Raw genomic sequence first — 72089 nt, forward strand, 5'->3', positions numbered from 1 at the left:
CAGACAAGATAGTAGGAGGGATTGAGTACCTGATTACTATTCCCTTGGGGGATGATCACAAGTTCCACTCAGTCAGGTTGATATGAGATGAACAGCTGTGCCTCAAGTTAGGTCAGGACCAGCTTCCCCAGCCCTCTCCTTTTTTTTTTTTTTTTTTAATCCTCACCCGAGGATATTTTTCCATTTTTTGTACAGATAGAGTGGGAGGGAGAGAGAGGAAGGGAGAGAGAGAGAGAAACATCGACGTGAAGGGACACATCGAGTGGCTGCCACCCGCACGACCAACCAGGGCCGGGGACAAACTGCAACCGAAGTACATGCCCTTAGCGGGAACCGAACCCGGGTCTCTCCGGACCGCAGGCCGACGCTCTAACCGCTGAGCCAAACTGGCCAGGGCCCCCAGCCCTCTCCTTTGAGGTTTGCTAAAACACAGTCAGAGTTGTCCCCCTTCCCAGAAGATGAGACAGACTCAACAGGTAACAAATTGCAGCCTCAAACAGACTGACAAACAAGATTTCTCCTTCTCGGTTCCCACCAAGTTTCCCTGAGTCCAGGAAAAAGAGACTAATTCAGACAACCAAATTAAGATTTCTCAAGCACTGATTCCCTCCCAGTTCCCATTGGGGTTTCCTCAAGCCTTAGAAGAGGGTGGTTTTCCTGGAGTCATCACCCCATGAAACCTTACCATAAGACATTTTCAATTTCCCAAACCAGAACCAATTCCAAATCTAGGCCTTTTCAATTCCTCCTTTCCTATGCTGCTAAGAAAAGTGTCATCAGTCCAGGGCACCTGGTCATGGACTGCCATATATCCTCCACTTTTAAGACAACAGGTCTGGGAAACTGTTAGGTGCAGGCCTGGTGGAAAGCCCTGGGATAGGAGTTCAGATTTCACAAGCAAAAGGCCACCCCACATTAGGCACCAAAATTGTTACTGGACTAAAAGGGTCCATTCTGCTGCTCACATCAAAGCGCCATAAGACACAAACAGGCGTTGCAGCAAATAAAGTAAGGGTTTATTTTTAGAAAATGGCTCAGGCCTGGAGACAGGTGAGCTAATGCTCAAAGACCTGGCTTCTCCGATGGCTTCCAGGGCATGGGTTATATAGGGGCAAAATAATTCATTGTGGTGACTGAGGGACTTAGGGTCCTGGTCAGGGTCATGGTCTCTACTGATTTGTTGGTACTAAGGGAGGGGGTAATTGATCAGTGCATCTGGCCCTGATGTCAGCCATGGCATCCCTTCCTCTGGTTTTACCACTTTCTTGGGCCTGGAGCTAAAACATAACTGAGGCCTGGATGTTATTTCTAGTTTGACTGAATTGCTTGTCTTTGTGTTCAACAGACCGAGTCTTGTTCCTAAGATTATATGATGCTGATCAGAACCCCATTGTCCTCAGGGCTTAATGATTTAAAGAGAGGTCGTTCAAGGGAGGAAGAAGCAGGTGCATCAGGGTTCTGGATGAGGCCAGTTTGAATCAAAAGGAAAAAAAGGAGAAAGAGCCATATTAAAGAAATAAAGTTTCCTTATAGTTACATTACTCCAATCAAATTTTACAAAAACATTTTAATTCTTTGTACAATTACCATCCTACACAAAGATGACATTGGGTTGAGTTCAAGATTTTCATAGAATAACAATCACAGAGTAAAAAGAAAAAGACTGGCTCAGAGTTTAGAAACAAAGAATGTAAATAAGTTGTTTAATAAAGCTGATGAAACAGGGTGGAGTCTTTTCTTCGTGGAGAGAAAATGGTGTGAATGTTCTCAAGATTGCTCCTGAAACAGCTGTTATAAACACATAAAGCTGTACTGCCTATGACATTTATTAATGAGAAAAACTTATTAAATTTTATTCTTCAAATTGCTTCAAATTATTACAAAACAAAGAGAAACAGTTGTCAATATCTCTATTGGAACATTATTATAATATTGTTATATTATCATTATATAGTTGTAATGTTGTTATTGTATTATTTTTTTAAATGTAAAATGTGTTAATTGTGATGGTTCCCCACTCCTCTTGAATCAAGGTGCTTTTGGTGCTGCTTCCCTCTGAAGGAACCTCCTCTGACAGCCTTGCTTTTCCTCCTGTAGGCTGACAAAGGAAAGTAGAGCAGCCAACACACAAAACTACCATTTGTGCAGGGCTAAAGATGGTGGTGATTTTACAGCATCTTTGGCATTTCACATCCATGAAGCAGGCACTTGGGCTCTTCTCCAGGTGCTTCTTCATGTGTTTCCTCTCTTCCTCTTTTGGAGAAAGATGAAGGGGATCCTTAGTGAGAAGCATGTTGTAGGGAGGTCATCACTGCCAGAAAGACTGCTGTTATTTTATCTTAAAGCCATTTAAAAAAATTCCTTCTTCATAGTATTAATATTTCCTTAATAAAGCTATTTTAGATAACTTTTTTTAAAAGGAAAAACAAGACATTCAATACTGCTAGGATATTTACTGTTTGTCCCAGCTGAAACCTGAAAATATATCTGAATAGATCTTTTTAAGTAGCTCTATGGTCAGAATTTGGCCATATTGGAAGCTGACATTCAAAGTTTGATAAGAACTTTTTTTAGGGCCTTCTCTTTGAAGATAGAAATCTTTACATTTCCATCTTAGTTGAAAATCTTTTCCCTGATGTAAAGAAAAAAATTGAAGATAATGTAGTTGGATCATCCCCTTTATATCATTCAGATTGCAACCCATTTCTTTGAGGAATTAAAATAACTAACTTGTCTTACAAATTGAATGTTTTTTTAAAAATATGTTTTTATTGATTTTAGAAGGAGAGGACGGGAGAGAGAGAGAGAAACATCAATAAGAAAGAACCATCAATTGGCTGCCTCCTCCCCGCCCTCCCCGCCGGGGATTGAGCCTGTAAACCTGGTATGTGCCATGACTGGGAATCTAGCCAGTGACCTCTTGGTGCATGGGCAATGCTCAACCAATTGAGCCACACTATCCAGGGCTCATGGCTAAAATTTTTAAACAAAAGCTATAAGATCTCTGTTTGCATTGAATCTATAAATTGCTTTGGGTAATATGGACATTTTAACTATGTTAATTCTTCCAATCCATGAACAAGGTATGTGCTTCCACTTTTTTATATCTTCCTCTATTTCTTTTTTCAATTTCCTGTAGTTTTCTGCAAATAGGTACTTTACTTCTTTGGTTAAGTTTATTCTTAGGTATCTTAATTTTTTTGCCACAATGGTAAGTGGGATTGTTTTTCATTTTCTCTTTCTGTGAGTTTATCTTTGGTGTATAAGAATGCCGTCGATTTATTGACATCAATTTTGTATCCTGCTACTTTGCCAAATTCACTTATTAAGTCTACTAGATTTTTGATGGAGTCTTTAGGGTTTTCTTTGTGTAATATCATGTCATTTTCAAATAATGACAGTTTCACTTCCTCCTTTCCAATTTGGATCCCTTGTATTTTTTCTTCCTGTCTGATTGCTGTGGCTAAGACTTCCAGCACTATGTTAAATAAGAGTGGCGAAAGTGGGCATCACAATCCTCATCAAAATACCAACGATATATTTCATAGAACTAGAAAAAATACTTCAAAAGTTCATATGGAACCAAAAAAGACCCCGAATAACATTAGCAATCTTGAAAAAGAAGGACAAAGTAGGTGGGATCACAATACCAGATATCAGGTTATCCTACAAAGTGACTGTAATCAAAACAGCCTGGTACTGGCACAAGAACAGGCATATAGATCAGTGGAACAGAACAGAGAACCCAGAAATGGACCCAAGACACTATCTCAATTAATATTTGACAAAGGAGGCAAGAGCATACAGTGGAGTAAAGACAGCCTCTTTCATAAATGGTGTTGGGAAAATTGGACAGCTACATGCAAAAAAATGAAACTGGATCATCAACTTATACCATACACAAAAATAAACTCAAAATGGATAAAAGACTCAAATGCGACCCGTGAATCCATAAAAATCCTAGAAATAAATGTATGCAACAAAATTTCAGACATCATAAGCAGCAGAATTTTCAGATACATCACCTAAGGCAACAAAAACAAAGGAGAAAATGAACACATGGGACTACATCAAACTAAAAAGCTTCTGCACAGCAAAAGATACAATCAGCAAAATGGAAAGGCAACCCACCGTATGGGAAAACATCATTACCAATGATACATCAAACAAGGGGTTAATTTTCAAAATATATGGAATACTCATACAACTCAACAAAAGGAAGATAAAGAACCCAATTAAAAAATGGGCAGAGGAGCTGAATAGACACCTCTGCAAACAGGATACACAAATGACTAAGAGACATATGAAGAAATGCTCAACATCACTAATCATCAGAGAGATACATATTGGAACAACGATGAGGTATCACCTCACACCAGTCAGGGTGGCCGCTATCGACAAATCATCAGGCAACAGGTGTTGGCGAGGGTGTGATGAAAAGGGGACTCTAGTGCACTGCTGGTGGGAATGCAGACTGGTGCAGCCACTATGGAAAACAATATGGTGTTACCTCAAAAAATTAAAAATTGAACTGCCATTGGATCCAGTGACCCCACTTCTAGGAATATACCCTAAGAAGCCTGAAACACCAATCAGAAAGAATATATGTACCCCTATGTTCATAGCTGCACTATTTACAATAGCTAAGATCTGGAAACAGCCCAAATATCCATCAGTAGGTGAATGGATAAAAAAAGCTGTGGTACATATACACAATGGCTTACTATGCAGCTGTAAGAAAAAAAGACCTCTTATCCTTTGAGATGACATGGAGGGACCTAGAAAGTGTCATCCTAAGCGAAACAAGCCAAGCAGTAAAAGACAAATACCACATGATCTCACTTATTTGTGGAATATAATGAACATAACAGTCTGAGGAATAGGGTAGACCCAGAAACATGGAAGTAGGGTACAGACTGACAGCCCTCAGAAGAGGGGTGGTGGGGAGAGGGAAAAGATAAACCACAGAACTTATATGCATGTACGCATAACCAATGGACATGGATAACAAAGCCAGGGACAGGGTGGGGAGGGATGTGGAGGAGGGTGTCAATGGGGTAAAAAAGGAGAAACATCTGTAACAAAAATAAAATTAAAAAAAAAAAAAGCTGTGATGGAACAAAAAAAAGTCTCTGTTTGCACCTGTCTGTATGTTTATATATCATATATATACATTATAGATGTGTGAATTTTCTACCTCTGGATGGTTTTGCCAAAATTAATTTGCAAAGAGCTCTATTTAATTGGCTTAAAGGAAAATAAACACTTATATAAATTAAATAGTCCTGAAACTCTTATAAATATAGAAACTAACCCAAATGTTTTTGAAGTTCATGTAATCAGGGATAAACTTTGGGAAATAAAATCTGGTTTATGTTTTTGGTTCAATTGAAATAGGCATGCCTTGCCCTGGCTGGTTTGGCTCAGTGGTTAATATATTGTTGACTGGCAATTTTATGCAGAAGTTATCTCATGTCACCGGCTATTTTTTCAGAATTGAGTATGAAAGTGAAATAATCTAAATAAATTTCAGTATACTTTATACATAATGAATTTAAATAAAACTTTGTACATATCTGCTACATATTACATATTATATTTTATACAGATTATATATTTTAGTAATTTTTTTTGGTGTAGTATACTGTATAGCAATCACCTACATGTGATGGTATGCAACATGTTTTGCAAATATATTTGGTTTCGTTGCACTTTCCTTTTGAAACACACACTTACTACATTTCTTTTTTGTAATTTTGGTGGTCTAATATCCAACTCATTACTGTCTTCCAATAAACTATCAATTTTTTTGTTGTTGTTGTTGTTTACGTGCCCCTAGTGGCAACCGAACCTGGGACTCTCTGGTCCGCAGGCTGATGCTCAACCACTGAGCCAAACTGGCCAGGGCGAACTATCAATTTTTTTAACCTTTAGAAATTTCTTTTTATTATTACTTATTAAGCACCAGCTTAATACTGCAGAAAATTTCAAATCACCCTTTGACAATTCATTCTCCCCCTCACAAATTCTTGATAATGAACTTTTCAAGTGAAGACACATTCTCTTCTCTCTTCTGTATAAAAGTCATGAATTAAAGGCAAAGAACTGTGTACATCTTGCTGTCAAATCCTGCCAATGGCTGTGAAAACGGTGTCTGCCCAGCTCTCCTTATAGTCCTGGTCCTGAAAGACTCTTGTTCATGAACTCTCTCTTCACAAAGCAAGTCCACCACTTGCTGGGTTTATCATTCTGAGGGTCAAAGACTTTCTCACAAAGTCTCAGTCTTGTCTCTTGCCTTAGCTGCTGTAAATAGGCCCCATTACTTCGTCTTTCTGTTTGTTTGCAGGTTTGGCATAAATTGCATTAAGTGGAAAACCAGCCTCTCCAGAAATGGGAAAATTAGTGATTCCCAGAGTATACATTTCTTTCTTGCCTTGGCTTTTTGAATTGCACTTTTGGAGTTTCTTTAGACACTATATTTCTCTATAGAAATATAGAGAGTTATGTATATCAAGTTTCTATCAGCGTCATTCTTAATTTCATAGTTGTTGAAGAAGACATTGGCCTTGAAGTAATAGATGGCTTCATCCACAATATCTGTATCTTTTGTCTCTCTAGGGATGGGTCCTTTGAACTGACTTCTGATGGGCAACAGTGCCATGTTTCCAATGAGTTTCGTGTCTGGGTCCATGAGAGAAGAGTGGTAAGCTGATATCTTGATGGCCCCTGAGTTTCAACTCAATGAAGTAAACTATTAATTTTTACATTACTACAATATATTTCAAAATCACTCGGACAATCAGATAAAGTGTCTGCATATAATAAGTTGAAAAGTTCTTAATCTTCACGATCCATCATGATTAAAACTTTTGATACTATAATTGTGATAAAAATCTAAATATCAAAAAGTCACTTTTTAAAATAATAAACTGAACACAGTTGAACATGAAGAAGGATTTTACAATATCTTTGATATGTATGTTCAAATTGCAAGCAGTTAGAAGATAGTCCAAGTTTAGATGGCTCGACACTGTGATTTTGTTTACTGTACCTTCGATTTTGCGGTCTCACAAAATTGGGTCTCACTTGCCCAGAGGAGTGGGAAGAAAAGGAGTCCGCATGAGAATATAGAACAGTGTGCTGTTTTCAAACCTCGACCCTCAGGGCGAAGTCACAAACACAATAATCCTATATTACCCTGAGTTTTAAAAATTGAAATAGCTAATGCAAGTGCAAACATGAGTTAACTCGTGAGTGGTCAACAATGTGTTTTAAGTGTTGGCCTGTGAACAAAAGGGTGGAGGGCATGTGCCTGGGTTGCAGGTTTGAACCCTGGCCCTGGTTGGGGTCGTGTAGGAGGCAACCAATAGATGTGTCCCTCTCACATTGATATTTCCCTCTCCCTTTCTCCCCCCCCCTTCTACTCTCTCTAAAACTCAATGAAAAAATATCCTCACAGGAGGATTAACAAAAAGTAAAAATAAAATAAAATAGGCATGCCTTAGAGATATCAAAATGTAACAAATGTGCCCTGGTCGGTTTGGCTCAGCAGTTGGAGCATCAGCTCGTGGACCAAAGATTCACAGGTTTGATTCTGGTCAAGGGCAGTACCTTGGTTGCAGTTCAGTCCCAGGCCCTGGTGGGGTCATGCGGGAGATAACTAGACAATGTGTCTCTCTCACATTGATGTTTCTCCCTCTCTTTCTCCCTCTCACTCTGTATGAAGATAAATGGAAAAAAATATTCTCAGGTGAGGATTTAAAAAAACACACACAAAAAACAAAAACAAACAAATAAAAATGTAATAAATGCAGACATACAACTTATATTTAATCAGGGTTTACTAGTCAAATAAGCTTATGTTATCCTTGTTACAGAATTTGTTACTAAAAAAAAAAACCTTATGATGATGGTCAGCTGTTCAATGTTTCATAACATTTTTATGAGTAATTTAAATATAATTGTTAAGAACAAGTGAATGAAATAGATATAAGATACAAGTTGATGGACTTTTTAGCAACAATTGGGTTTTATGGTATGTCTACTTAAAAATAGTTTTTAGCCCTGACCAAGTGGCTCAGTTGGTTGGAGGATTGTCTTGTACATCAAAAAGGTTGAGGGTTCAATTCCTGATCAGAGCACATACCTAGGTTGTGGGTTCGATCCCTGGTTGGGGCATGTATGAGATGTTTCTCTCTCTCACATCGATGTTTCTCTTTCTCTCTTTCTTTCTCTGTCAAAATCAATAAACATATCCTTGGGTGAAGATTAAAAATAAAGTTTCTAGAATGTTTTTGGTAACTTGAAACTTTAAAGTTGTTATGCTCTGGCTGGTTTTGCTCAGTGGTTAGAGCGTCGGCCTGTGGTACAGAGAGACCTGGGTTCGGTTCCCGCTAAGGGCACGTACCTCAGTTGCAGTTTGTCCCCGGCCCTGGTTGGGTTGTGCGGGTGGCAACCACTCGATGTGTCCCTTTCACATCAATGTTTCTCTCTCTCTCTCTACCTCCTTCTCTATCTGAACAAAATATGGAAAAATGTCCTCGGGTGAGGATTTAAAAAAATAAATAAATAAAGTTGTACTAAGTTAAGTTAAATGATGGATATTCATTGAATACCTAGATTATTTCCAAATAAGGTAAAATACTGAAACATTAATTGTTGAACACAGGTTTATCTACTTTCAGCTTCTTATTGCAGAGGAACTAAAGTTATTTGGATCTATCAGTAAACATGTCTTGTGATACATTGAAAAATTTATTATGAGGAAGTATATACTTCTAGAAACTATGAAATGTATTTATAAATTTTCCAATCTACAGAATGCTTGTATAACAGATAGTTCAAGCTTATTTATTAGTTTTCACTATAAATTAAGATTGCTAAGAATTAAGAATTCTAATTAATATATGTAATTAAAACTACTAAAATAATTGTGGATAAAAAAGGGGTCACATACTAAATTTGACAAGCTCATGGAAGGCCTGCATGGCAGGACTTACAAATTCAGAGACTTAAAGTAACCACATAAAATGGTCTGAAATTAAAACTTCCTAACTAAAACTGAGTCATTGGGGTAGCCATGTCCTATGCCAGTGTCTTCCTTGACAAAGGTCAGTCTTTACATTAATTGAGCCTGTGTATTGTCTATTTGCATCTGTAATAACATACCTTTGGAATGTCAGGGTAATTTATCCTTCACCCCTCATTGCACCAAAACAGAGACCACAAAACCCCTCATTGTTATTGTTATCATATTTATTGTTAACTGTTAAATATACTATACCCATCTATGTAAAAGAAGTGTGTGTCTATTTATTTTACTTTTTATCTGATTCCAGAGGTTTTCTGTCTTTGCTTTTTACTGCCTCCCTAATCTATCACAAGTAGATTTCATGTAACATCCTTATGCCTCCTTCTTTGATTGTAATGTATAAAATAAGCTGAAAAAGTGCCATTCTCTGGAGCATTTTCTTAATCCATTAAGATTTTGCTTCCCAGAAATTGTCATCATTTGGCTCAAATAAATTCATAAAAATTTTTACAGGTTTGGATGTTTTTTACATTGCATAATAATAAAAAAAAACTCTATATGAAAAAAAAAAGATGTGTTTTTTGGTAAAGAAAGCAATTTTGTCCTAAAGTAGAACAACTGGTTGTTTCAAAATGGGAAAGAGGAAGATAGAGGACAAACTAAATGGATATATAAATTTGGGAAGTAAAAGGGAGAGAGAAACAAAGAGAGATCTTTGTGTAATCAAGCTGGCTAAAATGGAATGAATTAATTATAATGATTTTAAAAATAAGCTTTAATATTAATACTATAGTTAGGTAAAACTAAAAATTTTCTTTTATCTTCTAAAAGGACAAAGTGTTCTTGAACTATTGGTATTTTTTGGAGAGAAAGGAAGGGAGAGGGAAAGAGAGAGACATCAATAGGCTGCCTCCTGCACACCCCCTACTAAATATTGAGCCTGCAGCATGGGCTTATGCCCTAACCAGGAATCCAATGAGTGACCTCTTGGTTCATGGGACGACACTCAACCAACTGAGCCACACCAACCAAGATGTATTGGTTTGTTCTTCATACTAGGAGATGGTTATTGGGTTTTCTGTTTGCTGCCTTTTAAGTAATCTGCTTAGAAAGCAAAGATTTTCTATTTTACCAAAATAATTTCCTGTGCTTCATGTTGTGTATACCTTCAAGTCTTTGATAACTTAAGCAAACCAAGTCTTCTCAATATTAAAAGAGCTAAGTTTTGCTCAAACTATGTAATCTTTTGTATTTCCCTTTGAAACCTTTTAGTGTCACTTTGGTTATACTGTAATTAAGTATTGTTTCATAATGATCTGTGATCTTATTTAGTCCAGTGTTCAAACCTTTTGATATTATTGACAAAATTCCAAAAATTAAATTCTAAATCAAGTCTTTTTGACCTTTAACCAACTTTGAGATTTTTCCAGAGAAAGCTCCTGAAACATGTTGAAAGAATTTGTTCTCTGTCCCTATTCAAAGAGTGATATTAAACTAATTAGGCATGTTTTATATGTTAAATTACATGAAAAGCATTGTCATATAAGAAGTAATGCAAAACCTTCTTAAGTTATATGTGTATGGATATATGTTATTACTGTAAGTATTGCAGAAATTATATAAAATTCTTACAAATCTAGGGATTCCAAGTGGCGGCACAGTTAAAGTAAGCTACACAGACCATCTCCCAGGACCAAACTGTAATTACAATGAAAATAAAGACAAATCGTCAGGAAAAAGTAACAGAAAAGCAGCTTGGACAACCATATAACCAGGGACACTGACTCAATCCTGGTAGGATTGCGTAGGCACGAGAAGGGGGCTGGAAGCCCACAGACAACAGTGGTCTTAGCTGTGAGCAGTGCACTCAGGGTTAAACTCCCAAGTGGCTCCATAGCGCAGAACCAAGACAGACCCACCTCACAACAAAAGACTCATATAGGTTGAAAGTGAAGGGATGGAAAAAATAATCTGCCAACCAAACAAAAAGAAAAAAAAAAGCTGGGGTAACAATACTCTTATCTGATAAAATAGATTTCAAAATGAAGGCTATAACTAGAGACAAAGAAGGCCACTACATAATATTGAAAGAATCTATCCAATAGGAAGATATAACCTTAATAAACCTATATGCACCCGATACAGGAGCACCAAAATATATTAAAAATCTTCTGGAAGACTTCAAAAGAGAAAGCATAGCAGGGGACTTCAACACCCCGCTCACATCACTGGAGAGATCCTCTAGACTGAAAATTAGCAAGAAAACACAGACTCTAAATAAAGCACTAGAGCAAATGGATTTAATAGATATCTACAGAGAATTACACCCCAAAACTACAGAATTTACATTCTTCTCAAGTGCACATGGGACATTCTCAAAGACAGACCACATGTAAGGACACAAACTAAGTCTCTACAAGTTCAAGAAGATTGAAATCATATCAAGCATCTTCTCAGATCACAATGGCATGAAACTAGAACTCAATTGCAACAAGAACATGCAAAGAAATTTGAACACATGGAGACTAAATAGCATGTTATTAAACAATGAATGGGTTACCGAGGAGATCAAGAAAGAAATTAAAAACTTCCTGGAAACCAATGAAAATGAACACACAACAACACAAAATCTATGTGATGCAGCGAAAGCAGTTCTGAGAGGGAAGTTCATAGCACTACAAGCCTAACTCAAGAAACAAGAAATATGTCTAATAGACTATCAAACCTCAGAACTTAAGAACTAGAAAGCAACCAAAAAGAAAACCCCAGAGCAAGTAGAAGGAAGGAAATAGTAAAGATCAGAGCAGAAATAAATGACATAGAGTCAAAAAAAAAAAAACAAAAAACAAAAAAAACAACAAAAAAAAAAAACAATTCAAAGAATCAATGAAACAAAGAGCTCGTTTTTTTTGAAAAGATGAACAACATTGATGGACCCTTAGCTAGACTTACCAAGAAACAAAGAGAGAGAACCCAAATACACAAAATCAGAAATGAAAGAGGAGAAATAATAACTGACACCACAGAAATCCAAAGAATTGTTAACAGATATTATGAACTATTATATGGCAACAAATTCGACAACCTAAGCAAAATGGACAAATTTCTAGAAACACATAAGTTTTCAAAACTGGACTGGTAAGAGATAGAAACCTTGAACTAACCAATAATAACTAAGAAAATTGAAGATGTTAACAAGACTCCCCAGCAAACAAAGCCCAGGCCTGGACGGCTTCACAGGGGAGTTTTACCGAACATTCACAGAAGAACTAATACCCATTCTCCTCAAACTATTTCAAAAAATTCAAGAAGAAGGAAGACTTCCAAATTCATTTTATGAGGCCAGCATAATTCTAATTCCAAAACCATAAAAAGACATTATAAAGAAAGAAAACTACAGGCCAATATCCCTGATGAACATAGAGGCCAAAATCCTGAACAAAATACTAGCAAGTCCAACTTAGCAATACATCAAAAAAATTATTCACCATGATCAAGTGGGATTCATCCCAAGGATGCAAGGCTGGTACAATATTTGCAAATAAATAAATGTTATATACCTCATAAATAAAATGAAGAATAAAAACCACATGATCATATCAATAGATGCTGAAAAAGCCTTCGACAAAATCCAGCATAATTTCTGATAAAAATACACAGTAATGTGGAAATAGAGGGATCATATTTTGACGTAATAAAGGCCATATATAAAAAACCTACAGCCAACATCATACTCAATGGGCAAAAATTAAAAGCATTTCTCTTAAGAACAGGAACAAGACAAGGATGCCCAATTTCACCACTCTTATTTAACATAATATTGGAAGTCTTAGCAACAGCAATCAGACAGGAAGAAAAAATAAAAGGGATCCAAATTGGAAAGGAGGAAGTGAAACTGTCATTATTCGCAGGTGACATGATACTGTACGTAGAAAACCCCAAGACTCCATCAAAAATTTACTAGACTTAATACATGAATTTGGCAAAGTAGCAGGATACAAAATTAACGTCAAGAAATCGATGGCATTCTTATACACCAATGATGAACTCACAGAAAGAGAAACTAAGAAAATAATTCCATTTACCATTGCGGCAAAAAAAAATTAAGATACCTAGGAATAAACTTAACCAAAGAAATAAAGGACCTATTCACAGAAAACGACAGGTTATTAAAAAAGGAAATAGAGGAAGATATAAAAAAGTGGAAGCATATACCTTGTTCATGGATTCGAAGAATGAACATCATTAAAATGTCCATACTACCCAAAGCAATCTCTATATATGCAATGAAATCCCCATCAACATACCGACACCATACTTCACAGAAATAGAACAAATACTTCAAAAGTTCATATGGAACCAAAAAAGACCCCGAATTGCCACCGCAATGTTGAAAAAGAAGAACAAAGTTGGAGGGATCACATTACCAGATTTCAGGTTATACTACAAAGCCACTGTACTCAAAACAGCCTGGTACTGGCACAGGAACAGGCATATAGACCAGTAGAACAGAATAGAGAACCCAGAAATGAACTCCAGGCAATATGCTCAATTAATATTTGACAAAGGAGGCAAGAGCATACAGTGGAGTAAAGACAACCTCTTTAATAAATGCTGTTGGGAAAATTGGACAGCTACATGTAAAAAAAATAAAACTAGACCATCAACTCACACCGTACACAAGAATAAACTCAAAATGGATAAAAGATTCAAATGTGACTCATGAATTAATAAAAATCCTAGACGAAACTGTAGGCAACAAAATTTAACATATCACAAGCAGTAGAATTTTCAGTGATACATCACCTAAGGCAACAGAAACAAAGGAGAAAATGAACACATGGGACTACATCAAACTCAAATGCTTCTGCACAGCAAAGGATACAATCATCAAAATGGAAAGGCAACCCACTGTATGGGAGAGCATCATTGCCAATAATACATCAGATAAGGGGTTAATTTCCAATATATAAAGAGTGCTCATACAACACAACAAAAGGAAGACAAAGAACCCAATTAAAAAATGTGCAGAGAAACTAAATAAACACCTTCCCAAACAGGACATACAAATGGCTAAGAGACATATGAAGAAATGCTCAACATCACTAATCATCAGAGAGATAAAAATTAAAACAACAATGGGTTATCATCTCACATCTGTCAGAATGGCTGCCATCAACAAATCATCAAGCAACAAGTGTTGGTGAGGGTGTGGAGAAAAGGGGACTTTAGTACACTGCTGATGGGAATGCAGACTGTTGCAGCCACTATGGAAAACAATATAGTGTTACCTCAAAAAATTAAAAATTAAACTGCCATTTGATCCAGTGATCTCACTTCTAGGAATATATCCTAAGAAGCCTGAAACACCAATCGCAAAGAATATATGTACCCCCATGTTCGTAGCAGCACTATTTACAATAGCTAAGATCTGGAAACAGCCCAAATGTCCATCAGTAGATGAATGGATAAAAAGCTGTGGTACATATACACAATGAAGTACTATGCAGCTGTAAGAAAAAAAGAACTCTTATCGTTTGAGACAACATGGAGGGACCTGGAAAGTATTTTCCTAAGCGAAACAAGCCAAACAGAGAAAGCAAGTATCATATGATCTCACTTATTTGTGCAATATAATGAACATAACAGTCTGAGGAATGGGTTAGTCCCAGAGTCATGCATATTGGGTACAGACTGACAATTCTCAGAAGAGGAGGTGGTGGGGGAGAGATAAACCACATAACTTATATGCATGTATGCATGAACAATGAACATGGACAACAAAGCTGGGGACCGGACAGGGAATGAGGGGCAGTTGGAAATCTGTTGGGAAAATGGAGAAACATTTGTAACAAAAATAAATAAATTAATTAAAATAAAAAAATAAATATTCTCACAAATTTAATTAGTACGTGTTTGTATGGTATCGGTTGCAATTCTAGTTATTATTTTAAAATGTTGTCTGTCAACAATGTAACCAAATATTGTGTTCTTGTCAATTGTATTATAATAACTCTCATTAGATCTTTAAGTCTTTTTTCATCATTTTAAAGTCTACTGTCATTTATAAAAGTTATTGTTTTATTCTGATGCTTTTGCAAAAATGCTTTATTTTTAAAGAGATTTTTTAGAGAAAAGAAGATATAAGGACAGAAGGAAAAGTCGGAGACTGAAAGATGCTACATTTCTGCCCTTGAAGATAGGAATAGGAGCTATGAGCCAGTGAGTGCAAGTGGCCTCAGAAGATAGAAAAAAACAAGAAAAGGTATTTTTGTCTATAATTTACTGAGGAATACAGCCCTGCCATCACCTGGGTTTTAGGACTTCTCACCTCCAAAATTGTAAGATAATAAATTTGTGTTGTTTCAAGCTCAGAGAAAGAGAGAGAGAGAGAGAGAGAGAGAGAGAGCGCGCGCGCGCTATTTCTTGAAAAAACACTGACAAGTACAGGTTTCTCATAACTTTCAGATCATACTATTGAACTGCGTAAGAATTTATAAAACTGTAATGCAGAAACTGATGGATTCATGAAACGGCTAACTGACACTCAAGAGCAACAAGAATCAATTACATGGAACTGAACAACCTGAGGATAATTATAATTTTTATGACTTTTTATTTGAAATGCTGCTGATTATTTAATGTTTTGAGTTCTTTTTTTTTTTTCAGCGATAGGAAAACTCGCTTAAGCTGTTTATAACTTGCATCAATTTGGTAAATTATATCTTTGTAAACAGAATTGAAACATCTATTTTTTTCTCCCTACCATATCCCTCCAGAATTATGAAATTCTTGTTGAGTATTCTTATTTTCATGGCAATATACTCCCTTGCAATAATTCAATAAGAGTGTGATCTACATGTAACAGGACACAATTGTAACATTGGTTATATTACCAAGACTTTGACTGAAATGTCCTCTTTGAGAATGATATGCATAAAATTAATTAAGAGCAGACACCTTTAAGGAACTAAGGTTGACTTTAGGGAGCCAACAAAGCGCCTTGGAAAAATAGCCTGGAACCTTAATTACAGAGTTCCCAGTAGCCTTACCAAGTGAGTAAGGCAGGTTACTTCCTGGCAAGCCTAGGAGTCTCAGAATATTCTGGGTACCTTGAAAAGAGAGGAAATTTATACGTATTGTAGGCAAAGCCTGATGGCAAGTCCTTAGCTTGGCTTTCTTGACTTAAAAGACTTTTAAGAGTTCAATCTGAGATTCCTAATAAAGAGTTCAAGGAAAGAAAACTTCAGAAGAGTCTACATAGTCAATTGCTATCCTTGCTGCACTTATATGAACAATCAGGCCAAGTGTAATGAAACCAGTCTTACTTTTTAAACAAATTAGCTTTATTGTCATTATCTTTGGTAGAAATGAGAATGATTATAAAAAGAAAAATTATGTTTCAGTAAAAAAAAAAAAAATAACACATCTTGTAGATATTAGATTCTAGTCCTATTAATTGTCTTTGAGGTTTTGTTATTTACCTGAAAACTAGACTGGGTCCTGAATTTTTCAAGTTCCCTCAACTATCTAGCTACACCTCTTCAAAGTAACATTTGTTTTCTGCCCCCTCCCAACTTTTTGACTTGAAATCACTAGGAACAAAAACTGTCCTTTTGCCAAAGTTCTGCAAGCTAACTCTGGAAACTTAATATAACTTTCAGAGAAAACACCAGAAGAGCTCACAATCTCTGTGCCTGTTATGTGTGTGCCATTCAGAAAGTTCAGCAGAATACCTCATGACATTCTCAGAGAACTGCAAACCAAAAAAATCTGTTGGGTGGCCACTGCCTGACCTCACTCCATCTGAAGATACTTCAAGCTCGCCATCTAGAAATCCTGACTGACTGACCTCTGGACTAAAAAATTGAGTTTGTAATTTATCTAACTATTAATTGCTGCTTTTCTTTTGTTTCATATGTCAATGTAAGAAATGTCCAAACCTGTAGAGAATTTTTATGAGTTTGTTTGAGCCAAACTGATGATAATTGATGGGAACTAAAATCTCAACAGATTGAGAACATGCTCCAGGGAATGGCAGGTTTGTAATTTATTTTATACTTTAGAATAAAAGGAGGAGACACAAGGAGGACTGGTAACATGAAACCTACTGGTGGTAGATTAAGGAGAGGAGAAAACAAAGTGGGAAATCTCTAGCACTGAATAAAAAGGTAAAATAAAGAAACACATACTTCTTTTACATTGGTGGATACAGGATAGTTAATAATTAACATTTATAGTATATAGAAATGGTATGTAGGGAACAAGATAATAATAAGGGCCCAGCCTGTGTTGCTCAGTTGTTGAGCATTGACACATGCATCAAGGGGTTGCTGGTTTGATTCCTGGTCAGGGCACATGCCCAGGTTGTGGACCCGATCCTTAGTCGAGGGCATGCAAAAGGCAACCAGTCAATGTTCTCTCTCATCGATGTTTCTATCTCTCCCTCTCCCTTTCTCTCTCTCTAAAATCAATAAAGAAAAAAAAATTTTTAAAGATAATAATGAGGGATTCGGTGGTCTTGTGCACTGGTTCTGTGGGTGTGCTCTGAGGGGTCTGGAAAAGGAGATTACTTTGACATTTCAAAGATGTTATTTTGGGTGCAAAAAAGACAATAGACAGGCTCCATTAAGGTAAAGATTGACCTTTGTCAAGGAAGATACTGGCCTAGGACATGACTACCTGCCATGACCCACTTTTAGTTAGGAAGTTTTAAATTCAGACCACCCTACGTGGTTACTTTTGGTCTCTGAGTTTGTAAGACTCACCACGAAGGCCTCCCTGAACTTGTCAGGTTTAGTATGTTGCCCCTTTTGTGTCCACACATAGAAATGCCTCTTGTTAAATACCTGATCACTGCCCTGGCCAGTTTGGCTCAGCGGTTAGAGCGTCGGCCTGCGGTCCGGAGAGACCGGGGTTCGGTTCCTGCTAAGGGCGCGTATCTTGGTTGCAGTTTGTCCCCAGCCCTGGTTGGGTTGTGTGGGTGGCAGCCACTCGATGTGTCCCTTCACGTCGATGTTTCTCTCTCTCTCTCCCTTCTTCTCTCTCCCTCCCACTCTATCTGTACAAAAAATGGAAAAATATCCTCGGGTGAGGATAAAAAAAAAAAAATACCTGATCACTTGCACCATATAGGTCTAAGGTGGGGAGCCCACCTATATTACCGCCAACTGAAATAAGACAAAACTCTGACTTATTCTCAAAACTACCCGACTGGTTCATGAGATATAGAGCAATCTACTAACTCAACTTCTGGACTGTGAAACTTCTTGGGGATGTTTCAAAGGTGGGAATAGAGGGTAGATGAATATGCCAACTCAAAATATGACCCTGAAAACAGAGTGGATTTTCCCTTTTGTACGGGACAGTTACATTCATAAAGAAAATCTCTATTTGTAAATGTGTTTTGCTCTCTGTAGCAGAAAGAGAAGGATGACTTAATAACAAGAAACACAATGGAAAAGGCCATGACTTAAATCTGCATAACAACTTTACTCTTGTTTACTCTGCTTTTCTTAGTAACCTACCTTATCTGACCTCCAAACTCCCCAGTGCTTTTGTCATGTCCTACACTTGGCATTTGAAGTGATGGCATGGATCATTTCAGGGTATTTTACTCAGTTTTCCTGGGTTTCTCCCATGTATGTAGGAGGCATATAAGTTTGTTTTTCTAATGCTAATCTGTTTTTTTAAAATTAATTAATTTATTTATTTTTGTTACAGATGCTTCTTTTTTCCCCACTGAATCCTCCCTCCCTCCCCACCCTGCCCCAGCTTTGTTGTCCATTTCCATTATTCATGCATCCATGCATATAAGTTCTGTGGTTTATCTCTCCCCCACCACCCCCTATTCTGGGAATTGTCAGTCTGTACCCCACTTCCACGTTTCTGGGATTACCCCATTCCTCAGACTGTTATGTTCATTATACTCCACAAATAAGTAAAATCATGTGATACTTGTTTTTCTCTGTTTGGCTTGTTTTACTTAGGATAATACTTTCCAAGTCCCTCTATGTCGCCTCAAAAGATGAAAGATCTGCACCGGGCCGGTTTGGTTCAGCAGTTAGAGTGTCAGCCTGAGGTCCAGAGAGACCCAGGTTCAGTTCCCGCTAAGGGCACGTACCTAGGTGGCAGTTTGTCCCTGGCCCTGGTTGGGTGTGAGGGTGGCAGACACTCGATGTGTACCTTTCACGTTGATGTTTCTCTCTCTATCTCTCTTCCTCTCTTTTCCCCCAACTCTGTCTGAACAAATAATGGAAAAATGTACTTGGGTGAGGATAAAAACAAACAAACAAACATAAAAGATCTTTCATTCTTACAGCTGCATAGTGCTCCATTGAGTATATGCACCACAGCATTTTTATCCATTCAACTACTGATGGACAATTGGGCTGTTTCCAGATCTTAGCTATTGTAAATAGTGCTTCTACAAACATGGGGGTACATATATTCTTTCTGATTGGTGTTTCAGGCTTCTTAGGGTATATTCCTAGAAGTGGGAACACTGGGTCAAATGGAAGTTCACATTTTCTATTGGGTTCTTTGTTTAACTTTTGTTGAGTTGTATGAGCACTCTCTCTATATATTGGAAATTAACGCCTTATCTGATATATCATCGGTGATTATGCTCTCCCATACAGTGGGTTGCTTTTCCATTTAGATGATTGTCTTTTACTGTGCAGTAGCTTTTGAGTTTGATGTAATCCCATGTGTTCATTTTTTCCTTTGTTTCTGTTGCCTTAGGGGATGTATCAGTGAATATTCTGCTGCGTATGATGTCTGAAATTTTGTTGCCTACAGTTTCTTCTAGGATTTTTATAAATTCATGAATCACATTTAAGTCTTTTATCCATTCTGAGTTTATTCTTGTTATGGTGTAAGTTGATGGTCTAGTTTCGTTTTTTGCATGTAGCTGTCCAATTTTCCGGACACAATATATTAAAGAGGCCGTTTTTACTCCCCTGTATGCTCTTGCCACCTTTGTCAAATATTAATTGGGCATATTGCCGTGGGTCCATTTCTGGGTTCTCTATTCTGTTCTACTGGTCTATATGCCTGTTCCTGTGCCAGTACCAGGCTGTTTTGAATACAGTGGCTTTGTAGTATAACCTGAAATCTGGTAATATGATCCCTCCAACTTTGTTCTTCTTTTTCAAGATTGCTGTGGCTATTCAAGGTCTTTTTTGGTTCCATATGAACTTTTGAATTATTTGTGCTAGTTCTGTGAAGTGAGTCATTGGTATTTTGATGGGGATTGCATTGAATCTATAAATTGCTTTGGCTAATATGGAAATTTAAATGATGTTAATTCTTCCAATCCATGAACAAGGTATGTGCTTCCTCTTTTTTATATATTCCTCTATTTCTTTTTTTCACTTACCTGTAGTTTTCTGCGAACAGGTTCTTTATTTCTTTGATTAAGTTTATTTCTAGGTATCTTAATTTATTTGCCATAATGGTAAATGAGATTGTTTTCTTCAGCTTCTCTTTCTGTGAGTTCATCATTAATGTGTAATAATGCCATTGGTTTCTTGATGTTAATTTTGTATCCTGCTCCTTTGCCAAATTTATTTATTAAGTCTAATAAATTTTTGATGTAGTCTTTGGTGTTTTCTACGTATAGTATCATGTCATCTGCGAATAATGACAATTTCACTTCCCCCTTTCCCATTTGGATCCCTTTTATTTTTTCTTCCTGTCTGATTGCTGTGGCTAAGACTTCCAGTACTATGTTAAATAAGAATGGTGAAAGTGGGTTTCCTTGTCTTGTTCCTGTTCTTAAGGTAAATGCTTTTAATTTTTGCCCATTCAGTATGATGTAGGCTATAGGTCTTTCATATATTATGTTGAGATATGATCCCTCTATTCCCAGATTGCTGTGCATTTTTATCAGAAATGGGTGCTGGATTTTGTCAAATGCTTTTTCAGCATCTATTGATGTGATTATATGATTTTATCTTTCATTTTGTTTATGTGGTGTATCACATTTATTGATATGTGAATATTGTACCAGCCTTGCATCCTGGAATGAATCCCACTTAGTCATGGTGAATAATTTTTTTGATGTATTGCTGGATTGGATTTGCTAGTATTTTGTTCAGGATTTTGGCATCTATGTTCATCAGGGATATTGGCCTGTAGTTTTCTTTCTTTGTAGTGTCTTTTTCTGGTTTTGGAATTAGAATTATGCTGGCCTCATAAAACGAGTTTGGAAATCTTCCTTCTTCTTGAAATTATTGAAATAGTTTGAGGAGAAAGGGTATTAGTTCTTTGAATGTTCGGTAGAACTCCCCTGTGAAGCCATCCGGGCTTGGGCTTTTGATTGCTGGGATAGTCTTGATTACCTCTTCAATTTCTTTTGTTCTTATTGGTCTGTTCAAGTTTTCTATCTCTTGTTGTTTTGTTTTGGCAGACTATGTGTTTCTAAAAATTTGTCCATTTCACTTAGATTGTTGAATTTATTGCCATATTATTGTTTACAATATCTGTTAACAATCCTTTGTATTTGTGTGGTGTCAGTTATTATTTCTCCTCTTTCATATCTGATTTTGTGTATTTGGGTTCTTTCTCTTTGTTTCTTGGAGAGTCTAGCTAAGGGTCCATCAATCTTGTTTATCTTTTCATAGAACCTGCTCTTTGTTTCATTGATTCTTCAAATTGTTTTTTTTTTTTTTTTGGTCATCATGTCATTTATTTCTCTTCTTATCTTTACTATTTCCTTTCTTTTACTTGCACTGTGGTTTTCTTTCTGTTTGGTTTCTACTTTTTTTAAGTTGTGAGGATAGATAGTCTTTTAGAAATGTTTCTTGCTTCTTGAGGTAGGCCTGTAGTGCTATAAACTTCCCTCTCAGAACTGCTTTCACTGCATCCCATAGATTTTGTGTTGTTGTGTGTTCATTTTCATTGGTTTTCAGGAAGTTTTTAATTTCTTCCATGATCTCCTCGGTAACCCATTTTTGGTTAAATGACATGCTATTTAGCCTCCATGTGTTCAAATATCTTAGCATGTTCTTGTTGCAATTGATTTCTAGTTTTATGCCATTGTGATCTGAGAAGATACTTGATATGATTTCAATGTTGAACATGTCGAGACTTAGTTTGTGCCGTAACATGTGGTCTATCTTTGAGAATGTCCGATGTGCACTTGAGAAGAATGTGAATTCTGCAGTTTTGAGGTGTAATTCTCTGTAGATATCTATTAAATCCTTTTGGTCTAGTATTTTATTTAGAGTCTGTGTTTCCTTGTTAATTTTTTGTCTAGAAGATCTATCCAGTGATGTAAGTTGGGTATTGAAGTTTCCTGCTATAATTGTATTGTTGTCGATTTCTCCTTTGAAGTCATCCAAAAAATTTTTAATATATGTTGGTGCTCCTAAATTGGGTGCATATATGTTTATCAAGGTTATATCTTCCTGTTGGATTGATCCTTTCAATATTATGTAGTGGCCTTCTCTGTCTCTAGTTATGGACTTCATTTTGAAATCTACTTTGTCAGATACGAGAATTGTTACCCCCGTTTTTTTGTTTTTTTTTTTTGCTTTTCATTTTCTTGAAAGATTTTTTTCCATCCCTTCACCTTCACCCTATGTGAGTCTTTTGTTGTGCAGTGGGTTTCCTGTAAGCAACATATATGTGAATCATGCTTTCTTATCCAGTCAGCTACTCTGTGTCTTTTTATTGGAGCATTCAAACCATTCACATTTAAGGTGATAATTGATAAGTACTTACTTATTGCCATTTTTTTTTTTTTTTAGTGTGGTTCTATGTTTCTTTCTATTTCTTCTACTAATTACAGCAATCCTTTTAGTATATCTCAGAGTGTTAGTTTGGTGTTAATATATTCCCTTAGCTTTTTTTTTCTTTCTGGGAAGCTCTTTATTTGACCTTCTAATTTGAATGATAGCCTTGCTGGATTGAGTAGTCTTGAATTCCGATCTTTGTTTTTCATGACCTTGATTACTTAGTGCCACTTTCTTCTGGCCTGTATTGCTTCTGTTGAAAAGTCAGCTGACAGCCCTGTGGGTTTTCCTTTGTAGGTAAACTGTTGCTTATCTCTTGCTGCCTTTAGGATTCTCTCTTTGTGTTTAATTTTTGGCATTTTAATTACTATGTGTCCTGGTGTGGGCCTGTTTGGGGTCTTCTTACTTGGGGCTCTCTGTGCATCTTGAACTTGAATGCCTTCTTTTTCCACCATATTGAAAAAGTTTTCTGTCACTATTTCTTTAAATATATTCTCTAACCCTTGCCCATTTTCTTTCTCTTCGTTGACGCCTAAGATGCGAATGTTATTACTTTTCCAGTTGTCCCACATTTCTCTTAAGCTGTCTTTCTTTTTTTAATAATGTTTTTTTCCTTTTCTTTTTCTGATTGGTTGATTTTTTTCTACCCTGTCTTCTAATTTACTGATTTGGTCCTCAGCTTCCTCTACTCTCCTAGTTAGTCCTTCCAATGTGTTCTTAATTTTTGCTATGTCATTCTTCATTTCCACTTCGTTGGTTTTCAATGTTTCTATATCTTTACTCATGGTGCTGATATCCTTACTCATGCTGTTGAGCTTCCTCAAGATCAGTGCTCTGAACTCTACCTCGGATAATTTGCTTAGCTGCATTTCTTTGATCTCATCTTTTACAGAGTTCTCTTGTTCTTTTATTTTGGATTTGTTTCTTTATTTCACCATTTTGGCTATCTCAGTGGGCTTTGGAGTCTGCCAAATTTTCCCTGTGTGTGTTGGTGTTTTGTTGTTTGTGGCTCCCTCTACTGGGTTTGCATAAGCCTGGGTGGGTCCACGTTAAACACCACTGTCAAGTCTTACATTCCTGGGTTGATTTGCAAGCCCAGGAAGGGTTCAGTTATTCTCTAACTTTTTCCTGGTGGCTAGTAGTCTCAGTTACTCAATGCCTTGGAATGTAGCACTGGTGTTCTGCATAAGAGGATTTTCAGAGCGTGGGATACATGCTGGTTATTAATGATCCGCAATTTGCATTTCTTTGCCTCATCTGGGGTAGGCTGAATCTCTGAGGGGACGGGCTGTTGCTTTTCCCCACAGCTCTCAAAAGGAGCACACTGTCCATCATTCTTTGTGGCCACAACTCAGCAAAAACTCTGAGTGCCCTCCAAATCCTGAGTGTCCCCACAGAGTTCCAGCCCAGTCTGCCTTCCTCTGTCATAGTCCACAGGTGAGTGGCTGTGGCTATTTTAGCTCTCTGTCCTGGATCTCTGGACTGTGGAGTGGGCTTTGTCTTTATTTCCCAAGGGCACTGCTCACAGCTAAGACTGCTGTTGTCCGTTTGCACCCAGACTGCCACCCTCTCACGCCTCTGCAGATCCTACCAGTGTCCCTGGTTATATGGACTTTTTTTGCTGCTTTCCTGTTGCTTTTTTCTGAGGTTTTTGTCTTTATTTTTGTTGTAATTCCCGATTGGTCCTGGGAGATCTTCTGTGTAGCTTTCATTCACTCCATCTCCATTTTCACATCTCCTATGCATATCTTGTGGGTAGCTGGGTCGCACAGGCTTTCCTGGTAACTGGATGGCACAGTCCCTGCTGGGTCACGTAGGCCTCTCTGGTGCTTCAGCACCCCAAAGGTCCCAGGCATAACTAAATTGCACAGTCCCTGCTGGGTAGCACAGGCCTCTCTGGTGTTTCAGCACTCTGCAGTTCCTGGGGGTAAGTAGATCACACAGTCTCTGCTGGTTGGCACAGGCCTCTCTGGTGCTTCAGCACCACACAGGTCCCATAGGTAACTGGAATGCACAGTCCTTGCTGGGTCGCACAGGCCTCTCTGGTGCTCCTGCACCCTGCAGTTCCGAAGGGTGGGCAGCTGGATAGCACCAGTCTCTCTAGGGCTCTGGCTTCCCAATGCTTTTGTAAGCTAGTGAGCTGCACAGTCCTCTGTGGAACCCCTGGTCTCACCTTTGGTGGCTGGGGAGTGCTGCTGCTCCGTGGGTCTCAACTCCTGCTCAGCATTTGCTGTAGTTTTTGGGGATGGGTCTCAGCTGCTGGTCTGTGCTTCTGTTGCCTGGGGATGGATGTCTGCTCCCCAGCCTTTGTTGCTGGGGGTATATCTGGACTCTGATTGGGCTGCTACTATGAGGGATGGTGCTGGGCTCCTGGCTGTCTGTGGCTTCTGTGACCAGCACCTTGGGAGCTCCACTACTGTGCACTGGTCTGTGTTGACACAGAATGTCCCCTGGTTCAATGGTGCCAGGTGTGCTGGTGGACTCAAGTTTCTGGGCCCTAGCCACTCCCACTGCCTCATCCCAGGGAAGACCAGGGATCTTCCAGAATTGTGGGACCTCCCAGCAGTGCAGGGAGAAGCTCCCTGAAGGGCTGCTTACTGAGGTAGCTGGCTGCTCCCATCAATAGCACAGGAACTTTCTGCTCTGCAGCTCTGCACTGCTCAGGTTTGGTCATTCACCGTCAGGTCCACTCACGCTCTCTCACACACTAGCTCGCTCTCTCACACACTAGCTCACTCTCTCATACACTACCCTTTCTCCGGTCCTGCCCACTGCCATCTTTTTCCTGTTAATCTGTTTTTTATTAAACGGGGTTTTATCCATGAATCTAGAAGTGTAAAGGAAAGATAATTTCCTCTTCTACAACTTTATGTGTATTCTTTCAGTGTTTTTGTATGCAAACACAAGCTACAATCAAATATATGTTTGTATCTGACTGAAGGTTGTTACATAAAAGAAAGCGTACTGAACAGAATCTTGTAAGTCAATGTTCATTGCAGCATTATTCACAATAGCCAAAAGGAGGAAACAACCCAAGTACTCAACTTATGTGGATAAATAAAATTTATATCCATACAATGGAATATTATTCAGCTACACAGAAAAAAAAATGAAGTTCTGATACATGCTACATGTGGATCAACCTTGAAAACATTACACAAAGTAAAATAAGCCAGACATAAAAGTTTAAATATTTTATGACCCCACTTATAAAGTATCTAGAGTAGGCAAATTCATAGAGACAGAAAGTAGAATACAGGTTACCAAGAGCTGGGAAGAGGAAGAATGAAAGTTATTGCTTTAGGATTACAGTTTATTTGAAGTGATGAAAAAATGTGGAAATACCTAGTGATAATGGTTGCACAACCTTGTGAATGCAATGAATACCACTAAATTGCACCATTAAAATGGTTAAAATGGCAAGCTTTAACATATATATATATATTATATATATTTACCACAATTTTTAAGAATTTGTACTGTAATAGACTAAAAACAAGTGAATTGTATACTCTGTAAATTGTATGATATATAAATTACATCTCAATAAAGTTTTTAAAAATGTTTTTATTGATTTTCTAGAGAGAAAAAGGGAGAGAGAGATAGAAACATTGATGTGTGACAGAAATATTGATTAGCTCCCTCCTGCATGTCCCCTACTGAGGATAGAGCTCTCAACCTGGGCATGTGCCCTGACCAGGAATTGAGCCAGGACCTCTCAGTCCTTGGGACAACACTCAACCCACTGAGCCACACTGGCCAGGCTAAAGTTGTGTGCATGTGTTTTTTAAATATATAGCACATTGTTCTGCATCTTGCTTTTAAAATTTTAACAACATATCTTAAGAAACTTTCCAAATCAGAATATAGAGAACTTCTTTGTTTTTTTTATTTTAGCTGCAGTTGTGTGGGCATAATATGGTTTACTAAGCAGTCCTCTAATGCTGGACACTTGGGTTCTTTTCAATCTTTTCCTATTCTAGACAGTGCTACAGTGGATAACCTTGTACATTCATGTAAGATATCACATGAACATATAATGTCTGTTATCACACTTATGGATTTTAGTTAATTTGTTAAGTGAGAATTACCATGACTGAGGCTGAGGAGTTGTGTGTGTTTAAGGGCCATTTGATTTTTTTTTCTTTAAAAAAATTTTTTTTCTTTTATTGATTTTAGAGAGAGATAGAAGGAGAGAGAGAGAGAGAGAGAGAGAGAGAGAGAGAAAGAGAGAGAGAGAAACACATCAATTTGTTGTTCCACTTATTTATACATTCATTGAGTGATTCTTGTATGTGCCCTGACCAGGGATTGAACCTAAAACCTTGGTGTGTTGAGATGACACTCTAATCAACTGAGTTACCTGGCTAAGGTTGTATTTCATTTTTCTGTAAATCACCAAATGTCTGGTGCTGTTCTGTTGGGACGGTTCATCTTTTTTAATCCACTTTTCTTTTTAAAAAATATTTTTTAATTGCAGTTGCCATACAATGCTATATTAGTTTCAGGTGTATAACATAGTGATTAGACATTTATATACTTTAAGAAATTATCCCTATAAGTCTGGTTTCCATCAAACAACATAGATAATTATTACAATATTATTGACCTTATATCCCTGTGATTTATTCTATAATTAGCAGATTGTACTTCTTTTTTTTAAATTCTCACCCGAGGATATTTTTACATTTACCTTCAGACAGAGTGGGAGAGAGAGAGAGAAATATCGATTTAAGAGAGACACACTGGTTGCCACCCACACGACCCCAATGGGGCTGGGAAACAACTGCAACTGAGGTACATGCCCTTGGCCGGAATCAACCCCAGGACTCTTTGTTCCACGGGCCAATGCTGTAACTGCTGAGCCAAACTGGCTGGGGCAGCAGTTTTTACTTCTTAATCCCTTTTTTATTTTAAAGAAATTTTTATATGTTAGGGAGATTAGTCCTTTACTTTCTATAAGAATTGCAGCCCTGGCTGGTTTGGCTCAGTGTTTGGAGCGTCGGCCTGTGGTCCAGAGAGACCTGGGTTTGGTTCCCGCCAGGGGCACGTAACTTGGTTGCAGTTTGTCCCTGGCCCTGGTTGGTCGTGCAGATGGCAGCCACTCGATGTGTCCCTTTTACGTCAATGTTTCTCTCTCTCTCCATTCCTCTTCCTCCCTTCCTCTCTCCCTGAACAAAAAATGGAAAAATGTCCTTGGGTGAGGATTAAAAAAAAAAGAATTGCAAATGGAGGTATGAATGATGGTGGCGGGTAGGACCAGAGCGAGAGTAAGTGTGTGAGAGTGTGAGTGAGTGTGAGAGAGAGTGTGAGCGAACATGCGTGTTAGTGAGCAACCTTGAGCAGTGCAGAAACGCAGGGCAGAAGGTTCCTGTGCTATGGACGGGGAGCAGCTGGCTACTGCAGTAAGCACCTCATCTGGGTGCTTCTTCCTCACAGCCAGAGGCCCTGCCATTTTGGATGATCCCTGGTATTTTCTGGGAGGAAGCAGTAGGAGTAGCTAAGGCCCAGCAACCTGAGCCCACCAGTGCACCTTGCACCATCAGACCAGTGGACCCTGCTGTGTCATCACAAATGAGTGCACAATAGCAATGCTGTCAAGGTGCCTGCTGCAGAAGCCACAAGCAGCTGGGAGCCAAGTACCACCCCTCACAGCAGCAGCATGATCAGAGCCAAGACACACCACCAGCAACAGAGGCTCAGGAGCAGACATCCATCCTCAGGCAGCAGCAGCACAGATCAACAGCTGAGATCCATTCACAACAGCATCAGCAGAGGATGAACAGGAGCTGAGCCCTATCAGGCAGCAGCACTCCCCAGCCACCAGCAGCCAGACACTTGGCTCCAGTGGGGCCCATGTGATCCAGCAGCCTACAGCCCAGGAGGGCACTGTGGCTCGAGTGGAACCCACACAATACAGCAGCCTGTGGGGCCCATGGCTGCACAAAAAGTACCTACCAGGACAGATCAACACCAGCCATCAGTAGTCAATCCTTCAGGACCCACAGCAGGCAAGAGGCCCCAGGCACCAGAATAGTCTGGGAGGCACAGTAGCCTTATTTGATACACACCAATTTGCCTACCCATCCCAACATCCCTCACCAGGTCTAGAACTACCAGATGGCTAAAATGGGGAGACAATGAAACAATGCTCAAAGGAAAGACAAGGAGGTATCACCAGTAAAAGAACTACATGAAATGGAAGAAAGCAATTTTTCAGATAAAGAATTCAAAGCAATGATTTTAAGGCTACTCAAACAATTTACTGAGAACAACAAGTAACTTAATGAGAATTGTAAAGAGCTCAGTAGGAACTACATCAGCTTAAAAAAAAAAAGAGGTAGAAGCTATGAATAAAAATCAAGAGGCAATAAAGAATAACATAGCTGATATAAAAAAAATACCTTAGAAGGATTTAATAGTACATTAGAAGAAGCTGAAGACCGAATGAGTAAGTTAGAAGACAAGGTAGAAAAAAATGCCCAAATAAAGCAGCAAATGGGAAAAAATAAAAATAAAAAACAAGAGGAGAGTTTAAGGGAGCTTTGGGAGAATACAAATTATAACAACATTCCCATAATAAGGGTACCGGAAAGAAAAGAATCAGAGAAAAGAATAGAGATTCTGTTTGAAGAAATAATGACAGAAAACTTTCCTAATTTAGTGAAGAAAAAGTCACACAAGTCCAGGAAACACAGAGAGTCCCAAGCAAGATGAACCCCCAAAGACCCACAGCTAGATACATCATTATAAAAAAGGCAAACATTAAAGACAAAGAAAGAATCTTAAAAGAAGCAAGAGAGAGACAGAAAGTTACCTACAAAGGAGCTCCCATTAGACTGTCAGCTGATTTCTCAATAGAAACACTGCAGGCCACAAGAAAGTGGAATGAAAGACAAGGGTCTGAATCCAAGACTACTCTATCCAGCAAGGCTATGATTCAAAATTGAAGGAGAAATAAAGAACTTCACAGACAAAAAAAAAAAGCTAAAGGAATTTACCATCACCAAACCAGCACTGCAAGAAATGCTAGAGGGGCATAAGAAGCAGAAATAGACAGAGAGAGAGAGAGGAACACAGGCATAAAATAAAAATGGCAACTAATAAGTATCTATCAATAATAACCTTAAATGTAAATTGCTTAAATGCCCGAATCAAAAGACATAGAGTAACTGATGGGATAAGAAAACATGACCCATGTATATGCTGTTCACAAGAGACCCACCTCACAACAAAAGACTCACACAGGATGAAAGTGAAGGGATGGAAAAAAATTTTCAGGCAAATGAAAACGATAAAAAAAACTGGTGTAGCAATACTCATATCTGACAAGATAGACTTCAAAATGAGAGCCATAATAAGAGACAAAGAAGGTCACTACATAATATTAAAAAGAACAATCCAACAAGAGGATATAACCCTGGTAAACATATATGCACCAAACAAAGGAGCACCAAAATATATGTTAAAACGTCTGGAGGACTTCAAAGGAGAGATCAATAGCAATACAATCATAATGAGTGACTTTACATCCCACTGACACCACTGGATAGATCTTCTAGACAAAAAATTAACAAGGACACAGAGTCCTTAAATGACAAATTAGATCAGCTGGACTTCATTGATATTTACAGAACATTTCACCCCAAAGCTGCAGAATATACATTCTTCTCAAGTGCACATGGAACATTCTCAACGATAGACCACATATCAAGACACAAAGTAAATCTCTAAAAATTCAGGAAGATTTAAATAATATTAAGCATCTTCTCAGACCACAATGGCATGAAATTAGAAATCAATTACAACAAAAACATTCAAACACATGGAGGTTAAATAGCATGTTATTAAACAGTGAATGGGTTACTAACGAGATCAAGGAAGAAATTTAAAACTTCCTGGAAACCAATGAAAATTAACACACAACAATACAAAATCTATGGGACTCGGTGAAAGCAGTACTGAGAGAAATGTTCATAGTACTACAGGGCTACCTTAAAAAGAAGAAAAATTCTTAATTGACTTTCTAAGCCTACAACTTAAAGAACTAGAAAATAAACAAATAAACAAACAACAAAAATAAACAACAAACCCAGAGCAAGCACAACAAAAGAAATAGTGAAGGTTACAGCAGAAATAAATGGCATAGGAACAAAAAAAAATTCAAAAGATCAATAAAACAAAGAGCTGGTTCTTTGAAAAGATAAACAAGATTGATGTACCCTTAGATAGACTCACCAAGAAACAAAAAAGGAAGACCCAAATAAACAAAATCAGAAATGAAAGAGGAGAAGTAACAACTGACACCACAGAAAGACAAAGGATCATTAAAACATACTACGAACAATTATACACCAAGAAATTGGACAATCTAGGCAAAATCGACAAATATCTATAAACACACAGTCTCACAGAATTGAACCAGGAAGAGACAGAAAACTTGAGCAGACCAATAACAATTAAAAAAAAAAAAAATTGAAGATGTGATCAAGAAACTCCCCGGAAAAGAAAAGCCCAGGCCTGGATGGCTTCATGGGGAGTTTTACTGAACATTCAAAAAAAAAAAACTAACACCCATTCTCCTAAAACTATTCCAAAAAATCCAAGATGACAGAAGACTTCCAAACTCATTTTATGAGGCCAACATAATTCTAATTCCAAAACCAGATAAAGGCACTACAAAGAAAGAAAACTACAGGCCAATATCCCTGATGAACATTGATACCAAAATCCTTAACAAGCCCTGGCCAGTTTGGCTCAGCAGTTAGAGCGTTGGCCTGTGGTCCGGAGAGACCCGGGTTCGGTTCCCGCTAAGGGCACGTACCTCGGTTGCAGTTTGTCCCTGGTCCTGGTTGGGTCGTGTGAGTGACAACCACTCGATGTGTCCCTTTCACGTCGATGTTTCTCTCTCTCTCTCTCTCTCCCTCCCACTCTATCTGAACAAAATATCACAAAATGTCCTCAGGTGAGGATTAAAAAAAAATCCTTAACAAACTATTAGCAAATCAGATTTAGCAATACATCAAAAAAATTATTCATCTTGACCAAGTGGGATTATCCCAGGGATGCAAGTCTGGTACAATATTCGCAAATCAATAAATGTGATACACCACGTGAACAAAATGAAAGATAAAAACCATATGATCACATAAATAGATGTTGAAAAAGTATTTGACAAAATCCAGCAACCATTTCTGATGAAAACACTCAGCAATGTGTTAATAGAATGATCATTCCTTGAGATAATACAGGTAATATATGAAAAACCCATAGCCAACATCATACTCAAAGGGCAAAAAGTACAAGCATACAAAAACTTCAAGAACAGGTACCAGACATGGATGCCTACTCTTGCCACTCTTATTTAACACAGTATGAGAAGTCTTAGCCACAGCTATTATACATGAAAAAAACATACAGGAATCCACGTTGGAAATGAGGAAGTGAAACTTATTATTTGCACATGACATGATATTGTACATAGAAAACCCTAAATTCTCCATTGAAAATCTACTAGATTTAATACATGAATTTTGCAAAGTAGCAGGATACAAAATTAACATCAAGAAATTGACGGCATTTTTGTACACCAACAATTAACTTAATGAAAGAGAAACTGAAAAAGCAACCCCAATTACCATTGTTGCAAAGAAATTAAGATGCCTAGGGATAAACTTAACCAAAGAAATAAAGGACCTATTTGCAAAAAACTATATGTCACTGAAAAAAGAAATAGAGGAAGATATTAAAAGGTGGAAGCATATACCTTGTTCATGAATTGGAAGTATTAACATCATTAAAATGTCCTTACTACCCCAAGCAATCTATAGATTCAATGCACTCCCCATCAAAATATCAATGACATACTTCACAGAACTATTAAAAATACTCCATAAGTTTATATGGAACCAAAAAAAAGACCCCAAATAGGTACAGCAATCTTGAAAAACAAGGACCAAGTAGGAGGGATCATAATACCAGATATCAGGTTATACTACAAATACATAGTAATCAAAACAGCCTGGTACTGGCACAAGAACAGGTATATAGATCAATGGAACAGAACAGAGAACCCAGAAATTGACCCAAGTCATTATGCTCAATTAATATTTGACAAAGGTGGCAAGAGCATACAGTGGAGTAAAGACAGCCTCTTTAATAAATGGTTTTGAGAAAATTGGACAACTACATGCAAAAAAATGAAGCTAGACCACCAAGTTACACCATACACAAGAATAAACTTAATATAGATAAAAAGCTTAAATTTGACCCATGGTTGCATAAAAATCCTAGAAGAAAATGGAGGCAACAAACTTTCAGACATCATACGCAGCAGAATTTTCACTGATACAATGCCTAAGGCAATACAAACAAAGGAGAATATGAACACATGGGACTACATCACACTAAAAAGCTTCTGCACAGCAAAAGAAACAACTATCAAAATGGAAAGGAAACCCACTATATAGGAGAGAATAATTGTGAATGATACATCAGATAAGGGGCTACTTTCCAAAATATATAGAGTACATATACAACTCAACAAAAGAAAAAGAACCCAATTAATAAATGGGGAGGAGACCTAAATCGACACCTCTCTAAATAGGACATACATATGGCTAAGAGACATATGATAAAATGCTCAACATCACTAATCACTACAGAGATGCAAATTAAAACAGCTCTGAGGGATCGCCTCATATCTGCAAGGATGGCTGCCATCAACAAATCATCAAACAACAAGTGCTGGCAAGGGTGTGGAGAAAAAGGGACTCTAGTACACTGCTGGTGGGAATGCAGACTAGTGCAGCCATCATAGACTCATTTACAGTGTTTCCTCACAAAATTCAAAATTAAACTGCCATTTGATCCAATGACCCCATTTCTAGGAATATACCCTAAGAAGCCTGAAACACCAATCTGAAAGAATATATGTACCCCTAAGTTTATAGCAGCACTATTTACAATTGCTAAGATCTTGAAACAGCCCAAGTGTCCATCAATAGATGAGTGGATAAAAAAAGCTGTGGTACATATACACAATGGTATACTATGCAGCTGTAAGAAAGAAAGCTCTCTTATTCTTTGAGACAACATGGAGGGACCTGGAGACTATTGTTTTAAGCAAAACAAGCCAATCAGAGAAAGACAAATATTACATGATCTCACTTATTTGTGGAATATAATAAACAAAACAAACCAAAGAACAAAATAAACTCAGAGACATGGAAGTGGGGTGCAAACTGACAAACCTCAGAGGAGGTTGATATGGGCGGAAGGAAGAGAAAAGTCACAGAACTTATATACATGTATAAGTAAACAAGGACATAGACAAAAATGCTGGGTTGGTGCAGGATAGGGAGGAGGGTGTCAGTGAGGGATAAAAGGAGAAACGTTTGTAACAACAATAACAAAGAATAATAAAAAATAAAAATAAAAAAGAATTGCAAATGATATTCTCAGTTTATAATTTGTCCTTTGACTTTACTTATGTTATTTTTATGCTTAAGTTTCCATTTTTATGTAGTCAAATTTATTAATTTTTTTAGTCATTCATAAAAGACAGTCTCTGTTACAAAGTTAAAAAGAAATTTACTCATATTTTCTTCAATTGTTTTTGTTATTTTAATTTGTACATGTAGATACTTGAGTCATTTGGAGTTTATTCTAGTATATGTTGTCAGGCATGAATCCAGCTGTGTCTTTTTTCAGATATCTGCCTTAGTTGTTCTGAGAACCGTTTTATTTATTTATTTATTTATTTATTTATTTATTTATTTATTTATGTATTTATTTATTTATTTATTTATTGTCTGGGTACTAATTTTTTTATTTTAATTTTTTATTTATTAATTTGTTTTTGTTACAGATGTTTCTCATTTTCCCCGTGTTGACACCCTCCCCCCCCCACTTTATCCCCAGCTTTGTTGTCTATGTTCATTGGTCAGGCATACATGCATGTAAGTTCTGTGGTTTATCTTTTCCACCACAAACACCTCCCTCCTCTGAGGCTTGTCAGCCTGTACCCCACCTCTATGTCTCTGAAATAATTTTGTTCAGCAGTTTGTTTAGTTCATTATATTCCACAAATAAGTGAGATCATGTGATATTTGTCTGTCTCTGCTTGGCTTGTTTTGCTTAGCATAATACTCTTCAGGTCCTTCCATACCATCTCAAAGGATAAGAGATATTTTTTTCTTACAGCTGCAACGTGTTCCATTGTGTACATGTACCACAGCTTTTTAATCCACTCATCTACTGATGGATGCTTTGGCTGTTTCCAGATCTTACTTATTGTAAATAGTGCTGCTACAAACATGCAGGTACATATATTCTTTCCAATTGGTGTTTCAGGCTTCTTAGGATATATTTCTAGAAGTGGAATCATTGGGTCAAATGGCAGTTCAATTTTTAACTTTTTTAGGTAACACCATAGCGTTTTCCATAGTGGCTGCACCAGTCTGCATTTTCACCAGTAGTGTATTAGAGTTCCCTTTCCTCCACACCCTTACCAACATTTGTTTTTTGATGATTTGTTGATGGCGGCCATTCTGACAGGTGTGAGGTGATACCTCATAGTTGTTTTAATTTTTATCTCTCTGATGATTAGTGATGTTGAACATTTCTTCATATGTCTCTTAGCCATTTGTATGTCCTTTTGGAGAGGTGTCTCTTTAGGTCCTCTGCCAATTTATTAATTGGGTTATTTGTCTTCCTTTTGTTGAGTTGTATAAGCACTCTCTATATATTGGAAATTAACCCCTTATCTGATGCATCATTGGTGATATGGTCTCCCACATAGTGGGATTCCTTTCCATTTTGATGGTTGTTTCTTTTGCTGTGCACAAGTTTTTTAGTTTGATGTAGTCACATGTATTCACTTTTTTTCTTTGTTTCTCTTGCCTTAGGTGTATCGGTGAAAATTCTGCTGCATGTGATGTCTGAGATTTTGTTGCCTACATTTTCTTTTAGAATTTTTATGGATTCAAGAGTTACATTTAAGTCTTTTATCTATTTTGAGTTTATTCTTGTATATGGTGTAAGTTGGTTGACAACCGTTTTAGTGCAGTCCATACTCACCTGATTTGAGATTCTACGTTTATCATATACTGAATTCTGGTATATATTGTTTTTATTTTTTGACTTTTTATTCTGGTCCCTTAGTTTGTCTGTCTGTTCATGCACCAGTGTTACACTGTTTTTAATTAATAACTTTAAAAATATATATATTTTTATATGTGGTCAGGCTAGTCCTCCCTCATTGCTGTTTCTTTTTAGTTTTCCTGGCTATCTTTGCTTATTTTTAGATCCTGTATTCTTTTATCACTACAGTAGGCAGTTAGACAGGCATGACCAGAGTAGGAATGTTAGGCCAGATACAGAAGTTCACCAGGTGGAAAGCCCCAGGTGCCTAGCAATGAGCAAAACTAGGCTGGGACCTTGCCCCCAGTTTGACCTTCCTCCCCTAGCATATTGTTGGTCATGTGTTTGAGATCCCCTAAACTTTTATATTGCTGGTCATGCAGTTCAGACCCTCAGTGACATTTCCTCCCCTAGCATAAGTTTCTGACCTGAATCAAATAATCTTAGGAACAAAACCTTGGGTCTGTTGACCACAGGTACAGAGTTTTGCTCAAACTAGAAATAACATCTAGGTCTCAGTCGTGTTTCAGCTTCAGGCCCAGTAAAGCAGCTGATGGAAGAAGTAATCCGCCATTTTAGAAAAAAACAAGTACCCAGATACCAGGAGTACCCAGATACAAGTACCCAGGAGATAACCAGACCCTTTTGCTTCCCAGGATATAACTAGTCCCTTTTGCCTCCTAGAGATAACCAGATCTTTTTGCTTCCTGCTTCTGTAAGCTGCTTACCATTCTCGAATCTAAAGAATGTTCGCCCAGCCTGCTATAAAGCTAGGCACACCCTACAACTTGGGGCCCAAAATTTGGAGACTGCCTCCTCTGGGTCCACATGCATGAATAAAGAAACCTCTTTGCTTCCTCTGGTGTTTGGTCTAAGTATTTTCTGTAATATTTTGGTCCTTGACCGGGAATTGACTCACAGGAACGGACGATTGCCACTGGTGAGGTGGCCCCATGGGCACTCCGTGGAGCCCTGTCACAGAGGGAAGTGCATGCCTCAGTCATTTTGGGACCCTGCTGTTCTGGACTCCATGGCCAGCTGCCTGTGAGGCTCATGCCCCACTCGGGCTGCTGAGGGAAACAAATGGGTCCAGCTTTAGGGACTATGCAGCTTCAGGGACTACGCAGCTTCAGGACCAGTGAGTGCCCTGGGGTCCAGGAACCCAATTATAGGCCCACCCTTGAGGTGGAAGAGAGACCGATCACCTCTCAGGCCTTCTGGCCACCAGGTAGGGCAAGCCCTAACGGGAGGGAATGTTTAAACTCATTTTAATACCAGTGTGTGAGTGAGTGTGAATGTCTGTGTGGCTCCACCGGTGAAAGCCTATGGAGTCTGAGTGGGCCCCAACCTGCAGTACCATGGTTACCTCTTACGGCTCAGGGCAGTATCAGGTTCTGGGGGACAAAGTCCCTCTCTGTGAGCCTGATACGAGTCAGGGGTTTGTACTGACCTGCCAAAGCTAAGAGGAACTTAAATCCCCACAAGGGGAGCAGCCAGGTGGGTGAACTCGAAGTTTCTGTCTTGTGTGTCTTCCCTTGTTTTTGTCCTTGTCTGCCTCCCTACTGTGTCTCCCTCAACTTTGTTATGGTTAATCTAGTCATAGATGGCAGCCCTAGTGTCCAGAAGACCTCACTGGGTTGCATAGTAAACGTTGTTAGGGAAGAATTTGAAGAAGGTTCTGATCAGGGCACAAAAATATCTAAAGGAAAGTTAAGGACCTTCTGTAAATTAAATTGGCCCACATTCGGGGTGGGCTGCCCCAACATAGGATCCTTTGACCCTGAGTTAGTGCAGGCAGTTTGAAATCAGTTCATAGCGGATCCAGGACATTCAGACCAATTACCCTTTATTAATCAATGGCTTAATTTAATGAGACACCCACTCACATAGTTAAACAGCCATGCTCTCCAGACCAGTTCACAAATATTGGTAGTGGACCCCAAACTGGGCCCCAAGAGAAACCTGGGAAAAAGGTAGGGAAGTGCTTATGAGGCAGAGATACAGCAAAAGGTCCAAACAAGTTTCTGGTGCAAACATTTACTCTTTGGGCCCTACTTAGAGATTGCCTTGATCCTTCACAGGCGGCTAATTAGGTGGGGAAGCAAGGTGTAGTGAAAGACTTGATGGAAGCTGAAAAAGGCTGTGAGTCTTTAAAGACTCCCCCACTGCCTTCTGCTAAGGCTGTGAGAGAGGTTAATCCCCCTGCTGAGACTGTACTCCTAGTGTATAAGAGAGAACTAGAAAGAGAAGTAAAGCAAAATTGGTGGCACCTCACTGAGGAAGATTCAGATAAGGGGTTTAATGTTACCAAAAGTTTTGCAAAAATAGCTCTTACCATCCTGAGAGGGCACAGGGGCTTGGCCCAAAGAACCTTCTAGTGTCCCTGTGCTCTCTCTCCCTTACAGATGGGACTAAGAGAGGCGAGACCTGCCAGAGAGAATATCACTGTTTATTATTATTATTATTATTATTATTATTTTCAGTGACAGAGGGGCCAGTCCTGAACAATCCAGGTCAAATATTAAAATTGCATAAGCCCATCCCATTTAAGATGTTAAAAAAATCTCAAATCTTCTTGTACTATGTATTGGCACACAGCTCTTTTGTGCTCAGTTTATTAGAATGTTGCTAGTCAAGCCTTAGTCCCGGGTGCTTGGCAAACATTAGCAAAAGCTTGCCTTACCTCAGTGGACTATCTGATGTGGAAAAATAACTGGATGGAGATTAGTAGTGAGCAGGCCATATGGAATCAAAAGCATAAAGTACCCATTTCTTTGGAAATGCTCACGGGTGCAGGGAAATATCAGGCTCTTTGAGATCAGCTAGGGTTTGCTCTTCAGGCAGATCAGCAGATTAATATTTGTGCTTTGAAGACCTGGAAAGAGCTCCCAACAAAAGAGGAGAATTCACGAGATCTTACATCCATCAGACAAGGACCTGAAAAGCCATATCAAGATTTTGTAGCTCGGTTGCTACAGGCAGACAACAGAGTAATAAATGATCCAGAGACCAGCACATCAATAGTTAAACAGCTTACCTATGAGAAACAGTGGGTTTAATCTTAGGTGGGAGTAGTCTCACTATGAAAGTGTTCTAAGTGTTACCTGGAGTTATTGATTTTAATTATTTGGGGGAAATAAAGTTATGGCCCCAACTACTAATACTATTGTACAAGTTTTACCTGAAACTAGGATAGCACAAATTGTGATTCTGCCCCATCAGGTGGCTGGAAAAGTACTAAAGCGCTATCAAAGAAACTGCGGGGAGAGGGAGGATTCAGCTCTACAGATGGAGCCTATTGGGCTCAGTTAATCACCCAAGGTCTCTGGGGAATAGAGCTCAGTTTGCATAGAAAGAAATTTAAAGGTATTTTAGATACAGGAGCAGATGTTTCTGTGGCCAATTTACCAGGATTAGGACAGGTTTCTAGGCCCCAACAAAGTGCACAGTTTATAAAATGGAAAAATTCTGAGGGCAACACAGGTTTTTAAAAATCCTATATTTTAGATCATTTGCCTGTTAGTCTATAGGGACGGGACCCCTATCCTTCTGCCCCCTCACAGGATGCAAAACTCCCCTGTGTGTCCAGGCTCCAAAACACAAAGGGCTGTGGCAGATGCACCAAGAAGGGGGAGCAGCCAGCTGGGAAGGGGCTGTCCCTGCCGGCGGGCCACTGTGCACATTCCACATGGCGTGGCATGCCCCACCGCTCCTTGGGACTGAGGTCTGGTGCGGAGAGCTTCTTGTCCTGAGAAATGGGGGGCGGCGGACCAGTGTGCAGGCACTCACCCAGAGGCTGTGTGTTCCTTTGGTGCCAGCTGAGGGTGGCTCTCAGGTTTGGTGGCAGTGAGTGCAACAACGCAGGTTTCCTGCAACGCTGTTAACGTTGGGGAGCTTTGGAGAGTTGGGCACTGGCATGAAGTGCTCTTGGAGAATTGAAAAACACCCTGCCCAGGGTAACACAGATGCTTTCCTTTCCTGCATCCTTTTGAAAGCCTGTGGTCAGAGAAAATTTTTCCATCCCTTTGCCTGCTGTGGGGCCCAAATACTGCCGGGAGGAGGGCTTCCTTGAATACTTTTCCTATTCACTGTGTTCTCCTATTAGGCCTAAAGGCCCAATTATTTAAAATAGCTCAAAGATATATAATAAAATGACACCCCTGGGGGAAAATAAGATAAAAGAATAACAAAGGTAATAAAGGCAGCCTTAAGAGAAACAGGGCCTGTAGAAAGGGAAACACGAGGAAGGGTCAGGATGACAGACCTAGGTCCTTATTAGAGATAGAAAAGACAAGGGCAAAGTCAGGTGTAGATGAACAAAGTAAAAAGCCATCTTTAACCTAGAAAAATCATAGAGCCAGGGCTCTTTCTAACTGAGCCCTCGGGAGCCAAGAATAACAAGACAATAGGGGACAAACTAGTTGGTTTCTTGCAGGGTATATACTGGTACATCAAACTCAGTCCTGACGGGGCCAGTGGGCCCCTAACCTATCCCTGGACTTCAAAGTGGACTATAGACTTTGGGAAAAATACTGTGACTCATTCATTTCTGGTCATGCCAGAGCACCCATACCCCCTACTCGGATGTGATCTCCAGTGATTGTTCAATTGCTGGTCACTGCCACTCTAGGCCAGCCCCACATCAAGTTCCACAAGACACTGGCCATCAATCCTGCCAGCCTGCCTCCAGACAATGACCCGGAGAAACCTCTACAGGACTGCCTGAAGACAATCAACATAGTGCAGATAGCCCACTGAGACCTCAAGAATGTTCCACTGCCATCATCAAATGAATTCTTGCAGGCCCTGTAGCCATCCAGACGGCCATCCATAAACACATCTGTGATGCCCTGCCTGTGCCCACCTCAGACCCTGTGCACCCTTTCCAGCCCGGGGACTTGGTGTGGGTAAAGAAATTCATTACCCAGGGACTGACTCCAGCCTGGAAGGGACTATACACTGTCATCCTGCCTGCACCAATGGCTGTCAAGGTCAATGGCATCCCGGTCTGGCTGCATCATTCCCAGCTAAAGGCGGAAAAAGCAGAATGGACCGTGCAGGCCTCTCCAGATCCCTTAAAAATGAGACTCTTGAATTTATCGGGACTCTAATTTTTCTGATTATGACTGTACAAGGGAATCTTTATAGATTTGGGCCCCAGTGGAACTGGGAATTTAAAAATAGGATATTAAAGGAGGTCTTAAGAAGTGTCACCACAAAGGAGATAGAAAAACCCGTTTTCAGTCTCGACCTATATGACCTCATGAGAGACACCATAGGCACAAATGGTATTACTGAAGATTGATGTCATATAGAAGGGCCCCTTCCCTGGGATTATGGGACATCTATGAGAAAATGGGGACTACAAGAGCTAGGAATCTATATATGCCCAGGGAGCAGTATAGTCACCACAAGTTGCTTAAATGCAAATGAATACTTTTGTCCATCTTGGGGTTGTGAAACCATATTTACTACTAAGGGCTATATAAGAGGCAGGCACCCTCATATAAATTTTAGAAGGTTAACTGAGCCCAAGAGTTTCCCTATAGGAAAATCTAACCCTATTCAGATTAATATCATTAGTCAGCTAGACCTTTATTGGGTCACAGGAAGGACATAGGGGCTGACTGCTGGTTATGCCTAAATTCGAAGCCACCTTATTATATAGGGCTAGGCCTCTCCAAGATAATGCAAACTCTAGTTCAGACTTTAGAGTTCACCGTGACCAGGCTAGCCACAGCCAATATATTGTCCCTCCAGCAATATCAATACAGATATCAACATCTGTGGAGGTCTGAGGATACAGACTGTAGCCAATTATATAATGATGCAATAGGCAGCAATAGTAGCTAATAGCATCAAAAGGGGGGGGGGGAATGATGGAGGAAGTAAACCGCCATTTTAGAAAAAAACAAGTACCCAGGAGATAACCAGACCCTTTTGCTTCCCAGGAGATAACTAGACCTTTTTGCCTCCTAGAGATAACCAGATCTTTTTGCTTCCTGCTTCTGTAAGGTGCTTACTGCTCTCAAATCTAAAGAATGTCCACCCAGCCCACTATAAAGCTAGGCGCGCCCTACAACTCGGGGCCCAGAATTTGGAGACTGCCTCCTCCGGGTCCAGATGCATGAATAAAGGAACCTCTTTGCTTCCTCTGGTGTTCAATCTGAGTCTTTCCCATAACACAGCAAGGCCAGGTGGGGTGATGCCATGGCTGACATCAGGACCAGCTGTGATGACTAATGACCCCCTACACTGGCACCATGACCCTGAGGAAACTCACCTGGAGAGCTGATAAGTATTTCATTGAGAACATTTCCTGGGATCTCTCCTAAGATCCCCATCTTTAGAGTGGGGATAAAAGCCCTCAGGATGGGGAACCCAAAATGTGCTTTCTCTCTTTGGAGCATGACCATACCTTTGCCCCTTCTTCCCCCAGGTGCTTTGTTTGCCTTTCTTTCTCTTATGCTCCAAAGGCCTTTCTTTTGTATCTGTACATTATTTCCTGAGCCCATGCATCCTAGCTGGCTCATTTCTTCCATGGCTCATTTCTTTTATATCTAAATAAACTTTTCCTTGTATTTGAGTCTTAGCTCTGAATTCATTTTTAGCCAGAACTCAAGTACTGAGGTTGCTGAACTGAGGTTCAGTAACATTCTGGTGCCATTTCACTGCTAACACTAGTACCTTATAAACCATTCAGTTCAGCTTAACATGGAGATAAATGCCAAAGGGCTAGAATCAAATCTGCAATGTAATCCATTCTAGTTTATCAAGTCTATGTGCATTTTTAGCAGAAATTGAGTAAATCAGTTGCAATAAAACTATAAATACAATTTGGTATGTACTTTCCTGTTATTACAGTCTTTTCAAACATAACATACCATAATGTTCATAACTATTCATCTATTGTTGGACACTTTCCATTTTCCCCTATTGTTTCTATTCCTTTTCTTTATCAAAAACAGAACAAAACACCCTGTAATAAATCTGTACCTGTTTACACTTCAACAAGCTAGTGTATGCAATATCAACTTTACCACACTTTGTTCATAAGCAATTGATTTTTCTCAATCCTTTGAGGAACCACTTAGAGTGTTTTAAGTTGTGCAAATGTGAGGTGAGTGGACTCCATTGTGTTGGAATTAGGGTGAAACAATATCATTTAGAAAATACATTTTGCACAAGTTTTTTACCTCTTGGAATGCTGTATGGTCTACTGAGGAGTAGATTTATTTGCATAATGGCCTAGAGGTCTTCTGGGAATTAATGATTACAAGCCTCCCTTGTTCTTCTCCAAACAACACTTCTGAAAACATGAATTATGAACATTTATAGGTGTGGATGGAGATGGCACTTATTAAATCTCAGTGGCTTAAACAAATAGTAAGAGTCTTGAAGTAAAGTTATCATAAATGTTAAGAGAAATGGAATTAATGAGTTAGCCTTGATACTGAACAGGAAGAAGAAATAAAGGTCCTTAACTACAGAGGCTAAGAAAGTATGAGGAGAGAGTTGCAAAGTTCTTTAATGTAGTCTGGTACAGGCAGACTGCTTTACCAACAAATACCATTTATGTAGCTTTCATAATTGTCCTAGGGACTGAAGTGCTTGTTTCTGAATCTGTGACCCTAACCCCCAACCCCAGCCACTTGTTAACAGCAAAATCTCATCTATTTGGATCTATATTCTAAGGCTGGACCAGTCTAAATGGAACTGGTAAGTTTTGGGGGATCCTGAAACATATAGTGTGGGTAGGGGCTGGGAACTGTATTAGTCTCCTAGGGTGGCCATAAGAAAATGCTACGGACTGGGTGGCTTAAGCTGTAGAAATTTATTTTCCCACAGTTTTAGAGTCTAGATGTCAAAGGTCAATGTGCTATTAGGGTTGGTTTCTGGTGAAAGCTCTCTTCCTGGCTTGTAGACTGCTGCCATGTGGGGTAGGGAATTAGGGTCTCCACCCTTATAAACTCATTTAACCATAATTACATTATTTAAATCCCTATCTCCAAATGTAGTATCATTGGATTAGGGCTTCAACATACAAATATGGGGGGAGGGCACATTTTAGTCCCTAACAGAAACCTTAGGAGAGTAGCTTGTAGCTCTAAAGTTCTTGGTAACACTGAGAGTTTGGGCAGGCATGTGGAGAATACCAGAATTGACTGTGGGATATTACATATAGAATTGGGAGTTGGGAGGGAGTTTAGAAATATAATCCTTATTTTGTAGTTAAGAAAGGTCCAAAGAGTTAGATGCGTCTAAGTTAAATTTCGGATTTTATTTATTATACTCCCAGTGTCCTTTGAATTTCTTTCCCAGCACTAACTACAATCTGTATTTATCTATTTGACTTTCTTGCTGTAAGGTCCATGAAAACTAAAATCTTACCCATCTTGTTGATTGATTGATTCCTGACAATGACTGGCACATTGGCTAGCCATTTGTAAATGCTCAATAAATATTTGGTGAATGAATAAATGACTGAATAATAAAAGTTAACCTTTAATGAACATTTATTATAGTCCATGCATTAAGCTTTTTATATGCTTGATTTTATTATATTATTTTCAATTAAAGTTTCTAATTTTTTAAAGGAGAAACCTGAAGCTCAGAAAGATTAAAACCTTTTCCAAAGACGAAGCTAGAAAAAACAGAGATGGAATTTTAACCAAGATCTGGCTGATTCCAAAGTTCTTCCACATGCTTAATGGGAATGTTGAACTATCTGCTTCAGATTCAACACAAGGATCATAAAGAAAGGAAGTCTTTGAGGGAAATAGAAAAAAAAATATGTGAAAGTTATCTTTCAAATGTGTGTTAAAGTATGTCTAAATGTTGCCTGGCAGAAAGGGAGCATGAGATAGAAAGTGCATGAACCAAGTAATGAAGGTTGAAAAAAAAAATGTGTATTGAGAACACTTAACAAGTTCAGTGGGGTCCTGGCAGGTTTGGCTCAGTGGTTAGAGTGTTGGCCTGTGGTCCAGAGAGACCCGGGTTCAGTTCCCATTAAGGGCATACCTTGGTTGCAGTTTGTCCCTGGGCCTGGTTGGGTTGCGCGGGTGGCAGCCACTCGATGTGTCCCTTTCACGACGATGTTTCTCTCTCTCTCTCTCTCCCTCCCACTTTATCTGAACAAAAAATGAAAAAATGTCCTTGGGTGAAGATAAAAAACAAAACAAGTTTGGTGGGTTTATAAGAGAAGGAAACTTGGAGCAAGCAGGAGGCCAGAGAGGTAACTTGGGTCCAAAATGTGAAGGATTCTGTACGCCAAACTATGGCCCCATATCAAATTTGCATCAAACCCTGTGTTTGTAGTCTGTGAGCTAACAATTTTTACATTTTAAAATAATTGTTTAAAAAATATAACCACGATCTAAATGACTAGCAAAGCCTAAAATATTTACTATCTGAACCTTTACAAAAAAAATTTGTCCACCCCTGCAGTATGCTTTGAGAGGTTTAGGCTTTGTCTTGTAATGGGTAATTGTTACAAGTATAAAAATAATATATAGGTGACTCTTGAACAATGCAGGGGGATTAGGTGTGCTGACTTCCATATAGTCAAAAATCTGGATATAGCCTTTGACTCCCCCAAAACTTAGCTACTAATTGTCTACTCTTGACTGGAAGTCTTACTGATAACATAAACAGTCTGAGACAGGCTACTAACAAGGACAAGGTACAGCCATCTAGTAAATCTCAAAATCCTATCTTCCCTAACCAAGGACACTAAAGAGTAAATGGTTTACACTTTTGCTCCTCAACCAGAGGGTAAATAGATTAAACCATCCTACTCAGGGAGACAGATAGCAAAAGTCCAAGTAATGCCATTTGTGCCAACCACACCTAAGATAGATGAAGTCAGGGGAATAAATCTCAATCAGCATAAATCTGATGAATATTCTATTTAGTTCTTCCTCTAAGACCTCCCCTAAGATTTCTGCCTTTAGAAAACAGGTAAGAACCCTCAAGACAAAGACCCAGTGCAGGCTCTCTCTGGAGCGTGCCCATGTCTTTCTTCCCTCTCAGGTGTACATCTTTACTTTTCTCTCCTAAACTCTAAGTATCCCCAGGAGACTTGCAACTAGGGAACAATGGGCAATGGCAGATTGTCCTGGACTTAACTTCTGAACCTGTCTCCAAGGCCCCATTTTCTCTGACTTTTCAGTGAATTAACAGCAACCCCACCATGGCTGACTATTTTCCTATAATGTTTCTAGAGAGCCAAAGCAGAGCTCTGCCTAGGCTTTCTCCTGTTGCTTTTTCTATCCTAGACTTTTTGTTATTGGTAGAAGTGGAGTTCTTGGGGTGCCATGAGCAAAAGAATTTCCTGAGGCCCCCATTGAGGGTGGGGTTTCATGAAAATCTTTTTTTTAATCTTTATTGTTGAATGTATTACAGATGTTCCTCATTTTTCCCCCATTGACCCCCTCTTCCCCACTCCCGCCTTTTCCCACACTGTTGTCTGTGTCCATTGGTTATGCATATAAGTTCTCTGGTTTATTTCTTCCCACCTCCCAAACCCCTTCTCTTTGAGGTTTGTCAGTCTAGCAACCAATTTGTTCTTCTTAATCCCTTCACCTTTTTCACCCATTCCAACCCCCTCCCATCTGGCAACCAACAAAATGTTCTCTGTATCTATGAGAATGTTTCTGTTCTGCCTGTTCATTTTGTTTGTAGATTCCATTGCCGATAGATATGTATTCATTGCCATTTTGTTTGTTCATATATTTTATCTTTTTCTTCAAAAAGACCCTTCAACATTTCATATAATAACGGTTAAGTGGTGATGGACTCCTTTAACTTTTTCTTGTCTGGGAAACTGTTTATATGGCCATTGATTCTAAATGACAGCTTTGCAGGATAGAGTAATCTTGGTTCTAGGTTCTTGCTTTTCATCACTCTGAATATCTCTTGCCACTTCCTTCTGGTCTGCAAAGTTTCTTTTGAGAAATCAGCTGACAGTCTTATGGGAACTCCCTTGTAGGTAACTAACTGCTTTTCTCTTGCTGCTTTTAAGATTCTCTCTTGGTTGAACTTTTTGCATTTTGATGATGATGTGTCTTGGTGTGGGCCTCTTGGGGTTCATCTTGTTTGGGACTCTCTGTGCTTCCTGGACTTGTATGTCTGTTTCCTTCAACAAGTTAGGGAAGTTTTCTGCTATTATTGTTTCAAATAGGTTTTTGATATCTTGTTCTCTCTCTTCTCCTTCTGGCACCCCAAGATGCAAATGTTGGCACGCTTGAAGTTGTCCCAGAGGCTCCTTACACTATCCTCATTTTTTTAAATTCTTTTTTTCTTTCTGATGTTCTGATTGGGCGTTTTTTGCTTCCTTATATTTCAAATCGATGGTTTGCTTCTTGGCTTTACCTACTCTACTATTGAATGTGTGTAAATTATTCTTTATTTCAGTTAGTGCATCCTTCATTTCTGACTGTGCCTTCTTCATTTCTGACTGGTCCTTTTTAATGCTCTTGAGGCCCTCACTAAGTTCATTGAGCATCCTTATAAACAGTATTTTGAACTCAGCATCTGCTAGGTTGCTTATCTCCATTTTGCTTAGTTCTTTTCCTGGAGTTTTGTTCTGTTCTTTCATTTGGGAACTGTTTCTTTGTCTCCTCATTTTGGCTGCCTCCCTGTGTTTGTGTCTATGTATTAGTTAACAAGAGTTATGGGGCTAGCTGAGACCAGATGCTGCTTGTTTGAAAGAATTTAGAAAACCTGAAGCAGGATCCAAGACAGGCCAATCCTATGGTTAAGCAACTGGCAACAGCTTGGATGGGCCTGAAAGTTGTGTGGGGCGGGGCCTCAGGAAGTCACCAGGGCAGAGCTACCAGTGTGAGCCAGGTTGCTGGAGTCCCAGATATGGTAGCTGTCTGCTGCCCCAGGAAGGTTTCACCAAAGGAACAAAAGCCTCTGACAGCACATTTGTCCTGGAGAAAGCCTCCTCTCCAGCCCTTGCTCCAATGCCAAACAGCTCAGTTCTTCTCTGTATGTCTCTGGCGCCCCTCGAACTGCCTCCCCTCCAAACTTAGAGGGAGCAAGTCCGATTAAGTCTATGCACAGGCCCTTTAAGAGGAGCTGCCTGGGGCTCCAGCCACCTCAGCCTCCCTGAGCCTCAGTTCTCGCTGGTTTTTCCAGCCAGAAGTTATGGGGACTTCTCTTCCTGGCACTGGAACCCTGAGTCAGGTGCCTGGTGTGGGACGGGGACCCCTCAGTCCTCAGGGAGGACCTTCCAGCCTAGGTGTCCTAATTTTTATCTGCCACACGTAGGTGAGGGACCAGCCCATCTGTGTCTGCCCCTCCTACCAGTCTCGATGCAGCTGCTTCTTTAATTTCGTAGTTGTAGGACTTCCATTCAGCTCGATTTCAGGTGGTTTTGAATGATGGTTGTTCTGTAGTTTAGTTGTAACTTTGATGTGGTTGTGGGAGGATGCAATACCACTTTTACCTATGCTGCCATCTTGACCAGAAGTCCGAAAAGCTTTATTGATGATAAAATTAAGGGGTTCCCCTCCAAGGTCCTGTCTCTGTCCATCTCGCGATGGAAGAAGTTCAATCTTGTTTTCAGCAGGGCCAGAATTAAGGTCACTACCCATAGTCTCTGCTCCATATTAAAGTACAGATCGGTCCAGCATCTGGATAGCTTAGCTTGTGTTCCTAGCTGCAGTGCATTGTCTGTGGGGTCTGCACAGCCATGGGACATGTTGCTGCTTAAGGTCACATGGCTATGGAGAGAGAAAAGGTGAATGCATGGGTGAGAGAGGGTAATGGAGCAAGTGAAAACAAGAACAAGCAAGCAAGAACAAAAATCAGAGAGAGGAAACTCTGTGGGGATTTTAACCTTCCAAGATTTTGTGTGTTTCTGATGAGGTCCACCTCCTAGCCAATACATTATTTCCCAGGCTAGACTGATAGGCAAATACCATCTCTACATCACCCTGACTTCACTGCACATGTGCTCATCTCCCCTTTTGTTGGACCCCTTCCCCCTGTGATCTGCAGGGAATGGACTGGTGGTTCCCTGGGAAGCATGAAGCTGTAGCTTCCTGCTGAAGCTGCCCAGATGATCATGCTTATAATGTCTGGCCTCCCCTTTGCTCTCTTTCCTTTATTAATATTAACAGCAAGCTAATTATGACAATAACATTTTCAGTGAACTAATAGCAGCTTTGGCTCACACTGTGACTTTTACTTCTCAGTGCATGCAGCCCAGCGTGGCTCACTTCTTTCTTATAACGTTTCTAGAGAACCAAAGCAGAACACCACGTAGGCTCTCTCCTGTTGCTTTTTGTACCCTAAGCCCTTTCTTGTTTCACTATTCTCAGCTTTAATAAATGTACTCTCAAAATCACCTAGACTTATATTGTGAAATCTTTCCTGCATGAAGAACCCACACACTACTGGCTGGCCCAAGGTAGAACTGCTCCAGTCCTGGTCCCTTCCAGGTGACAAGTCAATTAATGCATATTTGGTATATGTATTTTTTTTTTATCCTCACCCAAGGACATTTTTCCATTTTTTGTTCAGATAGAGTGGGAGGAAGAGAGAGAGAGAGAGAAAAACATCAACGTGAAAAGGACACATGGAGTTGCTGCCTCCCACATGATCCAAGTGGGGCTGGGGACAAACTGCAACTGAGGTACGTGCCCTTAGCGGGAACTGAACCCAGGTCTCTCTGGACCGCAGGCTGACGTGCTAACCACTGAGCCAAACCAGCTGGGGCAGTATATGTATTATATAATCCATTCTTATAATAAAATGTTAAAAAACAAAATTCAACCTAGTAAATTTGGAGATTTAATTGGCTTTATTATGTTTTTCATGAATATAACAGCATCCCATCTAGCAATTAGAAGAGCTCTCTGAGGGGTTGTACAAATATGTTTTTCATAGAAAATAGGGTGGGGCAAGGGAGCTATTAACAAAAGAAAAGAAAGGATTGTTATTTTGTGGAGAAGGACATCTTTTCTTTGAGGAAAGAGAATAAGAAGGGTTTTTATCATGCAGATTGCCTCTTCTTTTTAGAGGGATGGGGTTGGAGAGGGCCCAAGAGGCAGATTACTTTAGTAGTGCTTGACCAGAAAATTTCAGACTGGTTGATTAAAATTATGTTTTTGGGAGACTGTGAAACTACAATTAAAATATGGGTTTTTACACAAGTGATGCAATTTTGGGCCTGTGGTTTCTCTTTAACAAAATTAAGCTAATAAAAAGAAAATATTACTAAGAAAACCATAAGGAAGAGAAAATACATTTACAGTATTTATTGAAAAAAAACCCATGCATAAGTGGACCTGTGCAGTTAGACCTGTGTTGTTCAAGGGTCAACTATAGTCAGATTTAGGTTTTAGAAGGGAAGACCTAATGACAGAAAGATTACATTGGGGTGGAATTGGGAGAGGCAAGAAAATGGAAGAAAAAGCCCACTGAGAGGCCATTGCAATGGTCCAAAAAAATAGTCTTGAAGAGCATCAAGAACAGAATGAGTGCCACCAACTAGGTGGTGCAGGTACAGGATAAATGGCTCCTTAATGGTGGGAAAAAAGAAAAGGGAAAAGAACAAATGACTCTAAATTTGTTGTTCCTTTCAGTAGCTTCCTGGATAGTGTGGAGTTGTTTTGGACTTGTTGAATTTGTAGGTCATTCAAATGCAGATATCTAGTAGGTAGTGACAGTTAGAGCCAATGGGGGAGATTAGACTTCCCAGGGAATGTAAAATGCTCTTCTGTTTGATGTTTTGTCTGATTTTTGTTTTTCTCAACTCTGACTAAAACACAATGAGGAAAAGGGAAGGGTAGGAAAAAATAGTTTTATTATAGCTTCATCATAGATTAAATATAAAATGGTTTCTATTTCACATAAATTACTCAAATTTTGGAACACTGCCAAATGAAAAGTTGGGGGCTACCCAAATTATGTTTTGGTATAGTTGTAGATAAATGTGTGCATGCTGAAAATGTCTAACCTTGACCGGTTTGGCTCAGCAGCTAGAATATGGATGCTGCAGACCATGGAGTCATGGGTTTGATTCCTGTCAAGGGCACGTACTTCAGTTGCGGTTCAGTTCCCAGCCCTAGTCAGGGTTTGCGGGAGGGGGAGGCAGCCAGTTGACATATCTCTCTCACATTGATGTTTTTTTCTCTCTCTCCCTCCCTTCCTCCCTCCCTCCTTCCCTCCCACTCTGTTGGAAGATAAATGGAAAAAAAAAATATCCTCAGGTGAGGATTAAAAAAATAAAATAAAATTGGTATTAAAAAAAAATCACCTACTTGAACCCATTAGTGTGCTGACATGTCCATAACCCCATAATTGATGATTGGTAAATTATTGTGGTGACTTGTTTATAGCTCCATAATTGTTGATTGGGAAAGTCACTGTGTGCCCTCTAGCTGAACCTGTTTTGTAAAGAATTTAATCAACAGGATAGAGATCAAAATAACCTCAGTAAATTGGAATACTCCCTGAAGCAAGACAGAGTCCATGGAGCCTGGAGGTCTTGAGTCAGAGACTCAACCACCCCTACGATCTCAAGGAATGAGTCTTGCATTGTGTTTGTGCAGCTTGGGGCTAAGTGTGAGCCAATGTACCTTGAAATATCTGGATGTGCCTGGGTGTTCCTGGGTGTTCCTAGGTGTTCCTGTTATCCACAAGGCAAACTAATTCTATACAGCATTGTTGTAGCCCTGGGCATTATATAAAGAAGATTCTATTTTCTTATATCATTAAACTTTTTGCTGTAAGGTATAAAAGGCATGTAATAAATCATATCGAAGCTCTCCAAAGACTCTGTCACAGGGGTGTTCGGAATCAGACGCCGGCTGGCTAATAAACGGCTCTTATTTGGACTTCAATTCTCTAGTGGTCTTTCTTTGACCTTGTCACACCACATCAGGAGGATTATAGCATGTATTAAAGTCTGAATATATGTGGATGAAAAGGGGCCACATGCTAAACTGAAAAGCTCAGGGAAGGCTGCATCGTGGCCTTGCAAACTTAAAGACCTAAAGTAACCACAAAGGATGGTCTGAAATTGAAACTTTTTAACTAAAAACAGTTTATGGCAGGTAGTCATGTCCTAGGTCAGTATCTTCCCTGACAAAGGTCAATTTTTACCTTAATTGAGCCTGTTGTCTTTTTGCATCTATGACAACATACCTTTGGAATATCAGGGTAATTTCCTTTTTTCCATGACCCTCAGGGCACAACTGATACACCAGGGTGGAGACCACAAATCCCCTCATTGTTATTATTATCATGTTAATTGTTGACTATTAACTATCCTATAACCACTTATGTAAAAGAAATATGTGTCACCTGGCTGGTGTGCTCAGTGGTTGAGCATCAACCCATGTACCAAGAGGTCACCAGTGGTCGGGACACATGCCCAGGTTGTGGGCCAAGTCTCCAGTGGGGGGGCATGCAGGATGTGGCCAATCGATGTTCTCTCTTATTGATGTTTCTATCTCCCTCTTCCTTTCTCTTTCTCTAAAATCAATAAAGAAAAAAAAAGAAGAAGCATGTGTCTATCATTTTACTTTTTGTCTCCCCCACTGCTTTCTCCCACCTTCCTAATCTATCACCAATGGAGTTCATGTAACCCATTTAAATCTCTTCTTTTGATTGTACTGTATAAAATAAGATGCAAGACTGCCCTTCTCTGGAGCATTATCTTAATCTGATGAGGTTTTACTTCCTGGCAATTGCTGACATTTTTGGCTCAAATAAACTCACAAAATTTTTCACAGGTTTGAATGTTTCTTATGTTGACATTTATAATTTACACAATTAACCATTCATCATTGAACCAACAAACCGACAGCTTTTTCACTACTGGATAAGTAATGTGGATGAAAAAGAGGCCACATACTAAACCTGACAAGCTCAGTGGAGGTCTGCATGGTAGCCTTACAAACTCAGAGAGCAAAAGTAACCACATAGGATAGTCTGAAATTAAAATTTCCTAACTCAAAGCAAGTCATGGTGAGTAGTCAAGTCCCAGGCATGTATTTTCCTTGACAAAGGTCAAGTTTTACCTTAACTGAGCCTATCTATTGTCTTTTTGTATCTATGATAGCATACATTTAAAATATCAGAGTAATCCCCTTTCTCCAGACATCCTCAGAGCACAATTTCCCACTAGAAACATGAGACCATGAAACTCTTCATTGTTATCTTGTTCTCCCACATACCATCTCTATGTGCTGTAAATTTGAATTGTTAACTATCCTATACCCACCAATGTAAAATAAATATGTGTCTATCTGTTTTACTTTTTATCCAGTGCCAGAGATTTCCCCATTTTGCTTTCCCCTGCCTCTCTAATGTACCACCAATGGATTTCATGTAACACTCCTACATCTTGTCCTTTGATTCTAATGTATAAAACAAGGTGCAAAACTGCCATTCTCTGGAGCATTCTCTCAGTCTGTTGAGATTTTGCTTCCTGGAAATTGCTGTACTTTTGGTTCAAATAAACTCATAAAAATTCTCTACAGGTTTGGACGTTTTCTTATGCAAATAGAAAAAAATTCACAGTTAGAAAAACATTGGTAACAGCAAGGACATATCACTGCAAGACGAAAGGGAAGAACATTAAAAAGTTCCTTCATAGCTCTTCAGGTCTTTAGAAAAATGATTGCCTTTTAATTTTTGGATTGACAGGCAAAGATCATTGTTGCCAATTCAATGTCAACAGGAGTCCCCAATTTGGGGTACAGTGAGGAGAGAGACCATTCAGTGAAAATAGTACAATTGTGAAACAGCTTGGCTGTAATAATAGCATGGCTGTGGGACAGCACAACCATGGAACCACAGAGCTGTGGAACAGAACAGCTGTGAGCCAAGCCCTGCCCTGGCCAGGCCTTGGTGTTACAGCTCAGATTAGTGTCGCAGCTCCAGCCAATGTTGCAGCTCCAGTCAGAGAAATATAGTCTTTGATGCAAACTGAAAGTATGCTTCCTTGAGGCAAAGGTGAAGCTGGTTTATATAGAGACGTGCCCATTTATATATAAATGAGGACTCTAAATCCTCACTGTTTGATTGGTCCAAATAGCAGTGTCTTGATTGGTCATCAAATAAGCACACAAAGATATAGTTGCACAGCCCTGATTGGCTAGTGCAGGTCTTCAACCATTGGTTGATTTAGAAGCCTAGCAGCTCCCTCTATAAGGGCTCAGAGGTAGGAACATAGTCCAGGAAGCAGACAGCTTGGTGCAGCTGTTTCCTGAAATACAGCCTTCATGGGTGACCTCTGTAAACAATGGCTACTAGAGTCTTGTTTTGAATTTGAGTCCAATTAACTAGGAGGAGACATTTTTGGCAGGTATATTCTTCTCAGGGTCAACAGGATATATTTTGGATACAATATTCTTTGGCATCCTAAGGTCAGTGTTTTTTTTCCATTTTCTCCATGATTTCTCAATAACCATTTGATTCTAAATACTATTGTCTTAAAAGGAAAAGTGACTTATTTCTGTACTTGGCAGATATTGCTAGAAGTATGTTAAAGTATCCTTTGGATGTCATTGGCTCAGTCAACTCTACATTTTGCTCTTTCAATTTGTGATTTTCTTTTTTCTTGTTTTTCTCCTTTCTCTTCTTTCTGTGGCCCATCATTTACTATTTCTCTATTTGTTAGCATCTTATTAGCAGTGTGTGGGCAATGGGGAGGAAGAAGTGTATGAACTCCAATCTGTAACTTTTGGAAAAATATTTTAGTGAAGACACTTGAAGTTATTTCCCTTAAAATTGTTTTGTTTTTGAAAAGTGAATCTTACCCAAAGTAACTGTCTTTGAACACTAGCATCTCCAGCTAGTCTTAAAATTGCATTTCAGGGGCCACAGGCTAAGGAACTTCAGAGAATCAACCCTTGCATTTAAAGCACCAGGATTTGAAAAGCCAAGTGTGATGATGTAAGTAAATATTTTAAGTAATGCAACCTATGCAATAATTTGGTTTTCCATTAAAACAAATAGCAAGAGGGCTTTTTAAATTGTACAGTGAATGCAGGTGCAATGCAAATTGAAAACAAGTTTGAGGGCTGGTTTCTGTGAAACTTATCTGCTTGGTGATATGCAATTGCCTCCTTAGAACAGAATGTTTTGAAACAGGATTTCTCTTATCTCTTTTAAAAAACCTTTTTTCCTCAAGGGCTTCAATTCTGGCACAGTGTTCCAAATGTCAAGCTGATTTTCGCTTTATACCACCGTGTGATGAATTCCTCCCCTCCAGCCCCGAGGATCTTTACAACAAAATAACAATTAAGTATGGAAATTCTAGGGGGTTGAAGTGGGAAGCCAGGGTTGCAAGAGAAACTGACTACAACTCCCACAAGCTCTCTCGGGCTGCTATTTTTCCCTCCCTCCCTCCACACCCCCAGCCTTGCGCTTGCGCAGAAGGCCCTGTGCTGAGAGGAGGGGGCGGGGATAGGATAACGCGCTTGGAGGAGGAGACGGAGGAGAAGGAGGAAATAGGAGATCATAGACTTCCATCTGGGCCTAGAGAGGCTCTTAAAGTGGTGGAGAGAGGAGGGCGGGAGGGGACCACCTTCAATACTGGCCGCTGGCGGTATCATGGCGACCCGGAACCCCCCTCCCCAAGGTGAGCGGCTAGGGCCCGAAGTAGTGTTTGAGACGCGGCTCACAACTCTCGACCTTGCTCCCAGGGCGCCTTTTCCTTCCCCTGTTACAGGGCTCCTGGGGCTCTGTTTTTTGTTGTTTTTTTTTTTTTTTTTTTTCCTGAGGCAGCAGCTTTGAACGCCCGTCGGAACCAGACTTTCCCTCGCTCCTCGGTGGAACGCAGGCGAAGAATCACTCCCGTCCCCCAACACAGCCCACCCCCTGCCTTTCATTTCCATCTTCAGTCATGTTTTTCAGTCTTAACTCGGAAGTAATATTTTCTTGCCGGGTCTCTACCAGTTCTGTCAGTGGAGGACCCCCCTCTTCCTCTCTTCCTCCCAGTGATGAAAATGGACCCTGTCAGGCCCTGACCCTACTGAGATTTGGGGATGACCCCTTCATACTGTGAAATTGATTTGACCCTACTGAGATTTGAGGAGGTTACTCCTCACTGCGGTGTAACTTTGACCAGACCCTATTGAGATTGGGGGGTGGGGGGGCGGGGACGGGTGGTGGCGACCCCTTACTGCTTTGTAACTCTGACCTGGTCCTGGTTTGGTCCCCCAAACCGGTTTTGGGTCTTTGGAAAGGAGATGCTAAGCCCTTTACTCTTGAGACCACAGTCTTAAGGGATTGGATGTTTCCATTTGGGTATTTTTCACTGTAGTCCAAAAGTGAGTTGTAACAGATGAAAATTGTATAGGGCGTTTCTCATTTTTGGTTGACTTTAAATTTATTTTTTCCATTTTGTATTTTGAAGAATATGAAAGTGATGATGACTCTTATGAAGTATTGGATTTAACTGAGTATGCAAGAAGACACCACTGGTGGAATCGTGTTTTTGGCCACAGTTCTGGACCTATGGTAGAAAAATACTCAGTAGCCACCCAGATTGTAATGGGTGGAGTGACTGGCTGGTGAGAACAACATCTTTTTCATTACATTTCATTAGAAGCCTGACTGCTGCCCTTTTGTACCTGCAACAATTACTGTGCTAACTCAGTGGCTTTATATTGTTAATCCCCAAAGAGCTCTACCTTGAGGCTTTTCTCTGTTATGGTTAGTGTAATCATTAGTGTTGGATTTTGATGATCTTTCCATGTGCCCACCACTGTTTCACTGTTCCCTCCTCACCCTTCCTTTGATTCTTTATATATTTTTCCCCTTCTCAAATTTAGGAAATATAGTGGATTTGATTCAGTGATAGTAAAGAGGCAGAAATAGATAACAGTTAATTATGCATAAATAATTTTTACTTGTTCATTGCTAACAACTGGAAAAACCTGTGCGAACTCTTACAGTAGAACTGGTCTCCAGGATTGTCAGCCCTGTACAGAACAGTGTAAAAGTCTCATTAAAAATTATTAATTATGATATAGATGATTCTGTTGATTTTTGTGGGCTAGTTTGGATTATAATGCTTTGAAGAAGAGTTTTGGGACATTGAGTCTTTGTTGGAATTTAAGGACTGATTGCTTACTCTAAAAATATTGTGGAGTATATTAAGCAATTAATAAGCATTAACCTAACCAGTTAACATTTCAGACCACATGATTATATAATTGCTACTATATAGATCTAATCCTGTTGCTGTTAGAGTAAAAGATTAGCCAAGTAACATGAGTCAGAAACAAAGTTTGACCCTTTATTTTGAAGATGTCCATGACCATAGAGAATTTTTGAAAGTAGGGTGGTGCTTAACTTGTGAATAATCATTTTTTTCTTAGATTCTAAGTTAAATTTGTCTTACATTAATTTAAATATTTACATATTTAAACTTGATAAGTATAAAATTAATTTTTTAAATTTGTATTTACATGCACCTTGGAACAATCTTCTATGCCTTTTTGTAAATGGCATTTTGTGGTAGAAGCACTCATTGTGAAGGTTCTGTGATGCTGAGGTGCAGTATTTATTCATGATATGTAGTTATTCCGCTTATGAAAAAAGCCTGCAATTGGAAGAGATGCCTTGTCAGACCCTGGTTATTCAGATGATTCTTCACAGGCTGGTTGTACGTTGGTACACATAATTAAGGGTCTGGTCCTCTCCTTAAAAATAAGCTCACAATTTGATACCATGGGTGACTGGTTAATGTGAGTTAGGGTCTAAAGCCCCATCTTAAGAAAGACTAAAAAATAATTGAGCAATAGAATTAAATCGTTGTGTATTTTTTCCTTGTAGGTCATACTCATGAGAAGCCCCATAATTGGAAGAAGTTTGCTTGGAAAGCCTAGAGATAGAGTAGGGGAAGTTAGTAGGTTCATTTTAGTGGTTCACACCATCAGACAAAGGACAGACATGCTTGTGGAGCATGCTTCCTGAGATATTGTTGAGACCTGGCTGCTGCTTGCTCCTTCTGTTCCCTTTTCTGAGCCTTTGTTGCTTACTTCCCTACTGAGGGACACGGTCTTTATAGTAATACATACGTTTGCATAATACCCAGGTGTTGGCCCCAGAGCTGTGTAATAGTACTATATACACAGGTTATTTGTTGCAGTGACTTTAGATTCATTGTAGAAAATCTTTGCAATTTTTTTAGGCTATAAAACAGATGTACTCTTGTGGCATACATTAAGGAAGAATGGTTAATAATCATTAACCGAACTAGTTAACAATTCAGACCAATTCACGACATGAGTGGGAGGTTGAGGAGGTTATATTTAGCTGTAGGTAGTTATAGGATTTTTTTAATCATAGGAAATTAAAATTAATGTCAGGAAGGGTGGTTGCTAGGATAGATAGGAGGAGTGAAGATTAGTTAGAGGGTCTGGAAGATTACTTAGTGTAGTTTGAAAATAAGGTAATGATGCCTTTGAGAGTGGAAAGAAGTCAGAGTCAAATAATATTTTGGAGATAGAGTATATCAAATTGGTAATCAGCTGGACCCTAAAGGTGATGGAGGCAGGGTCTGAGATGAACATGAGGAAGTGAGCCTAGAGAATGGTGCTGTCATTTTCAAATTGGGACCTTAGCAAGAGTTGGTTTGTTTCAAAAGATGATGTTTGCCGTGGGATATTTTGAATATAGGCATACCTCAGAGATATTGCAGGTTTAGTTCCAGACCATCACAGTAAAGAGAGTGATAATCTTTTTGCTGATGGAGGGCCTTGCCTTCAAATGGTAAAAAAATGCAATATCTGAAGCACAATAAAACAAGGTATTCCTGTATGTGATTCTGGGTGCTAGAGAAACTCATCATATAATTGGAAATGTAAATTTTCAATTTTTGACGGCATGTTAGTTTCCTAGGGCTGTTTTAACAAAGTACCACAGCTAGGTGGCTTTAAATAAGAAATTTAATCTCTCACAGGTCTGGGGAATAGAAGTCTGAAAGGTGTTGGCAGGGTTGGTTTCTTCTTGGAGGCGCAGAGGGAGAATCTGTTCAGTGCTTCTCGCCTAGCTTCTGGTGTTTGCCAGAAATCCTGGCATTCTTTGGCTTGTAGATTTACTCCAATTGCTGCTCCTGTCAGTACATGGCTGTCTTCCCTCTGTGTATTTCTGTGACATGTTGGACTAAATCATATTGGATTTAGGGCTCACGTTATTCCAGTATGACCTCATCTCAACTAATTACATCTGCAGTTACCTTCCAAATAAGGTCACATTCTGAAGTTCTGGGAAGGACATGGATTTTGAGTGAATACTCTTTAACCCAGTATAGAAGGCTAGAGTTAGCAATCAGATTCTTTTGCACTGATATACTAATGGGAATATGATGGAATACTGATGGGAATATGAGCTCACTGAAGGAGAAGATCATGGAAGGAATATGGGTTGACATTTTTTTTTTAAAGATTTTTAAAATTGATTTTTAGAGAGAGAGGAAGAGAGAGGGAAAGAAACATTGATGTGAGAGTTGCCTTCTACATGCCCCTGAATGGGGGTTGAGCCCACAACCCAGGCATGTATCCTGATAGGAAATGGAACCTGCCACCTTTAGGTGCATGGGATGATGCTCAACCAACTGAGCCACACCAGCTAGAGCCAGGGTTGACATTCTTAATGGATAGATGAGACAAAACAGATTTAATATAGAGATAGATAGATAGATAGATAGATAGATAGATAGATAGATATAAGGAAACCATGAAAAGTATGGGCTGAAGCGGAGTCACAAAGATGGTTCTCCAACTGAACTTTAAAAGATAGAACAGCTTTATATAGGCAGAGCTAAGTGGAAACCCCTAGATAAGGAGATTAATAGCTTGAGCAATGGCGATGACCTATTTAGAAACTATAATTGAGTTGGAGCAGAAGTTTTAGGTTGAGTGAAGGTTGACCAGGCATGTAGAATTTTTTTTTTTAGAGAGAGAGGGAGAGAGAGATAGAAAATAGATCGGCTGCCTCCTGCACGCCACCTACTGTGGATCGAGCCTGCAACCCAGGCATGTGCCCTGACCTGGAATCAAACTGGGACCTCTCAGTCTGGACGCTCAATCCACTGAGCCACACCGGAGGGGGCAGAACATATTGACTATTAAAAAAGCAAAACAAAACAAAGCACTTTTATTATGGAGAATGTCAACATTACAAATGTAGAAGGAAGAGTATAATAAACCCTGCATGCTCAACATTCAGTTTCAGTTGCCAGTCTTTTTTTCCTATAAATTCTCCTCCTCTCCATTCCAAAAGCACATCTCAGACAATTTAGATTGTGCACTTTTGACTAGCTTATATAACTGATGAAAAACATGGAGGGTTTCTGAGTAGGTAAGGGACATGATTAAAAGAAATGGGAAGACATTAAGATTTTATTAAGAAAGCACAAATGTAGAAGAGGAGAATTTAATATATCATTGATCTCATTTTTTGTTATTTCATTAAAGGTGTGCAGGATTTTTGTTTCAGAAAGTTGGAAAACTTGCAGCAACTGCAGTAGGCGGTGGCTTTCTTCTCCTTCAGGTACGTCAGAGCTTTATTTCTTTGCCTCTGCTTACATATGTAGCCCTTGGTAACTGAGAACGTCAAGTTTAGCCATTTCACTCCTGTCCATTTTAATAGCAGATGGAATTTTTCTTTCAGGCATCAGTTTATGGAAGAACTGAGTTTTGAAAGCATCTGTCATGAAAGACAACAATTTAAAGACTAAGTTTTTTAAACACAGTATGATCCCAATTATTAAAAAGACAAGTATTAAAATTTATGGTGCCTCATTTTTTTTTTGGTTTTTACTTACCCAAATTTTCCTTGAAGCATCTCCCTAGCAAAATAAACATTCCACCAGTAATATAAACCTACTCATCCTGACAGTTTTAAATACGTATATATTTACAATTTATATGCACAGTATAATATTCAAAAGATCTCTTTCCTTCTCATTTCTTAGTCATCAGTTTTGCATCCCAGAGGAAACTCCTCTTAGCAATTTCTAATATGTTTTTTTAAAACTAGGGGACCATAATAATATAGAAAGTAGAAAATTGGGTTTAAAAAATCATCCATAATCCTATTTCTGAGGCAGGTGGACTTGAAATTTCAGTTTTGTTCATGTTCCTCTAAGGTTTAAAAATGTTTGCTGTTAGAGGATGTTTATCAGAATGTTATATGGAATCCATGTCTGTTTGGCATATATTTTTCCAAAAATATCATTCCCTGAAGATCAAATATAGTAAATCCTAAAAGCGAAAATCTCTGGGAATGAAAGTTAGCAACAATTTAAAAGACACAGAGGACTGTCAGTCATACCAGATTTTAAAAATGATTGATGGTCACAGCAACCAAAATCTTACTTCATGTAATAACCAGTGTTGTTGCCTGAAGTACAAAGGGATTGGATTCGTATGTGCTAAGCACAGATTTTGAGTTGTTTACCAAACAGCTTTTAAAACATATTTTTTCTTTCTGTTGGTGTGGTGGCATTATTAGCAGTAATTGCTTCTTACTTGTGGTAAGAGGTAAAAAGAAACATGGTTAATATCTAAATTTAGTCCTTTGGATGAATACGTCAGCATTAGTACAGATAATTTTATTTAACCTGATTTTGACTTTGGTTTATATAAATTAAGAATTAAGATACCTAATTTTATAGCTATTTCAAAACTCAGTTGTCATTTCTGTTTAGTGGAAAGTTATTTCTGTTTACTGAACTGAAGCAGAGCTTCCTGAAATGTTCAGAGTAGAGGGAATTATACATTGCAATTCACTCTGCATGTCAGCTTTTCAGAAGTCCATTTCAGTCCACTCAATATGCGCCATTCAAGTCCACATTGCCACCTTCTTCTCTGGGCCTAGTCCACATATTCTTTGAAGTCACTAAGCAGAAGAACATGGGACTTGCTTGCGTCAAACCAATTTTCCCCACAAATGAAAACTCAGTAGAAGGGACAAGGAGGAAAAAAGAGTAACAAATGGCTTTTAGGCTAATTGTCTCCTATTCTTTAGGCCCACTTCTATATTTTTATTACCTTTACTTATATTTAAATATAAATATTAGTTTACTTAGAACTTAAAGTTTTTCTAGTAACTCAATACTAAGTGTTTTCTGGTAGGTTTTATCACACTGCCATGTTAAGATAGACAGTGATATATAAATTTTTTCCATTTATTTGTTCAGAGTTTTACATGCCAATAACTCAAAAGGTCAAATACATATACAAGGCTTGTTACGGATTAGAGTAGTACTCGGCCTTCCTCACTACCCTCCCATTTAGCTATCATTTATTGAACTTCTTTGTGTGCGCCCCCACACCCCTCGCCCCATCATCTGAGTATTGTTATTTCATAATTGTGTTAGATCATTACCTGGACTTCACTGAGCTTCTTGACTCTTTAAATTTATGTCATTAACCATGTTTGGGAAGGTTTTGGTCATTATTTCTTTAAGTATTTGTTCCCTCCTATTTTTCTCCTCCTGAACATGACTCTGCTTATGTGCATATTGGCCTTTTGATAATATCCTGAAGCTTTGTTCATTTTTTTTTTCAATCTGTTTTTTCAGATTGTATAATTTCTAGTGATTCAGCTTCTAGTTCTGACTCTTTCCTGTCATCTACCTTCTGCCATTAAGCCTTTCCAGTAAATTTATTTCAGATATTGTATTTTCCAGTTCTGGGATTTTCATTCTGTGGTTTTTGTATTTTCTGTATCTCTGGTGAGAGTTCTTTTTTATTGATTGCAAGCATAATTTCCTTTACCTCATTGAGCATAAGTATATTAGCTGTTTTAAAATCCTGATAATTGTAATATCTAGGTTATCTCAGTGTTGATGTCTGTTGATTTTCTTTTGAGACTAGGCCACGTTTTTATGTTTTATGATATATCAAGTAACTTTGGATTTTATCCTGGGCATTATTTTATTCCTCTGAAGTGTTGATTTGAGTTTAGCAGGCAGTTAATTTGGTTAGACTCAAATTACAGACTCTATTTCACTTGTGGTGGGTAGCAGTTCAAATCCCAGTTTATTTCTTTTAGCCTTAGCCAGAATAAATTAGTGAATAAATTTTAATTTCTTTACCTCTAAGCTTCATTCATTTCTTGAAATCTGAATGTTCACGTATTCCTGGCTAATAGGTTCATTAGCAATCTGGTTGGTTTAGAATTAACCATTTTTTAAAAAAAGAATATGTTTTTATTGATTTTAGAGAGAGAGGAAGGTGGGGGGGGGGGCACAAGAGAGGGAAAGGGCCTGTTTGGTGAGAGAGGGATGAACAACAGAATTTATATGCATGTGTGCATGAACAGTGGACATGGACAACAATCGGGGGAAGGGGCAGGGAGGGAAGGGGGAGGGGGGAATCAGTGGGGAAAAAAAGGAGAATCATTTGTAACAAAAATTAATCAATAAAAAAAAAAAAGTAAAAAAAAATAAAATAAAATAAAATAAACTACATTCAAAAAAAAAAAAAGAGAGAGGGAAAGGGAAATATTGATTGGCTGCCTCCTGCACGCCCTCTACTGTGGATCAAGGCCGAAATCCTGTCATGTGCCTTGACTGGGAATTGAACTGGTGACCTCTTGGTGCATGGGATGATGCTCATCCAAGTGAGCCACACTGGCCAGAGCAGGAATTAACCATTTTTATTACATTTTTGTAGATTGCTAGTCACAGTGGCTATGTGCAGATTGACTGGAAGAAAGTTGAAAAAGGTGTAAACAAAGCAAAAAGACAGATTAAGAAACGAGCAAATAAGGCAGCACCTGAAATCAACAACATAATTGAAGAGGTGAGACATTGTACATTTTTGCCTCCCTTTTTTTTTCAGTGGGTCTTGATTAGTAGAAAATGTGACTAGGGATTATCTTCTTTTAAAAAAATTTAGTGTTTTTGGTTATGTCTAGAGAATTAAGTAAAATTTGGGATCAAGCCACCATTTAAACCAATCATTATTATTATTTTTTTTAGTAGTTAACATAGTTTCCTTGCCCGTCTTCCACCTACTTTGATCTACGTGTAAAAGCTGATAACATTATTCTTCCAGAATTTTTCCTCTACTTTTGCAAATGTGTATGTGTGTAGATAAGGTCTGGGAAAACTAAAATTACTTGAACTGAAATAGTTGGAAAATGTGTATGTTTTATTAATATATTAGTTTTATCAATGTTTTTGTGTATATTTTATTTTCTTCTTGTACTCTATTTAGATTTGAATACTCCCTTGTCCTTGTTTTTATTCTGTCCTTTTACCGCTTCTAACTTTTTATTTTGAAAAATTTCAAACGAGTTGAAAAGTTTAAAAGACAAATACAGTCAATACCCAAATACCCTTCATCTATTTACCAAATTGTGTTGCAACATTTGCTTTATCTCTGTGTGTGTATGTATATGTATATGTGTGTGAGATTTACACTTTTTATTTTTGCTGAACTCTTTCAGATGTCATGACTTTTCACTCTTAAATACTTTAACATATAGCTCCTAAGAGTACAGATATTCTGTACAACTATAATTACCCTTATTATTTTCCCCAAATTTAACATGATGCATTAGTATTTCCTAATATACAGTCCATATTAAAATTTTTACACAGAATATTTTTTTTCATAATCAAGAATTATATATTCCATTTGGTTGTCATGTATCTGAAGTCTCCTTTAATCTTTTTTTTTTTTAAATATGTTTTTATTGATTTTTTTTAGAGAGAGGAAGGGAGGAAGAGAGAAACATCCATGTGAGAGAGAAACATCTATTGGCTGCCTCCTGCCCACCCCTCACCGGGGACTGAGCCTGCAATCTGGGCATGCGCCTTGACCTGGAATCAAACCAAGACGTCTCAGTCTATGGGACGACACTCAGTCCACTGAGCCACACCGGATGGGCAGAAGTCACCTTTAATCTTGAACAGTCCCCTCATCTGGAATTTTTTTCTGTTTCTTGTTTTTTAAAATATTTTTATTGATTTTAGAGAGAGAGGAAAGGTGAGGGAGGGAGAGAAACATCTGTCATTGCCTCCTGCACTGCCCCTACTGGGAATCGAGCCTGCAACCTGGACATGTGCCCTGACCAGGAATAGAACTGGTGACTTTTTGGTGTATGGGACAACACTCAAGCAACTGAGGCAGGGCTGGGATTTTTTTCTTTGTTTTTTTTTTTTTTTTCCTGGCTTTCATGACATTGACATTGTTGAAGCATTGCTTCATGGTTTTAAATGGGTTAAATATTTTATCAAGATGGTATTTTTTTGATTTTGTACATTTTTTTCTTGCTAAGTGAATTGTTAATAAACAGCATTGTGCATGCTGTGGGACTTTATTGAATAATCTGTTTTTTTTGTGTTTTTTTTTTATCCTCACCCGAGGATATTTTTCCATTTTTTGTACAGGTAGAGTGGGAGGGAGAGAGAGGAAGGGAGAGAGAGAGAGAAACATCGACGTGAAGGGACACATCGAGTGGCTGCCACCCGCACGACCATCCAGGGCCGGGGACAAACTGCAACCGAAGTACGTGCCCTTAGCGGGAACCGAACCCGGGTCTCTCTGGACCACAGGCCGACGCTCTAACCGCTGAGCCAAACTGGCCAGGGCGAATAATCTGTTTTAATAACTTGATGAATGGACTATTTATGCCTGTTCTATAGGTAGATTTCTTTTTACCTGTGAGGTTATTGCTAGGCTATAGCTTGGGGGCCTAGAACAGTGTTTGGCACATAGTAGGCACTCAGTATCTGTTAAATTTACCTATTATCTCAATAGCCAGTAATCTTACTGGTCCTGGCTGGGAGCTCTAGGCTTTTTCAGTTTGTAATGGACAACCCTGGCATCTTGTGTGGTAGTTAGCACCTGCTCTAGTAGGTACACAAGAATTTTTGCTGAATATTATTAAATTGAGGAAAACATCTGGAAACATTACTTAGCTCTGGGTTCAATAATTAATAGTACTTTTAAAAATTTGCTCTTTTATTGTGGTAAAATATACATAACATAAAATGGATCATTTTAACTTTTTAAATGCACAATTCAGTGGCATTAAGTATATTCACACTTTTGTGCCACCATTACCACTATCCATTTCCAGAACTTTTTCATCATCCCAAACAGAAACTGTAACCATTAAGCAGTAACTCACACAATTAACCCTTCTTCCAGCCGTTGGTAGCCTCTGTTCTACTTTCTGTCTCAATGAATTTGACTAGTCTTGTAAGTGGAATCACACAACATTTGTCATTTTTGTCTTTTTTATTTCACTTAGCATAATGTTTTAGGTTCACCCATTTTGTAGCATAATTAAGAGTATTTTTGTTTACATTTTATGTTTTAGGCAACGGAATTTGTCAAACAGAACATTGTGATATCCAGTGGATTTGTAGGAGGCTTTTTGCTAGGCCTTGCATCTTAAGGATGTGAGTGTTCTACCACAGTGGAGTCACCTGTGAGAAAAGAAGTTGTGGTGACAAGGCGGTCTCTCTCAACATTACACACCACCTTCCTCTCCAGGGCAACAGGCAACAACTAGCTGGACAACATCTAGCTCAAAACTTAGCATATTGTTATCTGAAATTTGGTAAACTAGTATCTGCTGTAAAACAACCTGTATGGTATGTGTACAATAGTATTCCTGATCAAAACATGGCTGTCATTTATTTAAATCAGATGTTCTTCATTGTGCTTTATAGTATAGGGCCAATAAATAAAAATTTGTACTATAGCTGCAACATTAGGGCTGACTTTTTTTTTAAAGATATGTTTGTAATAAACTGAACAGTAATAATGCCCTTTTGTGAAAGGATTTAGAAATAGTAGAATTATTAAATATATTAAATTTAATACCAATTTTTAGCTTGCTTCTGTAATTCTTACTGTGCTTATATAATAACTAGTAAACAATTTCAAGAAAGGCTCTTCTAAAGAAATATTACATGTTTAAAGCTTTTTTCTTTTTTTGATGTCTGTAGTTGTAAAAATATATCTTCTTGTATATAAGCTTCTAATTTATTTTATCCTGGCAGCCTGAGAAGAACTAATTATTTTGTGGGTACATATAGTTGGTTTACTGATTTATTACATTAACTTTGAGTGAACCTCATTTCTCGGTTCTAAATGTTGTAGTTATTATTTTGGCCTCTTCACAAAGTGGTAAAAATTACCTTAAAATACTTAGTAGTACAGTATGAATTTACTGTCTGAAGAACCGTGATTTTCTGTATAGTTATGAAATTGGAGCTTAAAGAGAATTATCTCCTTGATCTAGAGATATAAGTGCTAAGGCTTTCAAACTTTTGGTAGCATTGTATTAGTTGAACACTCGGCCATTTGACCTGATTCTCAGGGCCGACATCACACTCCCTCCGAGGCGCCTTTGCTCAGAAAAGCTTTCTATATTGTTTGTTTTGTCCACAGAGTTCTAGGTTGGAATTGGGAAAAACATCAGAACAATATGTATTAGAATCTTCAGATTGGAAAGACTGCAGATATTTAGACTATCTCCTTTTGATAGCAAGTCCCCATAGTATATTTTGTGTATTGTAAAGATAAAGCATTTGATACTTTAAAGATGGGTACAATCTGTATGCTTTCATTATCATAAGACTCCTTAAAATTTAATGTGAGATTGATCTTCATGTTCTTTCTTTACTCTCATTAGTGCCTCAGATACAATGCTAAATAAAACTCAGAAATGATTTTGCTTATAAATACTTGTTTTTTCTTCGTTGAGCTTTTCTCTGTTTATGCTTCACCAAGTTTTTCATTGCTGTGAAATTAAAAGGGTGAAATACATGGTGGGGCAAAAGTAGGTCTACAGTTGTGAGTACTCAAAACACAGAGTTTATTCTTATATTATTATTTATTAATTATTGTATTATTTGCTATATGAGCAACTATAAAACTTACTTTTGCCAACTGTATTCTACATTAGGCAGAACCTTGGCTGCACCTCTCTGCACGGTATCTGCTTTATGCTTCATCTGATAACAGTGGACAGACTACTGTGGGGAGTTCTAGTAGCTGGCTCAATGTGTTCATTTTGGAAATATTCATAATGTATATAGGAGAGCCCTGGCAAGTGTGGCTCAGTTAGTTGGGCATCGTCCTGTGCACCCAAAGGTTGCTGGTTCAATTTCTGGTCAGGGCACGTGCCCTGGTTGCAGGCTCAGTGCCTAGTAGGGGTGTTCAGGAGGCAGCCAATTGAGGTTTCTCTCTCTCTCTCCCTAAAAGTCGATACAAATATTAAATATAGGTGTATATGTATATATGTATAATATAAAATGAGATTTTAAATATATATACATATAAATGTATGTATATATATATAAAATTTATATATACATATATATAAAATGAGAACCTGGCATATGATTTAGTAGCAAATGAGTAGTAGGGATAACTACTTTAAGAGTCCAAACAAACATGAATGAAAACCGAAAAAGATGGCATTTCATTTTTACCTATACGTTTCCAAGTACCTGTTGTTTTGTCTGAAAATATTTTTATGAAATGCAAAATATTAGCAGTGCTCTCCTCACTGTTCCGTCTCTTTTAGTGCCCCTTGTTCTGTCTCATGTCTGCACCATTTCCCCACTAGGTAGTATACTTGAGGCAGTCGGATGTGTTAATGTCTAACTTGTGATGCATACTGTGTAATGCTTTGCTCACATTAGGTATTTAGTTAATGTAAATGAGTGACGGGCATGTGAAAAGCTTAATACTGTGCTCGATAGAGTTGGTGTCAGCCAATAGGAAACCTCTGCGTAGCAGTCCATTGAATCAGAAGTTCCATCAGAAAGGACTTGATGGGGCTTGGTTAGAATGTAAAGCCTATAACCTGCCTTTGTCTAAAATGGAGATTTTTATGTATAAGGACATAAAGGCTGTTTGCAAGATTTATTAAAATTTGACTATATGGAATATAGGTATTTTGTGGTCTAGGCTTTGGAAGATATATAAGGATATTTTGACTGATTTTTATTTTTTATTCTTCCCAACACCCCTCATAAGAAAAGATGATTTTTAATGTTTCTTATTTCAAATACAATATGAATGAAATGTGTTAGTTATAGAAAAACATCAGTGTAAATAATATACAGAATATTTATAATATGATGTACTTGGAAATAGTTATTGTCCATATTTTGATACATAGCCTTTGGAGTCTTTTCTACCTGTGCATGAATACATCTTATGTGTATTTTATATTGAATCAAAGTTTTGTACTATTTTATAAATAGCTATTTTTAGTAATATCTCTTTATAATAGGTACATTTTTTTCTTTATCGATTTTATTTATTTATTTATTATTTTTATTAATTTATTTTTGTTACAGATGTTTCTCCTTTTACCCCATTGACACTCTCCTCCCAATACCCCCCCTGCTCCATCCCCAGCTTTGTTGTCTATGTCCATTGGTTACACATACATGCATATAAGTTCTATAGTTTTATCTCTTCCTGCCCACCCCCTCTTCTGAGGTTTGTCAGTCTGTACCCTATTTCTATGTCACTGGGTCTGTTTTGTTCATTAGTTTGTTTTGTTAATTACAGGAAAATTTTATGGTGTTACCTCAAAGAGTTAAAAATTGAACTGCCATTTGACCTAGTGATCCCACTTCTAGGAATATACCCTAAGAAGCCTGAAACACCAATCAGAAAGAATATATGTACCCCCATGTTTGTAGCAGCACTATTGACAATAGCTAAGATCTGGAAACAGCCCAAGTGTTCATCAGTAAATGAGTGGATGAAAAAGTGTGGTGCATATACACAATGGAGTACTATGCAGCTGTAAGAAAGAAAGATCTCTTATCCTTTGAGATGACATGGAGGGACCTGGAGAGTGTTATCTTAAGTGAAACAAGCCAAGCAGAGAAAGACAAATATCACATGATCTCACTTATTTGTAGTACATTTTTGATGATGGAAAGATGTAACATAAATGCCCATCCTTGTCTCCTTTTATGACACTATCATTAACAGTCCCTTTTATATATATTTTAATATATTTATACTTTTTTTACATTTATTGTCCAAGTTTGGGTACTATATATTGAATGTCCACTCTGAAAGGTAAGGAATTTTGTGCACATCCACTTGTTTCCCCCCATTTATTATCGCTAGTGTATTTGTAGTTTTTCTAGTACATACCTTTATAATTTTAAATATTATACTTTTTCTGTCATTATTTACCAACTTTATATAATATCCCACTAACTCCCAGTAATTAAAATTGAAGAAAATAAGTGTACTTTTCCTGACACCCATTGGCCTTCTGATTTTTGTTAACTATTACTTTTTAAATTTTTTACTTTTAAACAAATTTTTATTGAATTTTTTTTTTTTTTCCAGAAAGGAAGGGGAAGAGATAGAAACATAGATGTGAGAGAGATACATCGATCAGCTGCCTCTTGCACACCCGTCCGCTACTGCAGATCGAGCTGGCAACCCGGGTGGGTGCCCTGACCGGGAATTGAACTAGGACTTCTCAGTCCATGGGATGATGCTCAATCCACTGAACCACACTGCCTTGGCAAATTACTATTAATGATACTTTGAAATGACAGAATTCTACTGAAATATTAAGAGGAATTTAGAGCTATATAAATGTGATCTAGAACGGTCCACATGTTAGTGATAAAATCAGTTTACAAACAGTATGATCCCACTTTTGTTTTTTTTATAATTTTTTATTAATTTATTTTTCTTACAGATGTTTCTTTTTTTCCCCATTGACACCTTCCTCCCCATCTCCCCCACCCCATACCCAGCTTTGTTGTCCATCAGTTATGCATACACGCACACAAGTTCTGTGGTTTCGCTTCCCTCCCCCCAACACCCCCTCCTCTGTTGCCAGTCTGCACCCCAATTCCACGTCTCTTGGTCTATCCAATTCCTCAGACAGTTATGTTCATTATATTCCACAAATAAGTGAGATCACAAGACACTTGTCCTCTGATTGGTTTGTTTTCCTTAGGATAGTACTTTCCAGGTTCCTCCATGTCATCCTAATAGATAAGAGACACTTCCTTCTCACAGCTGCATAATACTCCATTGTGTATATGTACCCCAGCTTTTTTATCCATTCATCGACTGATGTACACTTGGGCTGTTTCCAGATCTTGGCTATTGTAAATAGTGCTGCAATAAAAATGGGGGTACATATATTCTTTCTGATTGGTGTTTCAAGCTTCTTAGGATATATTCCTAGAAGTAGGATCACTGGGTCAAATGGCAGTTCAATTTTTAATTTTTTGAGGTAACATGATAGTGTTTTCCATAGTGGCTTTACCAGTCTGCATTCCCACCAGCAGTGTACTAGAGTCCCTTTTCTCCACACCCTTGCCAACACTTGTTTGATGATTTGTTGATGGTGGCCATTTTGACAGGTGTGAGGTGATACCTCATTGTTGTTCTAATTTGCATCTCTCTGGTGATTACTGATGTTGAGCATTTCTACATATATCTCTCGGCCACTTGTATGTCCTGTTTGGAGAGGTGTCTATTTAGGTCCTCTGCCCATTTTTTAATTGGGTTCTTTGTTTTTCTTTTGTTGAGTTGTATGAGTACTCTATATATTTTGGAAATTAACCCCTTATCTGATATATCATTGGCAATTATGCTCTCCCATACAGTGGGTTGCCTTTCCATTTTGATGATTGTATCTTTTGCCCTGCAGAAGCTTTTTAGTTTAATGTAGTCTCATGTGTTCATTTCTCCTTTGTTTCTGTTGCCTTAGGTGATATATTAGTGCAAATTCTGCTGTGTTTGACATCTGAAATTTTGTTGCCTACATTTACTTCTAGGATGTTTATGGATTCACGGGTCACATTAAGTCTTATATCCATTTTGAGTTTATTCTTGTATATGGTGTAAGTTGATGGTCTACTTTCATTTTTTTGCATGTAGCTGTCCAATTTTCCCAACACCATTTATTAAAGAGGCTGTCTTTTTTCCATTGTATGCTCTTGCCTCCTTTGTCAAATATTAATTGAGCATAATGTCTTGGGGCCATTTCTGGGTTCTCTGTTTTGTTCCACTGGTCTATATGCCAGTTCTTGTGTCAGTAACAGGCTGTTTTGATTACAGTAGCTGTTTTGGTATCTGGTATTGTGATCCCTTCTACTTTGTCCTTCTTTTTCAAAATTGTTGTGGCTATTCAGGGTCTTTTTTGGTTCCATATAAACTTTT

General features: G+C 38.5%; 1 protein-coding gene and 1 pseudogene across 1 annotated transcript; one reads left to right on the forward strand and one right to left on the reverse strand.

Moving 5' to 3' along the window:
* Positions 1–6168: 6168 nt before the first annotated feature.
* LOC118635455 lies at positions 6169–42257 on the reverse strand (annotated as a pseudogene).
* Positions 42258–55414: 13157 nt separating this feature from the next.
* On the forward strand, positions 55415–67580 carry FUNDC1 (FUN14 domain containing 1). The gene is made up of 5 exons (XM_036271766.1): positions 55415–55519; positions 56297–56453; positions 60366–60441; positions 63573–63701; positions 66232–67580. The coding sequence occupies exons 1-5, from the start codon at positions 55492–55494 to the stop codon at positions 66307–66309; spliced, it is 468 nt and encodes a 155-aa protein (XP_036127659.1). The 5' UTR covers positions 55415–55491; the 3' UTR covers positions 66310–67580.
* Positions 67581–72089: the final 4509 nt, after the last annotated feature.

This window comes from Molossus molossus, unplaced genomic scaffold, assembly GCF_014108415.1.
Source record: "Molossus molossus isolate mMolMol1 unplaced genomic scaffold, mMolMol1.p scaffold_m16_p_2, whole genome shotgun sequence".
In the NCBI taxonomy this organism is placed as follows: Eukaryota; Metazoa; Chordata; class Mammalia; order Chiroptera; family Molossidae; genus Molossus; species Molossus molossus.

What these genes read in the sequence shown, in the direction of transcription:
- FUNDC1 (XM_036271766.1), top strand. Translation starts at nt 55,492, where the DNA reads ATGGCGACCCGGAACCCCCCTCCCCAAG. An exon ending in ATGGGTGGAGTGACTGGCTG is followed by an intron (nt 56,454 to 60,365) that starts GTGAGAACAACA and finishes ATTTCATTAAAG; the next exon opens with GTGTGCAGGATTTTTGTTTC. An exon ending in TCAACAACATAATTGAAGAG is followed by an intron (nt 63,702 to 66,231) that starts GTGAGACATTGT and finishes TTTATGTTTTAG; the next exon opens with GCAACGGAATTTGTCAAACA.